Source organism: Mauremys reevesii, unplaced genomic scaffold (genome assembly GCF_016161935.1).
Source record: "Mauremys reevesii isolate NIE-2019 unplaced genomic scaffold, ASM1616193v1 Contig78, whole genome shotgun sequence".
NCBI classification, from domain to species: Eukaryota; Metazoa; Chordata; order Testudines; family Geoemydidae; genus Mauremys; species Mauremys reevesii.
In genome coordinates this window covers 299517-369127 of record NW_024100893.1, presented here as the reverse complement: position 1 = coordinate 369127, position 69611 = coordinate 299517, and the positions used below count along the sequence as shown (strand labels likewise).

The 69611-nt window shown below is 51.4% G+C and overlaps 1 protein-coding gene and 4 long non-coding RNA genes across 6 annotated transcripts in view; all 5 read right to left on the bottom strand.

The window, feature by feature from the left end:
- Window positions 1-32196: 32196 nt before the first annotated feature.
- Window positions 32197-34270, bottom strand: LOC120394782. The gene is made up of 3 exons (XR_005592402.1): window positions 34200-34270; window positions 33418-33563; window positions 32197-32478 (listed from the first exon to the last, which is right to left on the bottom strand). It is a non-coding gene; the product is annotated as an uncharacterized LOC120394782 (long non-coding RNA).
- A 373-nt stretch (window positions 34271-34643) lies between these two features.
- Window positions 34644-36264, bottom strand: LOC120394785. The gene is made up of 3 exons (XR_005592403.1): window positions 36177-36264; window positions 35702-35837; window positions 34644-34928 (listed from the first exon to the last, which is right to left on the bottom strand). It is a non-coding gene; the product is annotated as an uncharacterized LOC120394785 (long non-coding RNA).
- A 2180-nt stretch (window positions 36265-38444) lies between these two features.
- On the bottom strand, window positions 38445-43370 carry LOC120394781. Its single transcript, XR_005592401.1, has 3 exons — window positions 43223-43370; window positions 38857-39006; window positions 38445-38618 (listed from the first exon to the last, which is right to left on the bottom strand). It is a non-coding gene; the product is annotated as an uncharacterized LOC120394781 (long non-coding RNA).
- A 14010-nt stretch (window positions 43371-57380) lies between these two features.
- LOC120394790 (protein S100-A16-like) lies at window positions 57381-60501 on the bottom strand. Of its 2 annotated transcripts, none has more exons than XM_039518943.1 (4): window positions 60378-60501; window positions 60057-60129; window positions 59168-59337; window positions 57381-58517 (listed from the first exon to the last, which is right to left on the bottom strand). In XM_039518943.1, exons 2-4 carry the CDS (start codon window positions 60097-60099, stop codon window positions 58377-58379), a joined length of 354 nt encoding a protein of 117 aa, XP_039374877.1. In that variant the 5' UTR covers window positions 60100-60129; window positions 60378-60501; the 3' UTR covers window positions 57381-58376. The 2 variants fall into 2 exon arrangements, with proteins under 2 accessions (XP_039374877.1, XP_039374876.1); XM_039518942.1 differs by having other exon boundaries at window positions 60057-60210; window positions 60378-60490.
- An 8192-nt stretch (window positions 60502-68693) lies between these two features.
- The window catches only part of LOC120394792, a 1989-nt gene continuing 1071 nt past the window's right edge, over window positions 68694-69611 (bottom strand). Inside the window, exons 2-3 of the long non-coding RNA XR_005592406.1 lie at window positions 69570-69611; window positions 68694-68857 (exon numbers count right to left, since the gene is read on the bottom strand). The exon at window positions 69570-69611 is cut by the window's right edge and continues 31 nt beyond it. This is a non-coding gene — a long non-coding RNA (uncharacterized LOC120394792). The remainder of the gene's footprint in view (window positions 68858-69569) is intronic.

The window sequence follows — 69611 nt, the reverse complement described above, 5'->3', positions numbered from 1 at the left end:
AATTCCTCCTTATCCCTCTGCAGAGATTCCAATCTGGAGTCTGCAGATTCCCCTCTGCGCTCTGGAGAGAGTCCTTGCGGAGGAATAGGGGCAGGTGCAGTGGGGACCAACTGAGTTAAAACACGCCGTGGTTTACACCCTTCATCGAAATAACATGGAGGTTCACTCTCGGGAGAATACCTGACTGCCATAATTTTTAAAGATTTCCACAGCTCTGCTGCTGTGTCCCAACAAAACCAGTAACATAACTGTTCCAGATGGTCTTTTCGATCTGGCTCCTTACTCCTCTTAAGGCAGCCTGTTGAAAGAGCCATCTGAAAACCACCTCATCTCGGGTGGCCAATACGCGGTATACCCAGTCAATTCCTTACACACAGTGTGTACAACTTCCTCCTAGACATTCCTGTCTGTACTGGGAGTTTCCTTCATTCCATAACTTATTTACAATCCCCAGCGGACTCTCAAGAGGCACGCTAGTCCCTTGACCCATGGTGTCTGACAGGAGCCGTCAACTGGCGTTTATCCTGCTGTCAGTACGACCCCTCAATATTGAATTGGCTGGGAGAAATCTCCGTGGCGCCTGCCAATTCGTATGTGAGTGGTCTGACCACTGGACAGAGGCACCGCACCAGAAGAATCCCGGATGAGCCCCAAATTGTTAGGTAAAAAGCAAGTCCTACTCACCTCTCCAGCACCGAGTTTGTGCGGAGTTGGTATAGGGCTCAGAGATCTGTCAGAGACCAGACAACAATTCGTTGATCAACGGGCTCCACCATCCTTAGCTTAAAAGCAGAGCTTCAGAGTAAGTGTGGCAAGTTTATTAGGGGTGAGCATCAATGTTTATACACAGAAGTAAACAAAGTGATTAACAGATCATAATGGTCATGCATAATCAATCAAGATTCTACAGGATAAAACAGGTTAAAATGTAAATTAGAAAAGACAAAGGAGGAGATGGCTACTTATTGGGAGGGAGGGTGTCATGAGTAGTTCGCAGGTCAGAGCTTTGATTAAAAGTTTCAGATAGAGACATCAAGTCTGGGTTAAGTTTAAACTCATGAAAAGTTCAGACTCAACAGAAGCAGCAGAGTGTGTGTAAGGCATAAAACCATAATCGGAGAGAGTCTCTCACTTCAGAGAATTATACTCCTCTCTTTCCATGATCTGACTGGAGCTGGACAGCACATCTCTTTCAAAGGGCTTGACTGGAGTCAAGTATCAGCCACTGTCACCTTTCATTGGCTCAACACCTTCATGGGCTGATTTTGGTTGTGTCTTCCATTCTAGGTATGCATGTGCAGCAGGGCTGTAACTCTTTTATTCGTTCCATTTTCTGAGCTAGCCCATTAGTTCCATCAGGTTTTAACAGGAGTTGAAATTCTGTTTCAAATGAATACAAACATTGCTATTTCCTATATTTCAGCCCTTAACATCATTTTTAAATACAAATTATTCTTAAAGAGAGTCTTTAAACTTAAATGGTGATCAAATAAAACACTGTCTTTTCTTCTTAACTATCCGTGGAGAAGTTCTTCTTGTCTTCCTGAATTTGATAAGGAGTTGCTCAAGCCCAGGCAGATAACTAATTAATTTCCCAATGAATATAAATAATTTTATACCCAAGTGGCTTCTTATATTAGTTCTCAGTTCTAGCAAGGTCATTTGATTCCATATTTGTACAGAAAACATCTCACTATTCATATAACAATGGTATCGGGCAGTTATTGTATGGAGTGATTGAATTTAAATACAAAACATTTGCAAATAAACATCTCAAACAAAGCTTATTTCATCTTAAGTATTTGAAAGACAACTCAAAGGTTCACCTTCGAGAGAAAACCATGAGTTAGAAGTAATCAGTCTTCTGTAAAACATTTTCCAATCATAAATGTTCTAAAGTTTGAAGAATGAAGGCTTTAGAAAACATATCAATCAGTTTCAGTGAGGATATTTCTAGAATTCTTTGTGTGGGTTTAAAACTAAAGGTTTTCTCTTTGCAAAGAGGAAGGGTGAATAAGGTGCTTGTATGGCTTTGTTTATGACTCTGGTTGCACATCTTAAGCATCACTCATCTTTGTAATATCCTGAATAAACCAAATCTCTTTACAACTTGTTTGGGATTTTTAAGATAAAGTACAAGTGTATACCAGCCTTGTGTTTTCACAAGGAGAGGTGTCTTATTCTCAGAGAAGACTCTCTTTGTTAGTTGTTTGTCTTTTGACCAATTGTTCCTAGATTTGTAGCCTGCAATTTATAGGTAGAGCCTTGCGCGGATACAGAAATGTGTATCTGCAGCCAATCTGCTAACATAAAAATTATCTGTGGATATTCACATCCAGAGATTTGCAGAGTTCTACACTGAGGACCAGGCTGAGGCTCGAGGCATCCCCTCTGCGGAGCTCAGTCAGGAGAGCCACAGTGGCAGCTTTGGGGACCCTCCACCTGTTCTGGGTGGGGCGACCAAGCAGCCCCTCACCAAGTGTCCCAAGCTCAGAGCCCGAGCAGCCTCCAGCCCGTGTTCCTGCCCCCCGGTCCACCGCCCAGGGCAGGTGGAGGATCCGTGTCAGAACCCCACTGTGTATTCGCATCCGCGTTGCTATCTGTGGTAATGGTCTGTGGATATCCGCAGATATAAAGTGGATACCTGCAGATTTACAGGGCTCTATTTATAGAACATTTACAATTTGCAATTAGAGATTCCTATGAAAGGCACAAATCCAATAACGATCACGTAAGTAACTCTTTCCAGCCTGGCTAGGATCTTGCCTCTTTGTGTTTGCCTGTCTGGTCTATTCAGATTATAATCTCTTTGGGGCAGGGTCAGTTTGCTTCCCTGTGTGTCCTGTGCACAGCACAAAGGAGTCCTGACCTCACGCCATGTGCTCCCAGAACATAAACAGTGACTCATTTCTAAGAGCACAGCAACACAGCACTGCAGGGTTGTCTCTCCCAACACCCCTCCCTCACTCCTACGGCCTTACACAGTCCCAGTTTAGGTGCCACTTTGAGCTCCGTGGCGGCTCATACCATCAGCCTGACAGGGTAATGGCAGAGCTCTAATAGCCCTGCAGCTGCCTGCCTGATATTCAGTCTCCTAGGAACCCTCCAGTGAGTCACAAGCCAGGGGAACAGCCAATTAGCAGTAGAAATGGCTGTTTCCACAAACACCTTCTGGAGCAATCATCCAGCATCTGGTGGAGCCAGGAGCAGATAATGAGAGCTATGTACATGGATTCCTCCCTCACTTGGGACAGGATCAGTGTCCTCTATCCCCATTTCTCAGGCTCTGTGCAACAGGCAGCTGCTGACATCCGTCCCTTAGGGAGACATTCAGATTTGGGCATGGACCCAAGCTAAATGCTCTGAGAAGGAGGATCTAGGATGCAAGAGCCCCTGAAAACTGAGGGTGCAGAAGTCCTTTGCACTCATTATTTGTTGTGAGGACTGGTTTCTGCTTTATGCTTAGGGGTCGGCTTTTCAAGGAGCAGATGCAGTATCCAGCCCCAAGCAGCCACAAGTCAGGCTTGAGAAAATCAAGGGACGGGCTTTCAAATCATGCAGTTTTAAAATATAATCAGCGTTGGATTGTTGTCCTTTGCCTCTGGTTTTCAGGGTGCTGGTTTGTGGAACAGAAGGGGAACTAGTATCTGCCACATTGGGGGGGACGAAGTAGGCTGTTAGGAATTGATTCAAGTTCTAGGGCGTCTCCGTAGACCCTTTCTACAGCCGTCTAACTCTGCTGACTTCAGCCTGCCTCGGAGCAGTGAGAGGAGGCCTGGGCCCAGAGGCTAGCCACACTACTAGGTTCTGGGTTGGCATTGCCCCGTCCAATTCTATCGAGTCAGGCCCATGCCTGTTTAGAGGTCTGTTCAGTTCAGGCACTTCTGGGGTAAGACGGCACGTAGGGAAGGGAAGTATCCTGTTACAGGGTTCTGTGAGTTTACCTTTATGATAAATAAAGTGACCAAGAACCATTGAAAGTCTGTATTTAAGTATTTGCTTCCTAGAGCAGCCCTTCTAACCTCCTCTGTGTGTTCCTTACAGCGAATGGATATCACACCCCCGTGACGCCCATGCATCAAATGGAGCCTGGTCATATGAATCTCCGAAAACCCAGCGGGGACCCCCAGGTAGGTTTTGGGGAACATTCTGAGCAGGAGTGTAAAGGACTAGGGTAGTTTGTGAGCCCTCCAGTGACCCTCGCAGTGAGCATGCTTTAGAAGCCGCCAGAACCCAGTCAGAGCCGCAGTGTGTATGGAGCTGGGCCAGGCCTGTTTGTGTATAGGCAGCAAACAGTGGAACCCCACTGTACCGTGTACTGTGAAAAAACTCAAACAGATACAGACAGACAGACATCTTCCTTTCCAAATGCAAACAGATGGACATCATACCAAAAGGACTAAAGGTAAACGGCTGCTACTCTGAAAACTGTATCCTGTGGTTTCCTCATGGTGCTTTGTTGTGAAAAGAGCGATAGACACAAGGAGGCCTTTTGATGTTGAATGATAGGATAATGATGTGCTAGCAGCAATCCACGAAGTCTCTCCTATAGGGACTGTGGTACAAAAGCTAAGCTTGAAAATGCATTTAAATGGCTTTACCACCCAGTAGCCATATGTCGAATGAGGGCATCATTGCTATGGTTACAGTTACACCCCCCCCTTTTAAACTTCAGTGAGTTACTGATAACCCCCCAAAACGTTTAGTATCATCTTCAAATGGAGGCCTCAATCCTGCAAGCATACATATGCTTAACTTTACTCCCTGAGTAATCTGACTGAAGCCAATGGCACTACTCATCTGCATAAAATTAAGTATGTGAATAAATATTTGCAGCACTGGGGTCTGTATCACTGTGAGTACTTTAACTAGAACTTCATCTAAACCATTATTTAAACTAGTTTTAAAATGCTGGTCCCAATACAGAACCCTGGAGGACTCCACTTTCCCCAATCTCCACAAAGAAGAGACACCTTTATCTCCAACCTTCTGCTATCTCCCTACTGACCTGTTCTAAATCATCTGTTTAAAGCAGTTTTACAATAATCCATTATAAAACTTTGTCAAAAATGTCTGAAAATCCATCTGTACAAAATCATATGGTTCTGCTCTTAGAATAATTATTTCATTCTAAGACTGTAATAAAATGTCTGAAATGATTGACTTTTCATAAGCCCACAGCAATTCACATTTCACCTACCTTACTTTCCAATATAGCCTTAAGCCATCTATAAATACTTGCACATAAAACACCTCACAAATCTACCTCTCTATTCCTGACCTCTTGCTCTTTTGTGGCAGACACCTTCTCTCGGATGCCCTGTAGTCCACTCAGTCTGGCAAAAACGCCACTCCTCAGTTCCCCTTAAAGTCCCCTCCTTCATGTCCCGTCAGTGTCATCCTTGACTCTTCCCCCATCCATAATCACTCACAGACAGGCTACCGAAGGAAAACCCTGGCCTCACTCCCACTTTGAACCCAGTCTACAGCCTGCTGGCTTGGTTGGCTCTAACTGTGTCTTGTGTCCATATGATTTGGGAACTGGTTTTTAACAGGAGATGTGGGTGATTCTAAAACCCGCCATGGTGAGTACTTTCTGAGGCAGCTGACCATGTGTCACGGTGGCCCAAGGCCTGGGCTGACCCAGCAGTATGCCCTTAAGCTGGTTCAGCACACTGACATTCTGCAGTTTGGCTGGTCCTCCTTCCTCCAAACTCTGTGCCATAAGCATCCCCGAGTTCTGTGCCCCATGTACTTTTGATGCCATGTATGTTCTTGGAGCATGAGGGAAGGATACTGCCCAGTGTTCCCAGAATGTGCCTTTTGACAGACATGATTAAACAGCAACAAAGAGTCCTGTGGCACCTTAAAGACTAACAGATATATTGGAGCATAAGCTTTCGTGGGTGAATACCCCCACTTCGTCAGACACATGTAATGGAAATTGCCAGAGGCAGGTATAAATATGAAGGCAAGAATCAGTCTGGAGATAATGAGGTTAGTTGTATCAGGGAGCGTGAGGCTCTCTTCTAGCAGTTGAGGTGTGAACACCCAGGGAGGAGAAACTGCTTTTGTAGTTGGCTAGCCATTCACAGTCTTTGTTTAATCCTGAGCTGATGGTGTCAAATTTGTAAATGAACTGCATCCAATGAAGTGGGTATTCACCCACGAAAGCTCATGCTCCAAAACGTCTGTTAGTCTATAAGGTGCCACAAGACTCTTTGCTGCTTAAATGAACTGAAGCTCAGCAGTTTCTCTTTGAAGTCTGGTCCTGAAGTTCTTTTGCTGTAAGATGGCCACCTTTACATCTGCTATTGTGTGGCCAGGGAGGTTGAAGTGTTCTCCTACAGGTTTTTGTATATTGCCATTCCTAATATCTGACTTGTGTCCATTTATCCTTTATGAGTAAACCGGATGACTAGTGCAAACTAGGGCTGTCGATTTAATCACAGTTAACTCACATGATTAACTAAAAAAAATTGTGATTAATTGCACTGTTAAACAATACCAATTGACATTTATTAAATATTTTTGGATGTTTTTCTACATTTTCAAATATATTGATTGCAATTACAACACAGAATACAAAAGCAGCAAAGAGTCCTGTGGCACCTTATAGACTAACAGATGTATTGGATCATGAGCTTTTGTGGGTGAATACCCACCGTCGGATGCATACATGTATTCACCCACAAAAGTTCATGCTCCAATACATCTGTTAGTCTATAAGGACTCTTTGCTGCTTTTACAGATCCAGACTAACACGGCTACCCTTCTGATACTTGACAGAATACAAAGTATACAGTGCTCAATTTATATAATTTTTATTAGAAATATTTGAACTGTAAAAATGATAAACAAAATAGTATTTTTCAATTCACCTTATACAAGTACTGTAGTGCAATCTCTTATAATGAAAGTGCAACTTACAAATGTAGATTTTTTTTGTTACATAACTACACTCAAAAACAAAACAGTGTAAAACTTTAGAGCCTACAGGTCCACTCAGTCCTACTTGTTGTTCAGTCAATCGCTAAGAGAAACAAGTTTGTTTACATTTACAGGGGATAATGCTCCGGGCTGGCTTTCTGAAGGATGGGGCCCAATTTGAATACCTGGTGGTGGTCCGGGGCTTCAGCAGCGGGGGGTCTGCTCTGGGTCTTCCGCAGCACCAAAGGACCCCCCGCCACCAAAGAGCCCCGGAGCAGACCCCTCCACCACTGAAATGCTGCTGAAGCCCCGGACTGCTGCCGGGTATTCAAATCATGCCCCGCCCTTCATAAAGCTGGACTGCGGCTGGGTAAATAAACAAAAAAAATTAAAAGGTGCCTAAGGCACGGGGCCCTAGCGTGGGGCCCTCTTAGGCATGGGGCCCGATTCAGGGAAATTGGACTAATCGGCCTAAAGCCAGCCCTGATAATGCTGCCCACTTCTTAATTACACTGTCACCTGAAAGTGAGAACAGGTGTTCGCATGGAACTGTTGTAGCCGGCATCGCAAGATATTTATATGCCAGATGCGCTAAAGATTTATATGCCTCTTCATGCTTCGGCCATTGTTCCAGAGGACATGCTTCTATGCTGATGACTCGTTAAATTTAATTAACGCATTATTTTTGTGACTGAACTCCTTGAGGAGAATTATATGTCTCCTGCTCTATTTTACCCACATTCTGACATATATTTAATGTTATAGCAGTCTCGGATGATGATCCAGTACATGTTGTTCATTTTAAGAACACTTTCACTGCAAATTTGACAAAATGCAAAGAAGGAACCAATGTGAGATTTCTAAAGATAGCTACAGCACTCAATCCAAGGTTTAAGAATATGATGTGCCTTCCAAAATCTGAGCAGGACAAGGTGTGGAACATGCTTTCAGAAGTCTTAAAAGAGCAACATTCTGATGCAGAAACTACAGAACCTGAACCACCAGAGAAGAAAATCATCTTTTTGCAGGTGGCATCTGACTCAGATGATGAAAATGAACATTTGTCGGTCCGCTCTGCTTTGGATCGTTATCGAGCAGAACCCATCATCAGTATGGATGCATGTCCCCTGAATGGTGGTTGAAGCATGAAGAGATATATAAATCTTTAGTGCAACTAAGATGTAAATACCTTGTGACACCAGCTACAACAGTGCCATGCAAACCCCTGTTCTCACTTTCAGGTGAGATAAACAAGAAACAAGGAGCATTATCTTCTGCAAATATAAACAAACTTCTTTGAGCGATTGGCTGAATAAAAAGTAGGACTGATTGGACTTGTAGGCTCTCAAGTTTTACATTGTTTAATTTTTGAATGCAGGTTTTGCGGGTTTTTTTTACATAATTCTACATATTTATATTCAACCTTCACGATAAAGGGATTGCACTACAGTACTTGTAGGATGTGAATTGAAAAATACTATTTCTTTTGTTTTTTACAGTGCAAATATTTGTAATAAAAAATAAATATAAAGAGAGCACTGTACACCTGGTATTCTGTGTTGTAATTGAAATCAGTATATTTGAAAATGTAGAAAACATCCAAAATATTTAAATAAATGGTATTCTATTATTAACAGCACAATTAATCACAATTAATGTTTTTAATCGCTTGAGAGGCCTAGTGCAACCACACAATCCTCTCACTTGACCTAGTTACAAACTGATCACAAAACACTTTTCACTGGACTGCTTGCATGGATGAGCGCTGGTTACCATTTCTTCTAGGACAGCACAAAACTCCCTCTCTTTCTGCTAGTTACTACTGCCAAAAAAGGGCAGCAGCTGTAGCAAAGCTGAGATATTCTAGGCCAGCACTTAGCTAAAGTTTCAGATTTTGCTCTATTTAACCCCTTTTTTTGTTTGTTTGTTTTTTTAAACATTTTTCATAGTTTCATAGTGTTTAAGTCCAGAAGGGACCACTAGATCAGTGGTTCTCAATCCGGGGTACATAGAGGTCTTCCAGGGGGTATGTCAACTTCTCTAGAAATTTGCCTAGTTTTACAACAGGCTACATAAAAAGCAGTAGCGAGGTCACTATAATCTAAAATTTCATACAGACAATGACTTGTTTATACTGGTCTATATACCATACACTGAAATGTAAGTACAATATTTATATTCCAATGGTTTTATTTTATAATTATATGGTAAAATTGAGAAAGGAAGCAATTTTTCAGTAGTCGTGTGCCGTGACAGTTTTGTATTTTTCGCTCTGATTTTGTAAGCAGATAGTTTAAGTGAGGTGGAACTTGGGGTACACAAGACAAGTCAGACTCTCGAAAGGGGTACTGTAGTCTGTAAAGATCGAGAGTCACTGCACTAGCTCAGATAGTCTGACCTCCTGCATAGCACAGGCCATTACATTTCTCACAGATACTGCTATATTGAGCCCAATAACTAAAGCATTTCAGTCCTCAGGAAACTAAACTGAGGTGAGTCACAGTCAGAGAAGTCTAAGTCTAAGTCGGTACAGCACACAGCACAAGGCCCTGCTCGGGATCAGGGCCTGTGGGCATTACTAGAATAGAGAATTAGTTGAATTCTCCAAAGTGACACATCCCCTCATGATCAGTTCAGTACTGCAGGAGTTCAGAGCTTGGCCTTGTGGGCAGTACCATGGGGCGCAGCAGGTTCAGTGGCTCTGGGGGGCTGCACAGGGACAGTGCTTCAGTGGATGGGCACAGTGCTCAGTGGCTGGATGTAGAGGGTACAGTGGCAGTGGTGGCACAGTGGAGGCCCAGCCAGGAAGGGCCCAGGGCTCAGTGGTGGGGGCTTAGTGGAGGGTGCAGGGGCTTAGTGGAGGGCACAGTGGGAGTGGGCACCAGGGCTCAGTGGAGGTACAGGGGCTTAGTGGAGGGCTGGGGGCACAGTGGAGGGTGCAGCAGGAAGGGGCACTGGGGCTCAGTGGAGGAGGGTGGTGGCTCGGGGTCCTTGTGCCCAAGGCTGCTCCTGCCCGGCCTCCCCCGCGTCCCCGCATTGCTCCCCTGCCCACTGCCCTGTCTTTCTCGGCCAGACACTGACACCTTTCACTGATTCACTGCGGAGCTCGGACCAAGCACACTCCCACACCCTCCCACCATGGAGCGCATGCTGATGATGCCTCTTTCCTCTCTCCGCAGAGTCCGGGGTCCCAGCGTGCCCAGGAGGCTGGCCAGGAGAGCTCGCGGACAGTAAGTACAGCCAGAACAGCCAGCAGCGCTGCAGGCAGGGGGTGAGGCTGGACAGTGATCCCTGCCGCTGTGCCGAGGGCCAGCAGTATGTGGGCCAGCTTCTGGGGCAGGGCAGAGCAGCCTGGGATGGCAAAAAGCCCCGGCGGGTGGGGTGGTCCTGGGGCAGCCAGTCAAACCAGAGGGCACATTTCTAAAGCTCGGTCTGGGGCTCCTGCTCTGTTTTTAAGGGGCACTGAAGAAAAAACTTTAACAAAACAGCCTGGGTCAAACATGTCAGGCCAGTTCTTAGCAAATTGGCCACATCACAAAAATGGAATTGACACTAATTGCAATCCTGTGCGTACTGCCAACAGAGGCCCTGAGTCTCAATGAGCAATAGACGTTGAACTGCTTGGAGCCCTAGCAGGGCTCCAGGCAGAGGTGAGAACATTGGTAGTGAAGCCTGTTCTGCCTGTGTAGAACCTGTTCTGTGAATGAATGGAAATCTTCATTCTTCCGGGCTACCAGGCCAGCATCTTTCACTGGCACTGAAGGTCACCCCGAAAAACCATACAAATCAAAGTGATACAATTTCACAAGAGATATCTGTGCCCTGAAATATCATCCATACCTATTGTGTGAGGACTTCTGCCAAGAGTGGCCCACGTGGCCTTCATTCTCTACCCTTTTTCTGCCATTATATATGCTTTTAAGCATGTACATGCACTGAATTCCCCAGACTTAGAAGAAAAAGAGTAATTCTGTTCTAGCACTGATAGAGCTGAAACGGACCCTTTCCTTTGCTTCCAAGTTTGTTGGTTTTGTCAGATAAAGTTAAGGCTCACAATAATTGGATGCATCTTCTGCTGCTCTGAGATTTGGAAACTGATTAGTTAATCTGTATGTTACATAGTGGCAGAAAACTGACTGAGATCCAAAACTCTTTCTAAATTTGTCTTCAATACAAAATCTAGAAAAGAAGTCCAAGCAATTAGTAAGGAATGCTGACTCTGCAAAATAACTATTGCTGATAAACAGCTGGTAAGGAAGTACTTGGGAAATGTGAATACCTACTGTACAAATCAGCTGTTCTGGGTGATGTGTCTAACAAGCTTACTGATCCACTACCATTCCTTTTTTTTTTAAACTCAGGGACAATTCAGGAGGTAATGAAATACTGGAGAAATGGAAATTTAGCACCTTATTTTCAATGAAGAATGATTCTGGCAAATACCACCCTAGAAGTGGAACTTCTCTCTCTAGCTGAAAGAGAGTAATGCAAGGGCATTAATATCTGGTAATGCATCCAGTTTGGTGGCGATTTCTGGTAGAAAGTAGAGATTGCTGGTAGGGTCCGTGTTCATTAACATCTTCATTACTGAACCACATTGAATAGTTTCCAACTTTGCGTTACAGAAAAGGATGTTATTAATCTCCCTAGACTCACCTCCACGGCACCAGGCAGCCAGGCCCTTCTCCCTCGACCGACAGAGAGACTGATCCTTCCGGCTTCCTGGCTTTCTTATAAGCCCCTGTCGCTCAGTTTGAGGCATGGCCCCAGCTGCAGCTACTTCCCCCAGTCAGCCAGGATTTTACCTTGCCCAGCCCCAGCCCTCTGCAGGGCTTTTCCAACAACTTCCAGGCTGGAGCGGGGGGGGGGGTGTCACCCCGTTACACGGCACAAAGATAAAAGATTTTCTTTCTATTAAAAAAACCCAAAGGAAATTAACAAACAAAAAACCTTCATTTAATGTTACTCACGTTTGCTTTCATCAATAAAATCATTAGGAAATACAAAGTCAAGGCTTTTAAACAGGATGAAAAGGTTACAAAGTGAAGCATTCTCAGGTTAGCAAATGTCCAAAGAAGTGTTGCCCTGGCACCCTCAATTCAGTCCTCTTGTGCATTTGCAGGATGATGCAGACTTTAATGACATGATCCCATAGTATTTTTTTCCCACAGGACCCCTGCCTTATTCAGCGCACAGGGGTTTCTGCTCTGGGGCTGGGTATTGAAGGAGTCTGTTGCCTGTAGGATCCCTGCCTCATTTCTTGCAGAGTTAACGTTGCACAGGCAATGCTTATTCTGGTATTTCCTAACTTGAGAGTGCTTCACTTTGCAGCCTTTTAGTCCTCTGTGCATTTCCTAATGTTTATCGCTTGCTTTACTGAGGAGAACAGTCTCCATAACAAAGGGCTTGGTTATTTGTGTGTGTGTGATGTCTCCATTATTTATCGGGTCAGTATCACTAGAGTGCGCTTTACAAGACAGAGAAAGTAAGGACACTCCCTGATACAAAGCCCCTATGATCTAAGGAAGACTGACACAGACAAAGAAAGCAGGAGATGTAAGAACTAGGACGTTCTTTCTTTCTTTCGATGAATAGTCATTTGTTTATTATGAATTATTATTATGATTAAAGAAAGGGTGGTGGGTTGGGGAACTTGTGTGGTGAGGAGGTTCTATGCAGAAGTTCCCATTGTTTGGCACATGCAGCTGATCTGAAGTGCCGCGCAGTGCTAGGTTTTGGGTAGCAAGCCCCCTCACAATGGCAAAGAGCCTTTTCAGAACTCTGATGCAATCTTCTCTTGATGCTCATCATCTCTGGTGGCCTTTAACCTTAGGCTCATCTCAAGCTCTTTCCACCTCTGGAATGCTCTCTGCTGATTTGCTGCCTTCTCGTGGCATGCCCCATTTCTAGCCAGATTTGTCCAGTCCTTTGTTCCTGTAGAACTAAGTGTGGCTGGAACATTAGACTGGACAAAAACAGTATGCAGCATTCTGGGGTTTTGAGTACTGTGGCAGAGTTCTGACCTTGCTCCCGTGGGTCCTGCGCTTCTAGGCGGTTTATGCAAGCCTCAGTGGCTCACTGTGACCCTCCACATAGCCCTTCTCTCTCTAGGGCCAGAGTATCAGAGGGGTAGCCGTGTTAGTCTGGTTCTGTAGAAGCAGCAAAGAATCCTGTGGCACCTTATAGACTAAGGCCTTGTCTACACTACAAGACTATTTCGAATCAACTTAGTTTGAATTTGTGGATTCGACCTTATGAAGTCGAATTTGTGTATCCATACTAAATACACTAATTCGAATTTCTGAGTCCACATTCACGGGGCCAGCGTCGACTTTGGAAGCGGTGCACTGTGGGAAGCTATCCCACAGTTCCTGCAGTCCCCGCGGCCCATTGGAATGCTGGGTAGAGCCCCCAATGCCTGCTGGGGGGAGAAATGTGTCGAGGGTGGTTTTGGGTAAGTGTCGTCATTGAACCGTCAATCACAACCTCCTCCCTCCTCCTTGAAAGCGCCTGCGGCAATCTGTTTGTGCACTTTTCTGGTCAGTGACAGCGCGGGACGCCACAGCACTGCAAGCATGGAGCCCGCTGCGATCATCGCCGTTTTCTCCTCCTCGCACTTTATCGTCCACCTCTTCCACAGTCAGCTGCTGAGAAATTGGGCTACTTTTCAATGGTGCTGCAAGCACTGGGGGACCATACGGGACGTTTTACAAACATCAACGTCGGGTGGCCGGGCAAGGTTCATGATGCGTGTGTTTTCAGGAACTGTGGGCTGCTCAGACGCCTGCAGGAAGGTAGTTTCTTCCCGGACCACGAAATAACTGTTGTGGATGTGCAGATGCCTATAGTCATCCTCGGGGACCCAGCCTGCCCGCTAATGCACTTGCTCATGAAGCCCTATACAGGCGCCTGGGACAGCGACAAGGAACTCTTCAAATACCAGCGAGCAGCGTGACCTGTGACTGTTCAGTTTCTTTACAGAGAAGCTGAACCTGCCCCTGTTTCTTTACCCAGTTACTGTTGACTCTCCTCTTCGGTTACATACTCCGTTCACCCCGTTACCCCCACTTCCAGCACACGTGTAAAAATAAAATACATGTCCCATTATTACTTAACAAAGGTTTCTTTATTCATGACTTTTCGTGAAAGGGTTGAAACTGGGACGCAGGCTGTGCTGGGTAGGGTGTGCGGTGATGTAAAGACCGCCTCTAAACTCAAGGAATGACAGGCTCCTGCTCCTAGAGCGGTCCGCAGTGCCGGAATGCTTCTTTCAATGGAGCCTGCCATCCCTCTTTATGGAATTCTGTGTGCGGAATTCTGTGACCGTGTGGTGGAGGAGGACGGATACAGATTCCTCAGCTGCGTGACTCAGCGGTCCAGGACAAGGACCGCTGTATAAGATCTGTAACCGCCCACCCCCACTGCAAAGTCACATCTCCCCCGCCCACACAGATCCTGGAAACCACCTCCAAAAAACGACCAGGGTGCCTACTGACTGCACCATGTGTGTGACCCGCTGCTGATCGTGCCCCCGTGTCTGTACCCTGGGAAAGGTGACTGTCCTATGCAATTAACCACCCCCTTCCCCACGCCCCCCATTCAAACACAGTCTTCTTTGAAAAAACATAACGGAAACAGTAATTAACAGCAAAGCATTTCTATTAATTAAGTAGACAGTTAGGGGATGGGACTGGGATTGGGACTACTGTGAGTCTGGAAGTGAAGGACTTCGGCAAATGTAGGGTATGAGAGCTTTTGGGTACTTGAGCACTGTGCTGTGGTGCAGTGACAGTATTCACGTCCCCGGCCGCCCCTCCTTCTGATTATTTTCGGTGAGGGGGGTATGGGACTTTGTGGCAGGGGAGTGCGGTTGCAGATACACTGCAGGATGTCTCTGTCCTCCTGCGGTCCTGCAGAACATCCACAAGGCGCCTGAGCGTGTCCGTTTGCTCCCTCACTAGTCCAAGCAGCGTTTCAGTCGCCTGCTTGTCTTCCTCACGCCACCTCTCCTCCCGTTCGCTGTGTGAGCGCTGGCACAGAGAGACGGTCTCCCTCCACTGGCTCTGCTGGTCCGCCTCTTCTAGGTAGCAGCCCATACGTTCCTCGAACATCTTGTCCCTTGTCTTTTTCTTTCGCCGCCTAATCTTTGCCAGCCTCTGCGAGGGGGATGCTGTGGCAGGTCTGGAGACAGTGGAAGCTGTGAGATGGGAAACGGAGTGAATTCCTTGCAAAGATACATTTTTGCGAACAATTAACTGAGTCTAGGCTGTCTCTGTGAATTCTGGGTTGAGACCCCTGTGCCTGCTAGGGCACAAATCATTTTCGCGGTGGATTCTGGGTAAATGTCGCCAGTCATTCCTTCCTCCGGGAAAGCAACGGCAGACAATCATTTCAAGCCCATTTTCCCAGAATTGCCCTGGCATACGCCATAGCGTGGCAACCATGGACACTGTTTTGCCTTTGTGTATGTCACCGTATGTGTACTAGATGCTGCTGACAGAGGCGGGCCAGCAGCGCTACACAGCAGCATGCTTTTGCATGACAGCAGAGATGGTTACCAGCCATATTGTACCATCTACCATACCATAAATTGGTAATAAGATGGTAATAAGATAGGCATGGTTACCTGTCCTTTTGCACTGCAGTATTTGCTGCTGTCATAAGTGCCCCTGGCCGAGCAGCCAGGGGCGCAAAAGCAAAAATTGGGAATGACTCCCTGAGTCAATCCCTCCTTTTTGGTATCTAAAAATAGAATCAGTCCTGCCTAGATTATGGGCAAGTGTACTAGAGAACCACTGTATCATAGAACCAGAGAGCACAGCTGCTCTGTGTCCGATCCTGCATAAATTATGAGCTGTATGCTATTCACAGGGGGTGCTCCTGCAACAACAACACCTGTTCATTCCGTTCTTACCCCAGCCTTCCTGGGCTACCATACCATTGTCCCACCACTTCTGTGATGAAGTAATAAAGAATGCAGGAATAAGACACAGTGACTTGTTTGTGAGAAATGAGTGGAAGGAAGCCTCCAGCTGCAATGATAGTCCAGGCAGGACATTAAGGAGTGTGGATGAAGGAGCCCATCATCCCTCTGCAAGTCCAGGGCAATTGAATCTTTTATTTACAATGAAGGGTGGGGGCTGATGGAGCTCAGCCCCCTGTTGCAATGATGAGGACGGTTACCAGCCATATTGCACCATCTGCCATCAAAAATTAGGGACAGGCGCCCTTGATCGACCTTACTGATGCTAGTCGGCATGGTTACCAACCCTTTTGCACTGCCCCATGTGCCAATAGGCTGATGATGAGGACGGATACCCATCTTTTTGTACCATCAGCCATCCATAGCGTGGGGGGAGCAAGGATGTTGGTGTTGAGTGCTGCACCATCGCGTCTATCTGCAGCATTCAGTAAAGATAGGGTGACATGTAAAAGAGTCAACAGAGGATTGTTTTCACTTCTGGTGGTGGGTGGGGTGTGTGCGCAAATTGCCGAACTATGCCCTGACCCACCGCAGACACTGTGTTTGACCCTAGAAGCATTTGGAGCTCATCTAAGAATGCAGATACTTTTCGGAGACAGCAGGAACTGTGGGATACCTTGCGTCCTCATTCCCCCCTCCCTCCATGAGTGTCCATTATATTCTTTGGCTTTCCGTTACGCTCGTCACGCAGCTGCGTGCTGAGTCTGTGCTATGCCGTCTGTCTGTAGATTTTTTAAAAATACTTTGGACCAGGTGTAAAATTACAGTAATTACCCTAATTAGATGCAGGAGTCTCCGAGCGAGATCACCCTGAGGAGGGTCACTGAAGGAGATAGAGAGCGCATGCTGCGTGAAAGCCAGCACAAACCAGGGCCCGATACAGCCGTGCTCGGGGAGGCAGTGCTCCCTGAGTACCTCATGAAAGCCTTGCGCGGAAAACTGTGCTACCACGGAGCACCCAATAAGGCAGCTCTCCCCAGGAACCTCCTGCTGATGCTTTTCGATTAACGCAAGGAGAGCTTCGTGGAGATCTCCAAGGATGATTTCTGTTCTATCCCCATATATAGAGAGCCCTCCTTTTCACACAGTTAAGATTCCTGTTATATTAAGAATAAAAGTTAACATGGTTAAAGCACTTACCGACTGCTCCTTCCCCTGATTCAGGGTCCGGGTTAATGGCCGGGGAGGGTTGTTGGGGGATCTCCGTGACGGTGATGAATAGATCCTGGCTGTCGGGAAACCAGCGTTGTGGCGCTCTCGCCTGCCTCGTCCTCCACAAACCCTTCCTCATCTTCCCCGTCCGCGAACATCACCGAGGAACTGGCCGTCGACACTGTCCCATCGTCAGAGTCAACGGTCACTGGTGGGGCAGTGGTGGCAGCCTCCGTAGCGTCCGTTTGCCGCTTTGATTTTTTGGTAGCCTTGTCTGGGGTCCTTGATTTTCACGCAGCGCTGCGTTGCATCCCGCCTGTATCCTCTGTCTCTCATGGCTTTGGAGACCTTCGTAGGTCTTCGCATTCCCTGTTTTGGAGCGCAGCTCGGAAGCACTGAACTCCTCGCCCCACACACCGATCAGATCGAAGAGTTCCCAGTCAGTCTATGCTGGGTCCCTCTTTCTATTCACGGATAACATGAACTCCTCTGCTGGAGAGCTCTGCATCGTTGCAGGTGCTGCTGAGCTCGCCCCGATGTCCAGCCAGGACGTCAGATTCAAAGTGCCCAGACAGGAAAATGAATTCAAATTTTCCCGGGTCATTTCCTGTGTGGCTGGTCAGAGAATCCAAGCTCGGACTGCTGTCCAGAGCGTCAACAGAGTGGTGCACTGTGGGATAGCTCCCGGAGCTACTAAGTTCGATTTGCATCCACACCTAGCCTAATTCGAGCTAGCCATGTCGAATTTAGCGTTACTCCACCTGTCGGGGTGGAGTACCAAATTCGAACTAAAGAGCCCTCTAGTTCGAATTAAATGGCTTCCTGGTGTGGACGGTTGAGCGGTTAGTTCGAATTAATGCTGCTAAATTCGAATTAAAGTCCTAGTGTAGACCAGGCCTAACAGAAGTTTTGCAGCAGTTACAGTCTACTGAGCCCTTTTCATCATAGGCTGCAAAGAGGTTGGTGAGAGAACTCCCACAGTCTCTGTTCAGCCTCCTGTCCTGACAGGGACCTGACTTCCCCTTCCAGGAGCTGTTCCTGTAGTGGTGGGTTGGGGGGAACCCGCCCTCTACTCTGGGTTCCGGCCCAGGGACCCTAATGGTAGCAATTGTTGGCAGCCAACCTTTCACTGCCAGAGTTGCTACATTTCCCTGGGCCACTTCCATACAGCTCTCCTACTTCTCCCTTCTTCACCCTTACCTTAGGGCTCCTTTAACGATGGTTTGAGGGTGTCTTCAGTAACGAGCCCTTCAGCTGCACTTCCTCTCCTCTGGATCCCTGGCTCTCCTCTGCCTGACTGGAGTGAGCCCTTTTTATAGTATCAGCAGGGCCTTAATTAGAGTCAGGTGGTCACATTACTTAATGGCCTCACCTGACTCGTTACAGGTTAATTAGAGACAGGTGTTCTCATTAGCCTGGAGCAGCCCCTGCTCTGGTCAGTCAGGGAACAGAAAACTGTTAATCCAGTGGCCAGTATATCTGCCTTCTGCTATTCTGCTGTACCCAACTGCCCTGGGTCTATCACAGTACATAAGCCATGGCCTCTCCGCTTTGTCACCATTGGGGATTTCACACCAGGAATGTGTTGGATGGAAACTTCTATTTTCATTTTCTTTGGGGAACATGAAGTTTTTCACTTGCTGTGGCCCAGGCAGTACAAGGAAGTCCCTCAGGCTACTGCTCAAGTGGGTCCACAGTCCTGGATCATCTAGATTTAAGGAACTAAACTCAGCAGCAGCTGTATCTTGTGCCTCCACTACACTCTTCTCTAATCTACACTTTTCTACAGGAATGTGCATGGTTACATCCATTTGAGATGGAGATATGGATGCTGCAGTAGCTGCCAGGTCTCCTGCACTCTGACTACCTGGAAGATCAGGCATCTCCTCACCACTCACATCCTCACTGGGGCCGGAAGGCTCAACGTGAACCATGTGTATCTCAGGAGAGCTCCTTCCTGCTTAGGCAGAAAAGCTTCCTTTGCTGTCTTTCCTTTTCTGAATGCTGCCCCAGAGGGGCGTTTTCTTCTTTCACTCATGACTGCTGTTCTGTGCCAGCTAGAGTGGCAGGGGACAAATAAGCAGGCTGGTAGCAGGGTCTGAATGAGGGAAGATATCAGCATCTTAAGGGCCTAACTGGCTCCTACTACTTCAGTTGACTGACTGCCTGTTCTCCTCAAGCGGGTTCAAGGAAGCAGCAGGAAATAGGAAGCTCCCTGAGAAGCTGGTGTTAATCTGTCCAGACTCCTGGGGGTGCTCAAGAGGTACATAAGAGGCTCCTCCTCCTCTCCCTCCCTGCAGCTCCTGTTGCTTTCTGTTATTCCCTCTCCCCTTTTCTCCTGTCTGCCTGTTATGTCTCTTGTTCCCCCTTCCTCCAGCACAGCACTCCACCATCTCTGTGCATCTCCAGCAGAGAGAAAACATATGCACCAGCACCAGACAATTTTCTATGCTCTGGATCCTAGTGGTGCCCTGCCACAGTTTGGCACCTGTGGCAGCCGCCTCAGTTCGCCTCATGGTAAGGCCAGCCCTGTCCTGTGGGCACGGAGAACCTAACTCCCATTGAGGTCAGCCAGGGAGGCTGGATGTGCACATTGCAGGAAATAGATGGTCAGGGCAGCATAATCCACTGAAAAAACTGCAGTTTGCTAATTGCAACCCAGGCTCTCCCTGTGCGGCTCTTCGTCCTGCCTCTGCTGGCTGGAGCATGAGCAGAGCTTTCTGAGACAGCTGCTGCGGCTGTGGCCAGCCAGCGAAGTGCGTTTCCCATCGTCTCTCTTCTGGCTGTGGATGTTTGACTGCAGCAGCCCCGCAGAGGTCCTGGCCTCGCTCTCTAATGTCCATTCTCCTCTTGCTTTCATGGCGCTTCTTGGACCATGGAGTAGCCTCAGGAAAACATCCCAGCTGTGGACACAGGCACCAGCACCAATTCCCCAAGCCAGAGTCCCCTTTGCAATCCAGGGAACCAGCCTGGGTTGCCTGGAGCGCAGGGTGTGGCCCATGGTGACTGCAGACCCTGCCACTGCTGCACAGCGACTCCTGGGACCCTCTAGCCCATCAGCACTCGGCTCTCCCGCATTCTGCTGAGCGGCTGAGATCTGGGGGAACAGAAACCCTTTGTGAGAGACGGAAAATCTCCTCCCAGGAACACTCTGTCAATGGCTGCCAGAGGCCGTCCATGTGAAACCCCAAATGTGCAGCCCCTCGGATTCCCACAGGGGAGATCTCAGCTCATTCACTTGTCACCCGTGGCCGCAGTCTCTAACAGGGGGAATGTAGAGGGGGGTTTTGCCAATGGTCCCTTCTACAGCGCCCATAACAGGAGGAGGTTTGGCCTTGTGATGTGAGCCCTGGGTCTGAGAATCAGGGCTCCTGGGATCTGGGGCTCTGGAATGCGGTGTGGTCTAGTGGGTGGAGCTGGATTTGTTGACAGTGAGTGAGAGGGGCTTGTGCTGAAGGACCCTGGGTCAATCCCCACCAATTCCCGTGATGTCTACATGTGGCCATGATTTTACTTACCTCTCAATGTAGGTTATTTAGCCCATTCCTGGACACAGGTGTTATATCTGCTGCTGGCCACCCCTGAGATGTAGGTCCTTCATCCACACAAGGACATGGCACATCAAGATATCAGCATCTTAAGGGCCAACTACTTCTGACTGACTGTTCTCCTCAAGCGGTTCAAGGAAGCAGCAGGAAATAGGAAGCTCCCTCCTCTCCCTCCCTGCAGCTCCTGTTGCTTTCTGTTATTCCCTCCCCTTTTCTCCCCTCGGGAAGGAGTTTCTCCAGGGTAGATTGGCTGTGGCCTGGAGGTTTTTCGCCTCCGTGGAGTGGGAGATCGGCTAATGTGGCCTGCGTCTTGCGGGAGGTCAGACTGGATGATCATATTGGTCCCTTCTGATCTATGATTCCATGATTCTATAAGGTCAATCCAGCAGCTCCCATCCGGTCTTCACCTCTGCAATGGACGGCGAGCTCTAACCTGAGCAGAGAAAGACAGGGTGGTGTTCTTCAGGGGAATCTGCTGGAGCTCCTGCATCCCCTGCCCCACCTCACACCCCGACATCCTAAGGGTTTTCCAAAGATACCACTAATCTCGGATAAACAAAGCAGCTGAGATGAGGTCAATGTGGGTGGATTTACTGAGCAGACTGGTTCTAATGGAAGAACAGATTTCTTCCCTGCTCTAGGGAGATTCCCATAGGAAAAGTCTCAGATGGTGGGGGTGGGAGCAATGCAAACCCTCAGCCCCTTGAATGGCAGGAAATCAGGACTCGGGGAGTTAAGGGGTGTCTCTGTCCTGCTGGAGGGAGCAGATCTGGAGATCAAGAAGAGCACTAGTGGCATTGTAGGAAAGCCAGTGACTTCTACCTGTGAAGGTGGCTGAAGCTTCTGGCAGACACTAGAGTCCCGGATCCTTGCACCTCCTTTGGGGATCCCTTTCCTAGGAATAAAATAAGGACACCACACAGAGAATGACATTTGAATCCCAGGTCTGGGATCCAGGGCAAAGGGATGATCTCAGCCAGGCTACGTACCAGGAACCTGATTTTGGTCCCAAGAGCCACAATTACCCAGAGGAGGTTTTCTTCCTCATTTGCTTTCAGGTTATTTACTCACAGTATTCATTTGTCTGCTTTGCGGGTCTCCACTCTCTGCAGCTGTTCATTGGTTTTAGTAACAGTCTTTCAGTTTTTGCTTCTGTTTCCATTTCTTACAGTGTAGCATCTGCTCAGCACTTTTTAAAAAAATAAAACAATTCAAAACAAAATCCTGATCCTATATTGAAGAGGAAGGTTCCTGAGAATTTGGCTGCAGAACTTTAGTGTCTGCATATTTCAGTCCCTATTATTTATTCAGGTGCAGGTCTGATGTAATCTGCGCCCCCAAGAATGCCCATATGATGCACAGGGGGGGGGGGGGCTTCGAATACCTGTTAAAGAGAGTAGATTAAAAGGTGGGAAATCAACCAATGCATCAGCCCTTCTCTGCATCATTAAAGCACCAGGCATGGGAGGCGAAACAGGTTAAAAATCCCCATGGTTCTTTCCCACTAGACAGACATCCAGAAAGAAAAAGGCCTTCAGCCAATTATTTCCTTACACTCAGAAGGGGTGAAATTCAGCCCTGTGCAGACAGCCAGGGCAAGGTCTGTGCATCACAGCGGGGTTAAGTGGCACTTCACTGCCCAGGTGCTGGGAGACTTCGGTGGCAGTTTTCCTCCTGGATTGGAACAGCCGGCTGGAATCCTGTGAGGTACAGAGCAGAGAGAGGTTTGGGCCACAACGTTCACCTCAGAGGCTGAGCTTCTGCAGACTTTTGGGATGTTCCCATCTGAGGAGGAGGATTTTGGCCAGCCCCAGCTCAGAGCTTTCAGTCACTTCAACCAGTGATTCTCTGGCACAGTTGATCTAAAGCAGCTGAACTTTTCAGGCCTTGCGCCATCTCCGACCCCCTCCCACCTCGCATTGTCCCTAACAGCCCTCTCCCTTCTCTCGATCCCTGCCAAGCCCAAATACAGAGCCTAGCCCACGCTCCTCCTCTCTTAGACCCTCTCCTCACACGATCCTCCCCTACCTTTGACAGACTGATCCCGGTGCCCTTTACCCAGCTCCTGGAGAAATCATGGCTCCTCAGGACAACCTGGGAGTGGATGGTTCCAACCTCTGTGTGGGGTGCGTGGTTTCCGTCTAAGCATCACTGAGAGCCAGCACGTCTCGATTTCACAGGACGAGGGAAGTCTAGGAAGCGCTGCACTTCTTGAGGGCTTCCAACTTCGCCCCATTTATGAATGGCTTCCACCTTTCAATTGTAACATCTTCTGGGGAGAGGATGTACCCCCAAAACTCTGTGGAGAGTTGGCTGGAGGTTCCGCTTTTCCAATTCTGCATTGAGACCATGCTTCCGAAACCTCTCCAGGTTCGGATGTGCTGCGTGTGCTGCTCTGGGTTCTCCAAAAAGAGACGTATGTCACCCGAATAGATGACACTGTCCCCAAATACATCACCGATGAAGTGCTGCAAGGTCAGGGGACCGTTAGTTAGCTCAACTAGCACATCAGACCGTTAAAATGTCCATTGTCTGTTTTGAAATCTGTCTTCCATTTGTCCCTTGCCCAAACGAGCCTTAGATTGGAAATCCTTGCAGATGAAGGTTGATGAAACCCTTTGCAGATTTCCTGTGAGCCAACAATTGTGGGATTCACAGCAGAGGGTAATGGTTTCAAATGATCGCTTTGTTCAGGAGCTGATTGTCTAAAGAGAGGCGTAGCAGAGTCCCACATTTCTTCTTCCCCAAAACGGCCTGCTCTTAGGACCGGTTTTCATGACTTTACGCAGGAGAAGGTGAACAAAAGGGCGTCACACAGGTTAATGAATGGTTAAGAAGCGATCGCTTCTTAATGGGTAAGGAACCGGGTCGTGTAAATCTAAAAACAAGCAGTGGGCTGCTTACACTGTTTCTGTTATGAAAATCAACAGCTCAATGATGCCTTCCTACATGGCCTGGAAACCCTGGACAGCGTTGCATGAAGCAGCGAAGATAACCGGGCCACCTTGGTTTTGCTCAACGCCGATACAAATTGTTGAAGAGGACTCTGAGGATGATGGCCATGAGGTGTTTCGGAGGAGGCTTGGCATAGAACTAACTGAGCCAGTGCCACGTTGTGAGCGTAAAAAAGTCACGCGGACTATTGTATGTGTTGCTGTTTATGCTGCCCTTAAGCACTGCCTGAGGAAAAGCTTTGTGAAGAATGCGAGGGCCGTGTCATAGATTTGCCAGGCCAACGGCCCATGACTGGGTGACTTGGACTTTAGTGGATATAAACCACAAGCTCTGGGGCCTATGTGCTGAGCTGGGTTTGGAAAGATGATGAAACACGGTTATTGCCGGAGGTTCTGCTGTGCAATGTCTGTGCCTAAGCCAAGAACATTCAGCGCAAGAGGACCTTGATCAATGCTGTGCAATTGAGTGGAGCCCCTGACTGTGTTTTAAAGAAAATAACCTGCTTACAGCTGGAGTGGAAAAATTGCAGGCACCTTCTGGTTCATTTTCTTTAAAACACAGTCAGGGTCTGCACTCACTTGCACAGCATTTCTCCAGTTATGGCAATCATGTGAACAAGGACGTGTGTATCATGAATTGTGGGTTTTTTGCTATAAAACCTGTTGAAAAATCTCTATTCAGGGGGACGCCAGTTTGCTGTGCCCCCCCCCCCCCCGCATGCTCGTAATAAAGGGGCCTCGGGCGATTCTGATCCAAATACAACGCGGGGGCGTTTTTCCACGACACGGCGTGATATTGGCCATCTAGTCCGCACAAAAAGTTACAGATCCCTGCTTAAGGAAAAGACTATTTGTAAGAAATCTAAAAGGATTCAGCTAGAGAAAGGTGAGGGGACAAACACACGATAGAAAACTTGGTAGCTGTACATTTAAAAAACAAACCCTATTGAAAAGGGCTTTGTGACTCTCTGTGTTTCTGTTTGGAGGCCTTTGGCCCTTAAGTGAGCTAAAAGTTTTAATGAAGCATCTTGGCTTGGTTTCAAGGAGCTGTGTGTCTTTTAAATCAAAAATCAATTGTGTGTGAGAACCTAGCGCTTGGGGGTTTTGTGTGTAAAAGTGACCCATTTACAGCAAAAAGCTGAAATGTATGTTGTGGGGGGGGGGAATCCTAAGAAATGTGCTTACAGTAAAACAAACAGGCTGTTCAGACCTGTGTTTGAGTACAATAGAGTTGACTTATCTTGTTGAACTGAGTGGGTTTAAACCCCACTCCCCCCTCACTGAATAGCCAGGGTGACTGCGATTACTTACCCTTGGTGCCATAGGGTTAAATTTGATGTGGGTGGGTGGTTGTGGATGGTGAGTTCTGATTAATATGAAATGAAATAAAACCTCAGGAATTCACAGATGCTATTGGACAGTTTCAATAGGACCCCAGGAGCTGGTGGAACACTATTGGACAGATTAAATATGGCCCTGGAGTTGGTCGAATGCTCTGGGTCATTCTTTCTAGAAAAGACCCCCACCCCAAACTTTAAGCATGAAAGAAACGTGTTTAAAAAAAAAAACAACTCAAGCCCCAAGACATTCATTGATCTCTGCAAAGGGCCCCCTGCTTGGAAATGGGGACTGTTCAATACTCTAAGAAGGCCCCACAGAAACATTTATTTTAACTTAGAGAGAAAAAGAAAAAAGAAAAAAGAAAAAAAAAGCCCTGTTGTGCAGACAGCTTGGTCCCCCCACCCCAGATCACCACAGGGGGTGCTGCGGGACAGGTTCCTAAAGTCCTTAAGGATCTATTAGTTCAGAGCTGTGGGAATTAAATTAAGCTGCTAGCTACTATGCTGAAGTCTGTTGGAAACAATGGGCTAAGATGGTCTAAAAACCTCAGATCTGTTGGAGACTGTTCTTTTCAACAGAAACTTCCTTGAAAGGCTGCTGGACGGCAGACAGAGGTACGGCTGGCTGGCTTGAACTCTGAAACTATACATTGTATAATGCCTCTCTTTGCCCAGGCTGTCTTAGGAAAATAATGGTGCCTATCTTCATTGCAGCGTGATCTGCTTAGCATGGACCCAGTAACTTTAAGCTGCACTTCACCGTCAGGCCAAGGGAAAAACCATTTTAACTATAGTTGTGCTGAATATTGTTTTTAAAACCTTTAGTTATTACACAGTTTGTATAGGGATTTGGTGGTAATAGTCACTAACATTTTTGCTTGTTCTTTAACCTGAAGGCCCAAACACACATGGAGGGAACAGGACCAGCATGTGCCTGCAACACTGGATCCCTTAGTGAAAGGGAACTTTTTTGCAACTGGTTTTTAAAAGCATGTGGGGGGAGGGGTGTTATTGAAAAGTATATGGAGGCAAACTTGGTTTGGTGTGTTTCTAAAGCTGCTGATTTGTGTGTGAGAGGGGTCTGGGCAAGGCATAGGTGTAGGGTGTAAAAGTACTTGGTTTGTTTCAAACCAACAGGGGTTTTTTCCTGTGCAAAATGTGGTTTAAAATGGATTTTAAAAGCAGTTTGGTTTTTATTCTGCGAATTGAGATGTATTTTAAACAATGTTTTTGTTGTTTGTTTGTTGTTTTTTGTTTTACGTTTTAAGTGGTAGAAAAACTCAAAACCTGTTTGTCGTACAGCCTGAACTGGGTGATTTGGTTTAAAGCTGTGACTTGTTAAACAGAAAAAACCCCTAATGAATATTTAGTTTTGAAGTTTACAAGAGGGTTTCCTGTGTTTTATAATAATGCTGTTTGCTCCACAGTACGGTGGAAACATGAGAGATCCCTAGAGCAGAGGGAAAACAAGCTCAGAAGAAAAGGGAACGAGACAGCTGAAAGGGAAAATTCACCAGCATCAGTGACTGATGGATGGATGAAGCCCAGTAAATATATTTTGCTTATTGGTTGGGTTGTTCTGTGAGGTTTTGTATTTGAAGTGAATACATAGGTGTGGGTGAGAAAGTTGGTAAAGTTCAGTTTTGTAAAATGGTTCCCCCCCCACCCCCCATAGGCCTGGGCAACTTTTCTGACAATGCTTAGTCAGTGCTACAAGGACACCTCCTCCAGACCCGCCAAAGAGCCAGGAATCTGCTTGGAGACCTTTAACAACGCCTCAGCCTCAGCAGGGCTTTAAAGGGCTCAGAGCTCCGGCAGCTGTAGGGAGCCCAGAGCCCTTTGAATTCCCCTCCACGCAGCTCCAGCAGCTGGGTTGGGGCTGGGATTTAAAGGGCTCACAGCAGGGGGGAAAGTAACTTCCAGGACTTACCGGTACTGCCGGAATCCTGAGGGGGCATGGCCTCAACCGGAAGAGGTGGGGCCTCTCAAGATTTAAAGGTCCTGGAACACCAGCTGTGGATGGGAGCCCCAGGGTCTTTAATTTGCCCCAGGCTCTTTAATTTGCCCCTGAGCCCAGGGTTGATTTAAAGGGCCCAGGGCTCAGGCCGCTGCGGGCCCAGGCCCTTTAGATTCCCCCGCAGCTCCGGCGGCGGTTCGGTGTAGATTTAAAGGGCCCGGAGCTCCCACGGCTGCGGGGAGCACCGAGCCCTTTAAATCTGGCCCCAGCCCGGCTGCCAGAGCTGCGGGGGAAAATTAAAGGGCTCTGGGCTCCCTGCAGCCGCCAGAGCTCTGAGCCGTTCAAATCCCTGCTGAGGAAGCCGGTGTGGTCGGCCTGGCATATTGGCTCTTCCTGGTATGCCGTACTGGACCATAATGGCTTATTTTCATCTCTGCTTCAGAGATCCCACGGCTGCGGGGAGCCCAGAGCCCTTTAATTTCCCCCTGCAGATCTGGCAGCTGGGCTGGGGCCAGGATTTAAAGGGCTCGGAGATCCCGCAGCTGCGGGAATCCAAGAGACCTTTAAATACCCCCTGCAGCTCTGGAAGCCAGGCTGGGGCTGCGACTTAAAGGGCTCAGAGCTCCGTGGCTACAGGAGCCCAGAGCCCTTTAAATTCCCCGCAGCTCTGGCAGCGGATTCGGGTGTGGATTTAAAGGCGCGGAGCTGCCACGGTTGCGAGAGCCCGAGCCTTGCCGGGCTGGGGCCGGTATTTGAAGGGCCCAGAGCTCCTGCCGCTGCAGGGAATACCGAGCTTTTTAATTCCCAGCCCCAGCCCGGCTGCCGGAGCTGCGGTGGGAGGGGAGGAGGGATTTAAAGGGCTCTGGGCTCCCCGCAGCTGCCGGAGCTCTGAGCCCTTTAAATCCCCACTGAGGAAGCTGGTGCGGTCCAGCACAGCGTACTGGCTCTTGTCACTATGCTGTACTGGCCCGTACCAGCTTACTTTCATCTCTGGCTCAGAACTCCTACGGCTGCGGGGAGCCCAGAGCTCTTTAAATTCCCCCCGCAGCTCCAGGAGCTGGGCTGGGGCTGGGAATTAAAGGGCTCAGTGCTCCCCATGGCTGCGTAGATCCCAGAGCCCTTTAATTCCCCTGCACGCAGCTCCAGCACCCAGGCTGGAGCCGGGAATTAAAGGGCTGAGGGCTCTGGGCGGCAGGAGCTCCAGGCCCTTTAAATCCTGGCTCCAGCCGGGTAAGGCTCAGGCTCCCCACAGCCATGGGAGCTCCGGGCCCTTTAAATCCACGCTCGAACCCGGCTGCCAGAGCTGCGGGGGGAATTTAAAGGCCCTGGGGCTCCCAGCCACAGCCGATGCTCCAGGACCTTTCAATCTTGAGAGGCCACACCCCCTCAGGACTCCAGCAGTACCAGTAAGTCCTGGAAGTTACTTTCACCCCTGACTTAATCATTCCTTTACCTGTGTTCACGTTGTGCGCCGGTGACTCCCCCAAGCCGCAGTCGCATTCCACCTCTAAGGGGGTGGACAAAGAGAGGCCACCATGCTCATTGGGGTGTCTCACAAGCAGTTGGGTTTTGGGTTCGGGTTCCGGCGTATCCATCAATGGCTGGGCCAAAGGGCTCCCCTCGGTCGCTCCCTCCTCCTCCTCGGCACTGTCGCTGATGTAGCGCTTTCTCCGCGGATGGTCAAAGACCCTCGGGGTGAAGACAGAGTCCGAAGTTCTCACGGGGGTGGTGAAGGAGTCCAGGTTTCCTCTCAGCAGCCTTCCCACGATTTCTAAACCATGTGTCCTTGGTGAGAGATGGCCTCGTCTGTCCAGCGCTGGGACTTATGAGGTGATGGTGCTGCACTCTGATTGGCAGAGGGCCCTGGGAGGAGTTCTTAATGGGGTCATACGGCCCACTCCCGGACGGGTCCCCCTGCCCCAGAACTCGCCCTGATTGGTCAGAATCCCCTCTTGGGGTGGTCCTGTCAGGACAAAACTGATCCTAATTGGTTGAGGGCAGTGAGAGGAGTTCTTAGAGGGGTCACAAGGGCAGGGCTGAGCAGCAGTTCAGTCTGTAAAGCCCAGGCCCTAGCTCAGGGCGGGGCAGCACCAAGAGGCAGGGCTCAGACCCTCAGGCAGGGCTGAGCAGCAGTTCAGTCTGTAAAGCCCAGGCCCTAGCTCAGGGCGGGGCAGCACCAAGAGGCAGGGCTCAGACCCTCGGGCAGGGCTGAGCAGCAGTTCAGTCTGTAAAGCCCAGGCCCTAGCTCAGGGCGGGGCAGCAACCAAAGGCAGGGCTCAGACCCTCGGGCAGGGCTGAGCAGCAGTTCAGTCTGTAAAGCCCAGGCCCTAGCTCAGGGCGGGGCAGCCACCACCGCCAGGTCTCTGACCCTCGGGCAGGGCTGAGCAGCAGTTCAGTCTGTAAAGCCCAGGCCCGAGCTCAGGGCGGGGCAGCACCACGAGGCAGGGCTCAGACCCTCAGGCAGGGCTGAGCAGCAGTTCAGTCTGTAAAGCCCAGGCCCTAGCTCAGGGCGGGGCAGCACCAAGAGGCAGGGCTCAGACCCTCAGGCAGGGCTGAGCAGCAGTTCAGTCTGTAAAGCCCAGGCCCTAGCTCAGGCGGGGCAGCACCAAGAGGCAGGTCTCAGACCCTCCGGCAGGGCTGAGCAGCAGTTCAGTCTGTAAAGCCCAGGCCCTAGCTCAGGGCGGGGCAGCACCAAGAGGCAGGGCTCAGACCCTCAGGCAGGGCTGAGCAGCAGTTCAGTCTGTAAAGCCCAGGCCCTAGCTCAGGCGGGGCAGCACCAGAGGCAGGGCTCAGACCCTCAGGCAGGGCTGAGCAGCAGTTCAGTCTGTAAAGCCCAGGCCCTAGCTCAGGCGGGCAGCACCAGAGGCAGGGCTCAGACCCTCAGGCAGGGCTGAGCAGCAGTTCAGTCTGTAAAGCCCAGGCCCTAGCTCAGGCGGGGCAGCACCAATAGGCAGTGCTCAGACCCTCAGGCAGGGCTGAGCAGCAGTTCAGTCTGTAAAGCCCAGGCCCTAGCTCAGGCGGGGCAGCACCAGAGGCAGGGCTCAGACCCTCAGGCAGGGCTGAGCAGCAGTTCAGTCTGTAAAGCCCAGGCCTAGCTCAGGGCGGGGCAGCACCAGAGGCAGGGCTCAGACCCTCGGGCAGGGCTGAGCAGCAGTTCAGTCTGTAAAGCCCAGGCCCTAGCTCAGGCGGGGCAGCACCAGAGGCAGGGCTCAGACCCTCAGGCAGGGCTGAGCAGCAGTTCAGTCTGTAAAGCCCAGGCCCTAGCTCAGGGCGGGGCAGCACCAGAGGCAGGGCTCAGACCCTCAGGCAGGGCTGAGCAGCAGTTCAGTCTGTAAAGCCCAGGCCTAGCTCAGGCGGGCAGCACCAAGAGGCAGGGCTCAGACCCTCAGGCAGGGCTGAGCAGCAGTTCAGTCTGTAAAGCCCAGGCCCTAGCTCAGGCGGGGCAGCACCAAGAGGCAGGGCTCAGACCCTCGGGCAGGGCTGAGCAGAAGTTCAGTCTGTAAAGCCCAGGCCCTAGCTCAGGCGGGGCAGCACCAGAGGCAGGGCTCAGACCCTCAGGCAGGGCTGAGCAGCAGTTCAGTCTGTAAAGCCCAGGCCTAGCTCAGGGCGGGGCAGCACCAGAGAGGCAGGGCTCAGACCCTCGGGCAGGGCTGAGCAGCAGTTCAGTCTGTAAAGCCCAGGCCCTAGCTCAGGGCGGGGCAGCACCAAGAGGCAGGGCTCAGACCCTCGGGCAGGGCTGAGCAGCAGTTCAGTCTGTAAAGCCCAGGCCCTAGCTCAGGGCGGGGCAGCACCAGGAGACAGGGCTCAGACCCTCAGGCAGGGCTGAGCAGCAGTTCAGTCTGTAAAGCCCAGGCCCTAGCTCAGGGCGGGGCAGCACCAAGAGGCAGGGCTCAGACCCTCAGGCAGGGCTGAGCAGCAGTTCAGTCTGTAAAGCCCAGGCCCTAGCTCAGGCGGGGCAGCACCAAGAGGCAGGGCTCAGACCCTCAGGCAGGGCTGAGCAGCAGTTCAGTCTGTAAAGCCCAGGCCTAGCTCAGGCGGGCAGCACCAGAGGCAGGGCTCAGACCCTCTGGCAGGGCTGAGCAGCAGTTCAGTCTGTAAAGCCCAGGCCCTAGCTCAGGGCGGGGCAGCACCAGGAGACAGGGCTCAGACCCTCAGGCAGGGCTGAGCAGCAGTTCAGTCTGTAAAGCCCAGGCCCTAGCTCAGGCGGGGCAGCACCAGAGGCAGGGCTCAGACCCTCAGGCAGGGCTGAGCAGCAGTTCAGTCTGTAAAGCCCAGGCCCTAGCTCAGGGCGGGGCAGCACCAGAGGCAGGGCTCAGACCCTCAGGTAGGGCTGAGCAGCAGTTCAGTCTGTAAAGCCCAGGCCCTAGGTCAGGGCGGGGCAGCACCAAGAGGCAGGGCTCAGACCCTCGGGCAGGGCTGAGCAGCAGTTCAGTCTGTAAAGCCCAGGCCCTAGCTCAGGCGGGGCAGCACCAGAGGCAGGGCTCAGACCCTCAGGCAGGGCTGAGCAGCAGTTCAGTCTGTAAAGCCCAGGCCCTAGCTCAGGCGGGGCAGCACCAGAGGCAGGGCTCAGACCCTCAGGCAGGGCTGAGCAGCAGTTCAGTGTCTAAAGCCCAAGCCCTAGCTCAGGGCGGGGCAGCAACTAAAGGCAGGGCTCAGACCCTGAGGCAGGGCTGAGCAGCAGTTCAGGTAAGTCCAGGCCCTAGCCCAGGGTGGGGTTGAGAGGGAGACTGCCACCCTCAGGCAGGGGTGAGCACACTTCACTCTGGCCCAGGCCCTAGCTCAGGGCGGGGCAGCCAGTGCAGGGATCAGTGTCAGGATCCTGGCCGCAATACACTGACATAGGCTCAGGGTCAGCGGCAGCCAGACTGGGCTCAGATCCTCAGCCACTCTCCAGCACTCCACTGGTCCGCCTCAGCCCAGCGGTGGCAGTACAGGGCAGCGCACTCCTCAGGAGGGTGGCAGCAGGGGGCTCAGACTCCTCTGGGGTACCAGCCGGGGCAGTCAGTGGGGCAGGCCTAGGCCTCGGTCAGCAGGCTGGGGCAGTCTCGGGGGCCGGGGGGGCAGGCTCGGCCAGTCCTCGGGTGCCGGTACCGGGTTCGGGGCAGGCTCGGCCAGTCGTCCTCTGGGTACCAGGCTAGGGGCAGGTTCGACCAGGTGTCCTCTGGGTACCGGGCTTGGGGCAGGCTTGGTTCGGCTGGAGCTCGGGCACCAGCGTCTGTCTCCTCCCGCGGTCGGGCTCCAACTGAGCGCTGGGCCCGGGCTTTTGTACTTCCTGTCCCGCCCCTTGACTTCCGGGGGGCGGGGACAGGCGGCGGTGGCTCCACCCACTGAGGCAGCTGATCTGGCTTATCCCTCTCAGGTGCGCCTGGGAGCCAGGCCGCCTCACTACATGGGGCCTGTCTACTGCTGCCAGGTGTTGAGTATGTGCAGGCAGAACCGGAGCCAGTGTCAATGTCCAGGCCGGAGGTCGAAGCCGGGTGGGCAGAAGTATGAACCAATGTCCATATCCATGCAGAGGTCGAAGCCATGTAGTTGAAACTGAAGGTGTTGGGGAAGATCAGGAGGAGGAGGAGGCAATGCTGTGCAGCGGGTGGGTGGAGGGCCTGGAGCAAGGCTAGAGAAAGGCAAGGAGAATACTGAGCCGGGGTTCAGAACCCAAATCTGGAGCCAAGAAGGGTCATGCCAAAGTCATAGCTAGACACTGGAGTCAAGAGCCCAGCCAGAGTCAACAGCGAGAAACCGGAGGGCAGGGAAGGGCAGGGCAGGGCAGGGCGTGCATGCGGGCAGGAATGAGGATGACTTACTGGAGCCTGGAGACCCCTTATCGGGGGACTCCCTTCCTAGCAATAACAGAAGGACAGCGGGATGACAAAGATGTCTCTGAGCCTGGGGACCAAGCCAAGGGGAGCTCCCATCCAGGCTGTGTGCCAGGACCCCATCACCCTCCCTGTTCATTTCACACGCACAGACCCCCTGGCCGGAGGGGAGAATAAAGGGCAGAAGTGAAGGTGCCCCTGGGGGAAAGGCTCTAGGCCGGGACCCAGTCCACTTCCCAGATCTACACCCAGGATTGTGTGACCAGGCCCACAGCCCTTCCTCTGCATCTCAGTTCCCACCTGCCGGATGGGGAGGCTCCTCCCCTGCCCCAGGGTGTTCGGGGGGAGTTTCATTCCTGGCTGGGAAGGGCTCAGATACCAGGTGGGTGGATTGGGCCCCAGGTGGGGATGGTCGGACATTCGCTGCATCAGAGGTGACAGGGGCCATGGGAAGGTCTGAGCAGTGATGATGGGGAGGGCCCCATGTCAGGCCACCCTCCCAGACTGCAATGGCTATTGAGCACAACCCCTGGCTCTGCGGATGCTCTCACTTCTGGGCCAGCTCCACAGCCTGATTCTTCCCAACCAGTATCTGGCCTGAGCCCAGCCCCAGGGGTCGGGGTGGGGCAGGGTGTCCAGAACGAGGTGCTCAGCCTTGGTTTCTCTCAGTGCTGCGGGGGGCTCTAAGGCCGCTCCCCCCAGCCCTTCCCCCCAGGCACAGTGAGACAGAGCAGTACCTGCGGCAGGGGGTCCGAGCTGGTCATGCGAGGGGGGGGGGCCTTCAATCCTGCCCCACGGAGCACAGCTCCTTCAGGGCGTCGGGCAGCTTGCCCATGAGCCTGATATTAAATAGCTGTCCCATGATTTTGTTTGTAATTTCCCCCTGTTGCAAGGGAACAAGGATCAATCAGAGACTCCGACACCCATGAGAACGAAGGGTATTAACGGCACCGGGAGCCAGCAACATTTCCTCCCCACATCTGAGGGACGGATTCCCCCGCCCAACCCGAGGCGAAATCTTGTCTCGTCTCTAGTGACTTCCATCCCCTCTCCCACCATTGTGGAATGAACTCCTGCCCCCACTCCTCTCAGTCCCCCCGCGAGAACTGTTCTACCTCCCAACCCAGCGGGAATCCAGCTCCGCTCCCCGGAGTCCCCTCAGCCACCCTCGCCCCCTCCAGCCGAGGGCTGGGAGGCTTTGGGCAGTAGTGCCGGGGGGTGAGAGGAAGTGGACACCTTTCCCCAAGGGATCCCCATGTCCTTAACGTGATGCCATGGGCAGTGGCTCTGGTGAATGGGGCACTTATGCAGCCTCTGCTGACTGACTCCACCACATCAGCCAGGCTGCCCTGCTTTGAGCTGCTCAGGGGAGAAGCTGGCACTGACCAATGGCACCTGTCTGGGGTCACCCTCTCCTTGCTCCCTGGTCAGCGCATGGGGATGGGATGGGAGCGATTTTCAATGGCCTGGAGGTGAAAGGCCCTGGGGGTCTCTACCCAGGTGACCCCTCTTTGGTTACCTCGTCCTCTAGCAGCTGGCCGGCTTCCCCCACGATGGAATACATCAGCACCAGGCCAGCATGGCTGATGCGGTTGTGGGGGTGGTGGATGGCCAGCAGGCCCGCCTGGAGAAACTCCTCTTCTGGTCTTGGTGAATATTTCTCCGAAGACCTAAAACCAAAAGAACCAGAGCCCTTGCAATGGCCCAGAACCAGGCTCCAAATCCCTCTAGTGTCTCACAAGGTGGAGAAGAGTCCTGGGGCAGCCAACCTTTGGGGTCCCATGGACCAGGAACCCCCTTCAGTAGGAGGCTGCAGGCACTGAGGCCTCCAATAGCTCTTATGGAGCAGGATTCACCGCAGGTGCCATGAGATGCTGGGAATGTGTCTGCGCGCTCTGGAACCCAGCTCACACAGACAGCCCAGGACCCCTGCTGCTCCCAGCAGCGACAGCTCCTGCAGCTCACCCACTAGAGGTTCGGGGTCTTTTAGATCTGGATCATTCCCACGCCTCACCCCACGGACATTCCCAGGAGCCTCACATACTCTGTGGAAATAAGGAGCAGGCTCTTGCCCTGTGTCCATGACACACTCACTGCAGCGGGACACAGCTCCACACCTGAGCTGCTGCAATGCACCGGCGGAGAGTCCTTACCTCTCCCACCCTGGCCAGATTTCTATATCCCAGGCACTTGGGGTCATGGAGCCCGTCCTGGCACCACAGGTCTGCTGCCTTCCTGGTCTTGAGCCCTGGGAGAGAAAGACACACCCATTGGGGAGGTTTGGCCTTCCGCTTCAGTGCCTGTTTCCTTCTGGGTACACACTGGCCAGGCTCCTCCTGGCATCCGCGGCCCAATGGAATCGCAGGGTCCATGCCAGGCGGGTTAGTACCAGAAGGGGGATTTGTTTCAGCCCTCACAGTAATCATGTGACCCTTACGGTCATTGTGCTCTGGGAGTGGGTGCCTGTTCATGGGGGTGTCTAATACTGAGAACCCCTCACACCCACTGAAGTCAGGATCTGGCCCTGGCTACCTGACTGGTGACACCCTACAAGCTTTGTGTCCATCTCCTGTGGTGCCTGTTCCTGCCCCTGCCCTCATGACGGGCTCTTTCCCTCCATGTGTCTCAATAGCTCCGTTCCTGTCCCCTCACGAGCTGGCTGCCCCATATGGGGTGGGCTGATTTCCCTGGGCTGGGGGACAGAGCCGGGCTCTGAGATAAAGCAGCCAATTTCCCTGGCACTTTCACACTCATCTCCCTAATTCAGAGAGAGGGGGATAGAAGGAGTCATCATCTAAGCTGGGGTCGGTCTCAGAGGAGGGGGCTTCTTTCTGTAGGGTCCCATTGCCCAGCAGAGGGAGTCTCAAAGGAGGGGCCTTGTTTCTATTGGGGTTCCTCTTTCCCGCTACAGCGGGTCTAAGCAGAGAGGCCTTAGTTCTAGAGGCGTCCCAATGGCCAGCTGGAGCTAGTCTCCCAGAGGCTCGTTTCCATGGGGTCCCATTGCCCAGCTGGGTTTCTTACCCCTCTTCTGGAGCAGGAGCTTGTGCAGCCAATTGATCCCACCCTTGGCATGCCGACTGATGTCACTGGCTGGGTGGTATGCACAGAGACCCAGCTGCAGCACAAATTCACCTGCCTTGGAGAAGGTGGAGGAGGTCTGGTGGAAGGAGAAGGAGGGAATCCATCACCATTCTCCCTTCAGCGCCCCAGCGCCCCTGGACCTGAGCTCTGCTCCCACCCCTCTGTAGGAGGCACTGGGGGAGAGCAGCGAGAGCCCTCTTCCTTTCTGTCCCCAAGGGAGCTCGGAGCAAAGGGAGCAGGGCAAGGGCCCTCGCTGAGCACTCGCTGCCTCGCTGCTCCAGAATAACAAGGGCCAGGCACGACCCTGCCAGCCAGCGGCCTATGGAGCATGAGTCCCTTACGGACCCAGGGGGACCAATTAGCCAGGGGATGAGGAACTTGACTCTGCAGGACGCTGGGGTCAGAGGTCACTTACGTCAAATCCAGGCAGGGAGGTAGCAAACTGGAGCAGGGCCGCGCTGGTCTGGACGGCCCTGGCTCTCTCCTGGGTGTTTTTGCCAGGAGAGGCGATGGATGTGCTGCGGGAGAAGGAGGCAGGGGAGGGTCAGCGGGCAGGCGTACATGCTCTACAAACCAGCCTTTCCCCCTCCCCAAGGGGCTGAGACTTTGTGCTCAGGGTGGAGTAGCCGAGCCCTGGTGGCAGAGCTTGAAAAGGGGTTCAGTCTCTCAGGCCCCAGCCAGTCTGGTGCTCACTGTTAGTGCTTAATGCAACCGTGCAGAGCTCTGGCTGACAGTCCCAGCTCCTTCCCCCTGCACTGGCAGCTCTGGGAAAGTGTGGCGGCTGGGTCCAAGCTGGGAGGACACAATGGAAACGTGGCTCTTCTAGTCTCTCCTTTGCTGCCCTCCCACAGGGTTCAGGGCAATTCCACCCCAGACCGTCCATTCTACTCACCTCCAGGAGGTGCTGCAGCTTCTCCACGGTGGGGGTCTCTGTTAGGCAGCCCCTGAGGATGGTGTCAGGCTCCGCAAATGGCGGTTGTGCAGAGCCTGCAAGAAGAGGAGCACCCGTCAGTCATGGGACACGGGGCTACAGCAGTCAGGGGACAATGAGGAGGATTCTCCAGGAGCCCTGGCAAGACTCAAAGGCGCATCCTGGCCTCTCCCATTCACATCACTCCAGGGACACTTAGCAGAGTTCATGGCCGGATGCCTGCTGCCTCATTAATCCTTGCTCTGAGCAGTTCTCTGGGCAGGGCCTGGTACCCAGCAGAGTATGGATCAGCCAAACTGCAATGGGTGGGAGGTAGGATCCCGGGAGAGTCAGGCAGGAGATCAGAGAATGAGGAGAGGAAGGAAGGCTGGGATCAGCCACGGAGGGGTAACGCAATCCCCTCTGAACCCCTGATCCATGAACAGCACGTCAGGATCAAGGCACATGCCCTGGACCCCAGACCCAAACCAGCTCCAGGGCTCAGGACCTCCATGGGGTTGGACAGGAAAGCCACCCGCTTCCCAAAACCAGTGTCTCCCTGCGCAGACAGGGGTTGGAACTTGGACAGTGTCTGCGAGGACCTTGGCCTGTGTGGGACAAATGTCCCCACTTTGGGGTGCCAGATAACAGAGGAGATGTGTCCCCCCAGTGGGGATGAGGATTCTCTTGTGCAAGACCCCCTGCCTGGGTGGGGACGGAACAAGGAGCAGGACAGACTGGGTGGCAGCGCAGCTGGGGGATTTTTGTACCTCAGCTCTGCCCTGCAGGTGCTGCTGGATCACCAAGATGATGTCTTGCTCCTCCTCCTCCTCTTCCTCCTCCTCTTCCTCCTCCTCAGGCCACGACACCTGGGCACTGGAGGTATCTGCACCAGGGAGGGAAGGAGAAAGTTTAATCCCTTCTGCTGCTGGGGGGATGCAGTGGACAGAGAAGGCTCCATGTTTCCCCTTTCTCTGTAAGGAGCCCCATGGCGGCCAGGGCCCCACCCTGCCCCTCCCAGAGATGCCCTCAGCCCCATCAGCCTCAGGGCCCTGTGGCAGTCAGCCCCCCACCCCAACATGATCAGGGAGGCTGGAGCTCCCCAACTCCGCCCAGCATCCCCTGCCATGGGGCGTGTCTGTGCCACCCCCACTGGTGTTAGTGGGGTCACGTGGGTCAGTCCCGGCGCCTTGGCGAGCCGATGGGCACAGGGTGTTACTAGTCCCCCACCGCCCCAGTCCTCCTCCCTTTCCCCTGGGTCTCCCCTCACCTCCAAAGAAGGAGCCTTGAAAGACAGGGCTGCCAGACCGCACGGAGGAGCTTCTGGCCCCGCAGGAGAATGCGGAGCTGCTGGTGTCTGCAGCGCCGCAGTCCCTCAACTCCTGCTCGGGGCTGGCAGGAGGCTCCTCCATGGCCAGGGTGGGGCTGGCGGGAGGCTCCTCTGGGGCCAGGCTGGGGCTGGCGGGAGGCTCCTCTGGGGCCAGGCTGGGGCTGGCGGGAGGCTCCTCTGGGGCCAGGCTGGGGCTGGCGGGAGGCTCCTCGGGGGCCAGGGTTGGGCTGGCGCAGGGCCCCTCAGCTGCCATGGTGGTTGGCGGCTCCTGCTGGGCCCTGGGGCGCAGCTCCTGGCTCCTTGGCTTCCTGCAAAGGAAGCCCCAGAGCTGCCGTCCCCGGCTCCTGCCCTCCCCTGGCTCTCTGCTCCACAGCTGAACCCGGGGCCACCTCCGTTTCGGCCCAGATGGTGCCTCAGGGTCAGCTAGAGGAGCTACTGTGTTCCGCCTCCTCCAGCAGGAGAAGCAGCTCCTCCCTTTCCCCTGGCCACGAGCCTCTTCCCCGCCCGCGGGGACAGAGGGGCCGCTCTCCGCCTGGGCAGGCTGCCTGATGTCGTCTTCTGGCTGTGGAGCCACCTGCCCGGCCTTCCTCCTGAGCATCTGCCTGATTCGCTCCATCCTGGAACAGAGTGGGGAGCAGCCATGAGTCTGGCTTCAAAGCAGCCTCTCATTAACGAGCCTGCCTGCTCCCCTGCCCACCTCCCCTTTGCTGAGGCAATTTCTCCTCCCGTCACATCCCACCCCAGGGCACAGGAACCCTCAACCTGGGGAACAAACCCTGACAAGGGACGGGCTGGGAGCCGTAGTGGTGGGATATTCCCACCACACTGGGGATGGTTCTGGAGAACTCCACTTACTTATTCTAGATCAGATGGAGCAGGATGGCAGATGCTCAGGGTTGCTCCTCTCTTCACCCTCTTCAATCTCCACACCCAGGTGGCCGGCAACGGGTGCCGCTCAATGCCCTGCCAGCAGGGCAAGGGGTAGACACCAGATATCGAAACTGGCTGTGAAAACAATACAACGCCACTAGCGGGCGTTCCTGGGACACTCCATAGCTGTACCGGGGCCACCTCCATTTGGGCCCAGAAGGTGCCTCAGGGTCAGCTAGGGAGCTGGGGTCTTCCTCCTCCTCCAGAAAGCCAGAGCTGGGAAGTGCCAGCAGGACTCGATTCCCAGTCTCCCTGGCTCTGAGTGGGACCTGTTGTAGTGATTGTGGATTTGCTCCTTGTTCCCCATCCAAAGCCAATAACACATCTCTGGGTTGGCAGTCATGAGTTAGACCCTCTCAGCACCCTTCTGTCTCCTGCAGCCCTCAGCTGTTCCTTGGATTGCGGTGGCTTGGGCGGTAACAGGAGTGGATATTGTTACTGGCTCACTGGGTGGTTCTAGCCAATGAGGGTCTCAGTCTAGCCTCAGAGGCCCACACCCCAGACACTACAGGTCAGGGTGGATTGATTTCATTCCAAATGTTTTGTAGTTGTATTTTTGAGTTATTTTCCTAATGAGGATTGATTCTCATGAAATTCTTAGTGGTGGCGATGACAGAACACGGAGCAATGGTCTCAAGTTGCACTGTGGAAGGCTTAGCTTGGCTATTAGGAAACACTAGTTCACTAGGAGGGTGGTGAAGCCCTGGAATGGGTTCCCTAGGGAGGTGGTGGAATCTCCATCCTTACAAGTTTTTAAAGGTCAGCTTGACAAAGCCTGGCTGGGATGATGAAGTTGGGGTTGGTCCTGCCTGCAGCAGGGGGTTGGACTAGATACCTCCTCAGGTCTGTTCCAGCCCTAGTCTTCTATGATGCTAGGAATAGGGATCCATTCAAACATGTTGACTTGTCAACCATTTGGTTTCATTTCAAACAAACTGAGGTAAAGAAGTATCTCTAGTTCGTGCCCTGAACTGATTGTTCCTGCTCATAATGTCCTTCCAGATTTTAGAAGTAGTAGCTCACACCTCCTCCTCTCTAGCCTTTATTCATATTTTACAAGGGAAAGAAGCCTTCATCCTTTTGAACTCCCAATCAGTTTCTTACATTTGAATGAAGTAGCTGCATCAACTGGAATGAAGAAAATATTCTTTCTGCACCCAGAAGAGGCTAGTGCTGCCAAAATCTGGCTGAGTGTTTCAATAACTTCTGGATGCCCAGGTGCTTAGGCAATGACTTCCAACAGTTCAGTGCTTTGACTTCCTCTGACACTTGGCAGCAAACATGGACTTCTTCATATATGTACTTATTTAAATTACTTTAATAGGCTGGAGCAACTAGAGGCCTTAACATCACTTGTCATCATTTCAAATTTTATACTGGATAAGTTAAAAAAAAAAAAATTTTTAAATATAAATTTAAAACAACCAGTTTAAATAAAAATAAAATCTCTTTTGGGGATTGGGGTTGGGCTGTGAAAAAGCCACTGATTGGTCTTGCCCTTGATTTTAAAAGAACTACTTCATCTGAGAGAATCAGAAACTGCTTGTATTCTAGTCAAGGAGAGGAGGCAGCAAAATTCATCCTAGCAGTAATCTGTTGGGCCTTATTTGCTCAGCCTCAAACAAACAAGCGTGCAAAACTCTAGCTAGTCTCTTTTATGTAGGCCCAGCTAAGAGGTGGTGGGAGGGGCAGGAATGCTGTCTCCGTCCCGGATCCAGTAGCAATTGCACAGGATATTGCCTCAAAACCTACATTTTACTGCCAAACTCTCTAAGCCATTCCTCTCCTGCGCTTCCTGGTTTCTAAGTTTCAAATCCACAAAACCTTCCCCTTGACAGTCACTGCCCAGGTGGTGCAGCAGGCAGAGGAACCTGAGCAGTAACATTGTGACACCAGAGGTAACTCAGCCACCTGTCGCTCCTGACTCCACTAACCCGGAGCATAAACCCGAAGCCTGAGCCCTGCCTTGGGCATCGCTCCCACGGAAACCTGCAGGCTCATTTACTGACTTATGCAAATCACCTGTGGAGAGTTAGCACTGACTGGCTGAATTCACTCTCAAGTCACAATGCCCTTCAGCTTACAGCACTAATGGAAGGGGCACAGGGTGGAAATCAGGCTTTTCTGGTGACCCGTTTTCCAATTGAGAAGAAGGGACAAGAGGGAAGGAGGACGAGGAAGCAAAATGGCCACATTCCAAACGCCCCCAGCGAGTCACAGATTAATTCCAAGCCCAGAGGAAACCACTGTCGTCTGACTTTCTGTTTCACTTCGGCCATAGAATGTGCCTCAAAATAATTCCCATAGGAATTAGAACAGGTTTTAGTAAAACACCCACACTTGATTTTAAAAGAGGCCAGTTGTGGAAAATCCAGCACAACCCTCAGTGAATTGCTCCAAACTCTGATGTTAAAAATGCTCCTCGCCTTATTTCCAGTGTGTATTGGTCTAGCTTCAACTTCCAGCCATTGTCTGCTCATAACCTTTAACTGGTAAAGGGAAGATGGAGGCTTGCTGCAGCAAGGCTCAGGGCTCTGAGGTTCCCCTGCCCCGCATCCCTGTCCTGCCTGGCAGTTGGCAAGGGAGCTCTGTGAGGTCACAGATGCCTCACTCATAGAATCATAGACTATCAGGGTTGGAAGGGACCTCAGGAGGTATCTAGTCCAACCCCCTGCTCAAAGCAGGACCAATTCCCAACTAATTGTCTTTGCTCAATGGGCTGAGTTCCTGCCAAAAGCTTTTGTGAAGTCACTGCCACACCCACCTTTCCCTGGCAGGCCTGACCTCTGCCCCTGGCCAGCCCAGCTGGATGTTTGAGCTGCACCCCGGATCACCCCACTTGCTCATTATTGATTCTGGGGAGCAAGCAGGCCACCCAGTAAAACAGCAGAGTCTGTTCCGCACCCCACGCTGAGTTTTTCATAGAGGCATCGGTTGTGAAACAATTCAGTCTCCTGATGTGGCCTCTATTTCACGGGCTATGAAATTTCACACTCTTAGCACCCTATTGAGCCCAATTGCTTGTAATTCACTAAAAGGCACCTTCCCAACCAGTTATGATGGTAGGACACCAGGAAACAGAGACTCCACCTCTCCCCTGGGTAATTTCTTCCAGTGGCTAGTCTCCCTCACTGTCATAATTATATTGGAAATTGACAACCTCTGATAAGGGCCCAATTTATGACAATCTTTTAAATAATTTAAATAGAAGAGAAAAAATAACGTTCAGTAGAACATGTTCACTGCCAAGCTTTTCAGACAGTCGCACCACTGATGTGATAGCTAAGGCCCCGGAAGCAAAGTAGCTGAAATGCTAACCCAGCTTTGGGCAGCAGTAGCTTCCTTGAAAGGTGCAGAAAATATTGTCTTCCTTTCAGTTTATTCAAATCGTTCAGTTCAATCAACTAGTTTGTTGAAATTCAAGAAAACCATTGGGAATTCTCAAAACAGGCAAACTTGTTTTCCTCCCTCAATCTAGGGATAAAAACTAGGGGATAGATCTACTGGTTCATCAATCTAGAAACTCGTGGAGACAAGAATGTATCATTTCACTTCACTAACCACACATCAAATTGCCTTTGTTTAAGAAATTTGTTAGTTTGAAATGCAAAACATTTTGATACAACTTCTTTCTTATGCTTCTCTTTCTAGCTCTGGCATGCCCTTGCTGTGTGACCAGAGAGGTCACTTCTTTTCTCTTTCCTCGGTATCATGGGGGATGGAGAAAATTCTCTCAGCCCTAGCAGGAGAGAGATTTGAGCAAGTCAGGCGCGTTAGGGTCCTCGTGCTCTAAAGGACAATGGGCGATTGTTGTTTGGGGCAAGAATCCCAACAGATTTGTTACTTGTCCCCCAACCAAAGCCAATAACACATCTTTGTATTTTCAGTCATGAGTTAGACATTCTGTCTCCCTCAGCCCTCAGCTGTTCCTTGGATTAGGGAGGCTTGGATGGTAAGAGAACTGGAATTATTTTACTGGCTTCTTGGGTGTTACTAGCCCATGAGGGTCTCAGTCTGGCCCCAAGGCCCACACTCCCAGACACTAAAGATCAGGAGGGTTGATTTCACTCAAAGTGTTTTGTATTTGCGTTTTGAATTATTTTCCTAATGAAAGATTGATTCTCACGAAATCTTAGAGCTGGCAGATGACAGAACAAGGAGCAATGCTCTCAAGTTGCAGGGTGGAAAGCTCAGATATTAGCACAAACTTTTTCCCTAGGAGGGTGGTGATGCCTTTGAATCTGCTAGGATAGAGTCCCTATCTTGTATTTAGAGCCTGTATTTTTCTTACCTTCTACACAGATGACAATATCTTTGTGGTTCTCCTGGCTGAGGGGAATGAGAAATGAGAAACACACAGAAATGAGAAACACACGCACAGACTCTCTCCTACAGCAACTGTCTCTGAGAGACCACGAGCTGGAGGCTTGCTGCAGCAAGGCTACAGGGCTCTGCGAGGTTCCCCCTGCCCCGCATCCCTGTCCTGCCTGGCTGTTGGCAAGGGAGCTCTGTGAGTCACAGACGCCTCATCATCTTTGCCCAATAGGCTGAGTTCCTGCCAAAGGCCTTTGTGAAGTCACTGCCGCACCCACCTTTCCCTGGCAGGCCTGATGTCTGCCCCTGGCCAGCCCAGCTGGATGTTTGAGCTGCAGCCTGGATCACCCCACTTGCTCATTATTGATTCTGGGGACCAGCCAGGCCACCCAGCAAAACAGCAGAGTCTGTTCCGCACCCCACACTGAGCTTTTCATAGAGGTTATGAAACAATTCAGTCTCCTAATGTGGCCTCTATTTCACCGGCTATGAAATTTCACGCACTTTGCACCATATGAAGCCCAATTGCTTGTAAGTCACTAAAAGGCACCTTCCAGAATGACAGGCAGTTTTGACGACAAGACACCAGGAAACAGAGACTCCACCTCTCCCCTGGGTAATTTGTTCCAGTGGCTAGTCTCCCTCACTGTCAAAACTGTGTGCCTACATCTCATTTGAATTTCTCTGGCTTCAGCTGGCAGCTGTTGGTTCTTGTTGTGCCTTTTTTGGCTAGATCGAATTAGCCCTGCCCTGTGAAATCCGATCTCCCCGTCCTGCTGGACCCCTCAGCCAGGAGAACCCAGTAGGGGCCTCCTAGCTGTTTCTCTGCCCGGCTGGGGACAGGACTTCCTCTCCGTGGGGATATCAGACGCACCTGCAGAGGCAATGCAGAAGTGAGTGCGCTGCATCAGCCCGGCGTTGGGCTCAGGGCTTTGCTCTTGGCAGTTCTGCTCCACTCACGTCTCTGGGTGCCCGGACTCAGAGCTTCTGGCCCCCTGTGGCTGCAGCCAGTGCTGGGGCACCGGGCTCAGGACTTTCATGCCCCTCCCCACTCCTGCTGGCGCTCTAGGTGCCTGGGCTCGGGGCTTCTGCCTGGCCTCTGCAGTGAGTGCTCAGGGCTTCCCTTGCAGTTCTTTCTGGGGCTCAAGGGTCCATTTCTCTGGATGCCCCGAAAATGGTAGGAGCCAAGGTGCTCCCAAGTAGTCGGTAGGAGCTGAGGTGCTGCCAACAGCAGGGCCCCACCTGCACATGTGGGAACCTCCTCTAGCTTCAGAAAGGTTGCTGGCTGCTGCCCTTGGAGCCCAGGTCTGAAGGCAGCACAGAAGTGAGGGTGGCAATGCTGTGACCCCACCACAACAACCTCTGAACTCCCCCATTCTCCCAGGTTGATGGGACCCCCATGGTTACAATACCATGAAATGTCAGGTGGAAACATCGAAATGGTGACGTTGGTCAATTTCAAGGCCAGAGGTTTGTAAACTAGTCAAAGTGAGCCCTGAATTTGGTAGGGACCTGGCTATTATGAAGGCCTGAGCAGGTTTGCACTCCCAGTTCTCCTGAAAGGCCATGGAGAATTCCTGCTGCCTGAGAAACTTTCCAGAATAAGTTACCAGGACTGGGAGAGAAATGAAGGAAACCAACCAAAGCCTGAGCTAGGATGGAGCATTGACCCAAGCCGTGTTTGAACCCCTCCAACCCCACCTGCCTGCCTGCGGTGAAGCGGACCGAGGGCACTGATTTCTAGTTGTGAACTTGCTACCGACCGTGGGCTTCAGCACAAGCCGTACAGCCCATACTCTGAACTCTTGGATAAACAGCAAAGCTGGCTTTTCCGAAACCTTTCCACCCCAGTGCCCTGCATCCACTTGGGATTGTGCCCAGCAGAGGCTGGTGGAGGAGGAAGGGAGAGGAGGCCATGCAAATGTTGTGGCATCTGCACAACCCCCAGACACACACAGCAATGAAGGGCATAATATCCAGGACAGTAACTGATTTGGCCATAACCTACAAATCCTCAGTGTTGAAAGTCCAATTTCTCTAGAGAACAATGGGAGGAGGGGTTAGAGAGCTGCAGTAACCACGTGGACTTCCGGTCTCTGGCCAGGCACATCCCCCTCTGCAGAGTTTTCACTGCTATTGTCTCCAAACTGGTCCTCCTGATCTGATGTGAGGTCACATCCTGGCCTTTAGGGCCATTGGCAGGATCTTCCCTGTTCCCAGCTGCAGCATCACCCTCATTATCCTGCCTGATAAGGATCCCACCAGGGCTCAGCTAAATGGCATGTGGCATGACAGGCTCTTTGCTGGGGGCCTTGGCAGCACTCAATCGAGATCTGAATCGGACGGGCACGGGCAGGTGTGTTAGGTAAAAAGCAAGTTTTACTTACCTCTTTAGCACCCGAGTTCGTGCGGAGTTGGTATAGGGCTCAGAAATCTGTCAGAGACCAGACAACAACTCGTTGATCAACGGGCTTACACAATCCTTAGCTTAAAAGCAAAGCTTCGGAGTAAGTGTGGCAAGTTTATTAGGGGTGAGCATCAATGTTTATACACAGAAGTAAACAAAGTGATTAACAGATTATAATGGTTATGCATAATCAATCAAGATTCTACAGGATAAAACAGGTTAAAATGTAAATTGGAGAAGACAAAAGAGGAGATGGCTACTTATGGCTACTTATTGGGAGGGGAGGGGTCATGAGTAGTTCGCAGGTCAGAGCTTTTTGATTAAAAGTTTCAGATAGAGACATGAAGTCTGAGTTAAGTTTCAGTTCATAAAAAGTTCAGACTCAACAGGTGCATTTCCTGACTTTTTACTGGAGTCCTGGACCCTCTCATGCTGCTGCTGCAAATGTTCCTTCTCGCTCAGCGCTCAGCAGCAGAATGCTCCTTGCCCTTTGGCTGTGCAACATCAGACGTCTAGTCCTGCTGCTCTGAAAGAAACCGTCTTCACAGCTCTAATCCTGGCAGATATTGATTAAAATCTTGCCGTGCTCCTCTAAGTGTATTTGTGATTGGACGTGCTTCTTGCTAGGGGGGATTTTCAGATACATGACCTGCATAAAACAGAGGGAAAGACAAAGGAAGCATCAACATGTCTAAGAACTTGAACAATATTTGAAGACCATATATTGGTGTCTAACTACCTCCTGCTGCCAGGAAATGCAACTGGTATTTTAACGACACACTCACTCCGCTTGTGCCTGACTTGTGATTCAGAGCTCTGAGGAATTCTGTCCCCTGGTGTTGGCAGAACAAATAAACCCCACCTCCCATTACACAATCCATTTGAGTTCAAGAGAGCGAGATCTCTATCTTGCAACAAGCTTTAACATTACGGGGCAAAGACTAAGAGGAGAGGTCAATTTTCTTGCAGTTCTAATACCGAGGAAAACTCCAAAATCCATTCTGTCAACCAAGAGAAAAGATTGTTTTCTGTTCTCAAAGTGCTGATGCTTTTGACCCCAAAATGTTGTCTTCGTTTTCTCTCACAAAATAACTTGCAGTGAAATGGGACCAACTGCCTAAACTATCCTGAACGCTGCATGTCAGAGTTTGGGAATATCAGGACAGATCATCATCTGGCGTCAGTTGTCACGGATCCATCAGCATCAGCAGAGCTATGGTGATTTATACCAACCGCGTGTCTGGTCCATTGTGCTGTAACGAGTTAAAAGATTTCATACGCTGTGCATATGAAGATGAAAATGTAGGGTGGAAGGGACCTCATGTAGTCGAGTCAGGCTCCGCATGCTGGGGCAAGACCCCTTGGTTTCAAAGAATCTTGTTTAATGGAGGGTTTTTTCTTCTTTTTTTTTCTTTCTAAAAAGGTGCTTCATTTATTTGAATATCAAACATTTTCATTTAAAATTTCCCAGAGTAAGTTTTGTGCTGGTGAAATATTCCCAGTTGACAGCTCTGGAGAGAGAATATTGTGAATAAAGACAGTACAGAATGGACTGCGCTTCCCCAGTGCACCATTCTCTGCCCCCATGGAAGGTCTCATGGGTTCGGGGTGGATACACACCAACAATGGAATGAAATCTCTCTTGCATAGTTGAGTTTTCTTCTTAGTTTGAAGCGGGAGAAGGAACAGGATCATCAGGACCCACCTAGCTTCCAAGGGAATCATCTTTCTTGATGCTGTTTGACCTGCAATTCATTGTGGCCCATTAGGTGGAGATTCTCTAGGAAGTTGCTTTATGACTCTGCTAATGAACTATCTTCTGAGAAGGACAGACTGGTCCTGCCACTGTCTCCAGTCACTCACAGTAAATTATAGAGATTTGTAGCCATAGGTTGTACAGGATGATAAGATACTGCATGTGAGCACGGGAGAGAGGGAGATGTTTTACTTGGTATTCATTAGGGTCCTTTTCTTTGGAGGCGGAAGCTTTTCCAAACTCACTTGCTGTCTCTGCTTCCCCACTGCAGAACTCCAGTTTTAGGCTGTGCAAGAAGCCAGAGTAGGCATGAGGGTCTCACCCATAGTTTTAATTCAGCTCCTGCTGCTTAACTTGGCTCTTCATTCATATCTCTTCAGTTAATATACAGTGAACCAGTGTGAACATAATCTTACTGATTTCAACAAGAATGCTGATTATTGAACTTATCAGTGTTTATTCCTAGTTTGTGGTTTTAATTGACTTCTTATACGTAGCATAGCTCCTGCTTTAATTATGAAAAGGTGATAGACAGGTAGACACTAGACAGACGGATGTTTTTCTATGGGGATAGATAGACAGAGACATGGTTATGTCTGGGGTTAGATAGACACAAACACGTCATTAGACACACACAGGAGAAAGGAAGGATGGTCCAGAGGTTATGGCACTCATCTAAGACTTGAGGGGTCTGAGTTTAAATTCTGCCTCCACTGCAGACTTCCTTTGTGATCTTGAGCAAATCACTTAGGGCCAGATTTTTTAAAGGGATTTCAGTTCCTAATTCCCATTGAAACCAATGGGATTTATGTGGCCTAAATACCTTTTAAAAACCTGGGGTTAGTCTCCCTCTGTTTGCCACTTGTAATATGGAGGCAAGAGAAGGAACGTTGTAAGCAAGACACAAGAAGTGATTCTTCTGCCCTTACTCCGCACTGATTAGGCCTCAGCTGGAGTCTAGTGTCCAGTTCTGGGCACCACTTTTCAGGAAAGATGTGGCCCAATTGCAGAGAGTCCAGATAAGGCGACAAAAGCGAGTGCCATGTCTCCGTGTGGCTCACAGAAGCAGCAGCACATCCCCAATCCGGCTTCTATGCATAGGGAAAGCCAGGAGGCTCCACACGCTGCCTGTGTCCTAAGCACCGCCCCTGCAGCTCCCATTGGTGGGAACCACAGCCAATGGGAGCTCCAGGGGCAGCACCTGCAGACAGGGCAGTTTGCCCACCCCTGGGCTAAGGGCACACAGTGTCCGCAGTTGCATGGCCCATGATGCTAACCCGCATCACTCCCTGGTTAAATCTTCAAACAAGCCCCTTTGTGCTTCCTCCCATTCTGCCCCCCACACTCGGGAGGAGCTCCCTGTAAACATCAGCAAAACGACCTCCTCAACCCAGGGACTGTTTGACTCTTTAATTATTGCCTGTCCAGCAGGCTTGCCATCTCCTTCTGAACTTGCTGTTGCTCCTGGTTACCTCGGGGTCTACAACCGCCCGAACGCCCACAATGATTGGATCCAGGAGAACGTGCCTGGTGTGACTTTCAAGGTGGTGAACTTCACTACCACTGTCAGTCCGAATGGTGCCAGTCTGTCTGCCACCGTTCCCAGCGTCCTTCTCCTTGTTGTGTTTCTGCGACTGGTCATCTGAACCCTGTCCCCCCACCTCCTAGACTGGCTCCCCATCACACCCCAGTTCTTCCTCATCTTTGGTGCCGACAGACCATGTGTGCAGTGACACTAGACCCCAGGATTCACACCCTACACACGACTGTAACAATCTTTGTGCACAATACACATTGTGAGGTATCATTTGAAAACTGATAACTCTCTGACCATTCATATCCTTGTGTGATATATGTACGCGATGGGTGCTAAGAGTTATGGACATACACTGGAATGGTCACTAAAATGAGTTCAAACTCCATATGCCGGGGGAGTTGTTAAACAGATTGATCCTAAGTGAGGGACTGTGTGTTTACCTCAGTTTACATTCAAGCCGCACACAGACCCATCAAAGCTCACACTGAGAAGCGGGGGACAAGGCAGCCTGGTGTCTACGCCCAGCAGGAGAGAGAAGCTCTTCTGGGTTTTATTTTTCAGAAGGGTCCATTGCAAAGATTTACTGGTCTGAACTTCATGTGATAATCAACTGAATCAACTGACTGGATACAATAGTGCTGTGTTATACGAGTGCGGGGTGAGGTTTTCTGAAAACAAATGACCCCCTGGTGCTTAATATCATTGTGAAATGTCTGTATAAACACTATATGAGGAAATGTGGATACTTTATGATAGGCTTTAAAGGCTGCAGCCAAACAGGGAGACACAGGTTCTCTTACAGACTGCGGGGGAGGGAGGCGCTAGGTACCTGTCTCCCAGGGCCAGCTTTAGGAAGTGCGGGGCCTAATTCGAACAGTTTTGTGGGGCCCGGCAGATGACTTAAAAAAAAACACTTAAAAAAAAACCACCTTTCATTTCTTACATGTATTATTTACTTTCCATGACTAGATACATAACAAAATGATATATTACTACATAATATTGTATATGGCTCTTTTCTTACTCCCACTTGGGTACTTTCTACCAATATCTCTTGATCTCTTGCCCATATTGATAGAAGTCACCACATTCTAAAAGAATATTAATTATAGATTTTCACTTTCATATTAGGAAAATAATTTGTTTTGATAGTTGTACAACTGATTTTCTTCAATAATGTTTATTTTATGCCCCCTCCTTCCCCCCAGCACTGCCCAGCCCCGTGGAAACACTGCCCCCACCAGCGATGCTCGCTTCATGAAACAAACCCTCCTTCCTCAGCGCCACCCCATCAAAACAGCTGTGGGCCAAGAGGAAGGTTTGAGGGGGAGGGGGGAGAAACGGCACCCATAGGCAAAAAGAAGTATTCCATTCTATGCATCCGAAGAAGTGGGCTGTAGCCCATGAAAGCTCATGCTGAAATAAATTTGTTAGTCTCTAAGGTGCCACAAGTACTCCTGTTCTTTTTGCAGATACAGACTAACACGGCTGCTACTCTGAAACCTGGCACACATAGGGTGACCAGATCACAGCAGTAAAATAGGACCCACCCCCGCCCCGCGCGGCCCCACCATCACACTCCTCTTCACCCCCTAGTCCCCCACTGACTTGCTGCATCCCTCCTAGTCAGTCCCCACCCACCACTCGCCTCCTTTCACTTTCTCCCTTCCTGCCAGAAACCCCATGCCCGCCCCTAAACCCCTGCTGGCTCACTGCTCACCTCTGTGCCCACCTGCCACTTGCCCACCCGCTCGCCCCCGACTCGCTGCTGCACCCCGCCCCCCAGTATATAGTCTTATTCAAAGACCCAGGGGTCACTATATTACTGCACACAGCAGTCAATCAATGGAGTTGTAGATAAATCGCTGCATTATGCATTTTTGTATAACTTTTACATGACTTTGTATTGAACCTTAGTAATATGTTATAGCAGGCCCCTAAGGTAGTGTAATTAAGGTAAAAGAAAAATGTCTTTTTGCTAGAAGTAGAATAAGATCTTCTCTCCACTTTGTAATCAATTGCCCTATTGAATGAATGAGGTGTGAATGAGGAAGGTGTGGAAGGCAGCACCTCCAGACAGCTGCAACCCTTGACTGCTTGCATCCGAAGAAGTGGGTATTCACCCACGAAAGCTCATGCTGCAAAACATCTGTTAGTCTATAAGGTGCCACAGGATTCTTTGCTGCTTCTAACCCTTGGAGAGGGGCTGGGAGCCAGACCAAGGAGCTTTGCCCAGGGCTGAGTGGGACGGAGTTTGGGTGCTGGGTGCAGGCTCCGGACTGGGGCACGGGGTGGGGTGCAGGAAGGGTGGAGGGGTGCAGGCTCTGGGAGGGCATGCAGAGGGGTGAGTGCAGGCTTTGGGACAGAGTTTGGGGGATGGAGGGGGGTGCTGGGGGGAAGGGACTGCCATGTGGCTTCCTTCCTCCTGTCCCTCACCATAGCCTCAGTGGGGGATGGAGCTGCCCCTTGCTCAGTGTTTGCAGGAGTGGTGGCTGGGGGGAAACCCAGTCAAACTCTGGTTTTACTCTTTCGCTGATGGGTCACTTAAACCCCTTACAAACTCCTTCCTGCCTCTCTCACTCCCCTTTTCTACTGGGCTTGTTTGATCTTTTTGGTGGAGCCAGATGAAAACCACAAACCCCAGTGAGAGCAACAGGCAGGAAGACTAGACTGAACCCACCACCCAGCCTAGTCCATCCCAGAGCCCAGGACTGAGGACAAATGTCCCCCCACCCCCAGGGCACCTGCTTCCACTCCTGGCCTCTCCCAGCGCTGCCAATGATTCTGTGTGGCTGCATCGGGTGGGATTTCAAGCAGACCCCACAAACCCCCGCTAAATTCACCTCTGTTTTGCGACCACTCTCCACCAAAAGCACCTACCTTCCCTGCCCTAAAGCTGCTGGATGGCTAGAAAGCTGAGCTGGGCATTTGATTGAATTTGATCTAGAATATTATCATGTCCCCCCCCACAAAAAAACCTTAATATCCACAAAGCTTTAGGGGCGGGGCTATTCCCCCCCATCAAGCCGGTCTATTTCATTGTTGTAGGGCAAACGAAGGAGCCATAATTTAATGAAAATATTCAGCCCCTACAGCGGTCTTGCAGCAGGGAAAGCAGAGTTGATGGGAAGGGAACTGGTTTGGATAGGAGCCCCCGTCCTCCTCCTTTGCAAATAATTTGGAGAGGGGAATCTGATCACTCAGTGCCTCAGTTTCCCCTCCTGCGGGGGGTGGGGGGAAGGGAGATAAAAGTCTCAGCCTGCCCTGTTGCAGACCTTTCGCATTCTCCCCTCTGGATGTATTTGATTTCCTCCTCCAAACCTCCCTCTCTCTCTCACCTGGAGTTCACAGCACTAAGTCCGGCGGCACCGAGTGCCTGGCGCGGGAGGCTCGGGCCGCGGGGGAGTGCGGGGCAGGAGGCGATTGTGGGGAAGGGGCTCCGGAGAGGAGTGCGGGGGTTGGGGAGCAGGAGGAGGTGCAGGGTTGGGGATCAGGAGAGGAGTGTGGGGTTTGGGGAGCAGGGGTGAGTGCAGGGTTGGGGATCAGGAGAGGAGTGCGGGGTTTGGGGAGCAGGGGGGAGTGCAGGGTTGGGGATCAGGAGAGGAGTGCAGGGTTTGGGGAGCAGGGGGGAGTGCAGGGTTGGGGATCAGGAGAGGAGTGCTGGGGTTGGGGAGCAGGGGGGTGTGCAGGGTTGGGGATCAGGAGAGGAGTGCGGGGTTGGGGAGCAGGGGAGGTGCAGGGTTGGGGATCAGGAGAGGAGTGCGGGGTTGGGGAGCAGGGGGAGGTGCAGGGTTGGGGATCAGGAGAGGAGTGCGGGGGTTGGGGAGCAGGGAGTGCAGGGTTGGGGATCAGGAGAGGAGTGCGGGGTTGGGGAGCAGGGGAGGTGCAGGGTTGGGGATCAGGAGAGGAGTGTGGGGTTTGGGGAGCAGGGAGTGCAGGGTTGGGGAGCAGGAGAGGAGTGCGGGGTTGGGGAGCAGGGAGTGCAGGGTTGGGGGAGCAGGGGGAAATGCAGGGTTGGGGGGAAGGGGATCAGGAAAGGAGTGCAAGGATGGAGGAGTGCGGAGTTTGGGGAGCAGGGGGAAGTGTGGGGTTTGGGGGAAGGGGATCAGGAGAGGAGTGCGGGGTTTGCGGGAAGGGGATTAGGAGAGTTGTTCAGGGTTGGGAGAGTGTGGGGTTTGGGGAGCAGGGGGGACTGCAGGGTTGGGGTGAAGGGGATCAGGAGAGGAGTGCAGGGTTGGGGGAGTGTGAGGTTTGGGGATCAGGGGAGGAGTGCAGGGTTTGGGGAGCAGGGGGAAATGCAGGGTTGGGGAAGGGGATCAGGAGAGGAGTGCAGATTTGGGGAAGGGGATCAGGAGAGGAGTGCGGGGTTAGGGGAAGGAGATACTTGAACATCAACCTAGGCAATAGAAGGAAGGGCTGCACAAGTGGGGCCCTGTGATGGAGCATACATGGAAAACGCTAGGTGCTGTATGAATCTGTGCAGGTGGCTAGCTCAGGATGGAGCTGTTGCTCTCCCCAGACCCTCTGAGCATTTGCCACTGGCTCTGCTCACACTCCCTAAACTGTTTGCAGGGCTGAGCCCTGGCAGAGCAGTGTTGCCAGTTGGGGCCCAGCCCTTCCCAGCACTGGGGGAAGAGAGGACACCTGGTGTTAAGGCTCTTGTTAAAGTTGCTAATCACCAGTTGTGTGTTTGTTAATATCACTTTTCACAGCAAGTCCTGGCAAATTAAGACCTGGATGGGGTGGGGATTGAGGCAGCGGGGGGCAGGGAAGATGGATGCAGGGCTGGGGGAGGCAGCAGAGGCCAGGTGCAATGGACGGGGGGCCCCGGCTACCGCATGGTCGGGGGGTGAGGATTGGTGGCTGGGGGTCAGTACCTGCTGCTGTGTGGTCAGGTCTGGGGATTGGCATCCACTGCCATGTAGCCGGGGGTTGGCACTCGGGGTCCACATTTGCTGCCACGTGACTGCGGAAGGGGTAGGTATCGGTGTCCAGGGCCAGCATCCGCTGGATCCCAGGGTTGGCACCTGATGCCATGTGACCAGAGCCAGGGATTGGCACCAGTGGCCAGCACCCACAGGAGCTCAGGGTCGACATCCAGGAGCAGTGTCCAGTGTCAATGGTCAGGGCTGGGGATCGGAGTGCGTGGCCGGGCGTTGGCGCCTGGGGCCAGCAGCCACTACCAGGGATGGTGCTTGGGGTCCACACCTGTTGCTGTGCAGCCAGGGCTAGGGGTCAGGATCCAGAGCCAGCACCCGCCGGAGCCTGAGGCCAGGGATCTGCACCCAGGGCAGGCAGCCGGGGCTGGGGAGCTGCTGGAGCCCAGGGACAGCACCCAGGACCAGCGACCATGGCTGGGGTTCGGAGTGTGCTGCCGGGGATCAGCACCTGGGGACAGTGGCTGCCACCGGGATTGGGGGTTGACGCCATAGGCGAGAGCCAGGGATTGGAGCCTGCGGCTGCGCTGCCAGGGGTTGGAGCCTGAAGACCCGTGGCTGAAGGCCAGGGCTGTGAGGCCAGAGAAGAGCTGGGGGTCAGTGCCTGAGAGCCTGCTGTTGGCACCTGACGCTCCATGGCTGGAACCCTGGTCTGCAGCCAGGCCCAGGCTCCCTAAGTCCCCACCACCCAACCACACCAGGGCTAAAGCGTGAGCCCCACTAAGTCCCCCTTCATCCCAGGTAGAGAACTTACCTTGCTCCTTCAGCGTCGTTCCCCACCTGTCTCCAGAGACAATGCAGGGGGGCGCATCCAGGAGCAACAGGGAGGGAGGGAGAGGGGCTGATGCTTTGCATGCTGTCAATGCGAGAAATGCTCATTCCTTTAAAACCGTTTCACCTTTGGTATGTTCCACACCTTGCTGTAGTCATTAGTTGCAGCCACAGTGGAATGCAATGATATCACGATACCCCAGTAATACAGTGCTGGGAGCTCACCATGAGTATTTATTCAACTCACATCTGCAGTAAAGCTGTGTTTCACAGTGCTCTGTATGAGACCTTTCCTCCTGGGTTAGGCAGCCTCTCAGTTGCATCTGCTGCATAAGTATGTACCCCTCAATGGTGAGATTGTTCGCATCCAGATCTATGCCCTCTGGTCAGACCTGATTTGCCCTGGGTTCATGATTGTGTTATATAGAGTCTTGGTGTCCATGTGACCTCCTGCTTGGTTAGAAATGTGTCTCTCTTTTCCTGGCTAGTTCTGCATATACTAATAATGACAACCCGCCACTAACACAAGAACTCTGTGGTGAATGGAAACACCCCCATCATAGGTGACCATAAATGATATCACTCTCCTGAGGCTAACACAGAGAGATAAAGACCGAATGTTGTTTGAATGTGACCAAAACCCAGGACCATTCGCTGCCATGCTTTGTGCTGCAATGATTCCAGACTACTTGCTACTGGCTTGGCGTGGTAAAGTGTCCTACCGTGGAGGATGGAACAAGGCAGCCCTCCCCGGAAACCTTCTGCAAAGGCTTTCAGAGTACCTCCAGGAGAGCTTCATGGAGATGTCCCTGGAGGATTCCCGCTCCATCCCCAGACACATTAACAGACTTTTCCAGTAGCTGTACTGGCTGCGAATGCATCCCAAGTCTTCAGGGCAAATCAAACATTAAACACTATTGCTTTTAAACCCTGTACTGTAGTTACAAATGAGCAGAGGTACCTTCTCCAGCTTCAGGGTTGGGGATCCCACCTTCAGAGAGTATTGGCTCCAGGGTGATGAAAAGGTCCTGGCTGCTGGGGAGAATAGATTCACCTGCTGTGCATCCTCCTCCTCCTCCTCATCCACAAAATCCTCCTCCCTCTTGCGTGAGACTTCCCCTTGCAGATGTCCACGGACAGTGGTGGGGTAGTGGTAGGGTCCCCCAGAATGCTATGCAGCTGATCATAGAAACGGCATGTATGGGGCTCTGACCCAGAGAGACCGTTTGCCTCCTTTGTTTTTTTGGTAGGCTTGCCTGAGCTCCTTAACTTTCATGCAGGCACTGCTGTGTGTCCCTGTGGTAGCCTCTCTCCATCATGCCCTGTAAGATTTTGGAAAATATATTTGCATTTCTTCTTTTTGGTCGGAGTTCGGCCTGCATAGATTCTTCTCCCCATACAGCAATCAGATCCAGTATCTCCCTTTCGGTCCATGCTGGAGCTTGTTTGCGATTCTTGGGGGACTGCATGGTCACCTGTGCTGCTGAGCTCGCCACACTGACCAAACAGGAAATGAAATCCAGAAGTTCCTGGGGCTTTTCCTGTCTACCTGGCTAGTGCATCGGAGTTGAAAGTGCTGTCCAGAGGGGTCACACTGGAGCACTCTGGGATAGCTCCTGGAGACCAAATACATCAATTTGCATGCACACTACCCCAAATTCAACCCAGCAAGGTTGATTTTAGTGCTACTCCCCTCATCAGGGAGGAGAACAGAAGTCAATTTTAAGAGCCCTTTAGGTTGAAGGAACGGGGTTGGTTGTGTAGACGCAGTCATTTTAAAATTGACCTAACGTGGCTAAAACCGACCTAACCCCCTAGTGTAGACCAGGGCCTGAGGGATATGATAGAGGTCTATAAAATCATGAGTGATGTGGAGAAAGTGAATAAGGAAAAATTATGTACTTGTTCCCATTATGTAAGAACTAGGGGCCACCAAATGAAATTAATGAGCAGCAGGTTTAAAACAAATAAAAGAAATTCTTCTTCACATGGCGCACAGTCAAATTGTGGAACTCCTTACCTGAGGAGCTTGTGAAGGCTAGAACTATAACAGTGTTTAAAAGGGAAGTGGATAAATTCATGGAGGTTGTTAATTAATGGCTATTAGCCAGGCTGGGTAAGGAATGGTGTGCATAGCCTCTGTTTGTCAGAGGGTGGAGATGGATGGCAGGAGAGAGATCACTTGATCATTACCTGTTAGGTTCACTCCCTCTGGGGCACCTGGCCGTTGTCGGTAGACAGATACTGTGCTGGAAGGACCTTTGGTCTGACCCAGTATGTCCGTTCTTATATTCTTATGTTCTTATGTCATAGACTTGTGGATTCCAAGACCAGAAGGGATCACTGTGCTAAGCTAAAATGACCAGTATAACACAGGCCATAGGACTGCCCTGAATTAATCCCTGCTTGAACAAGAGCCGATCCTCTAGAAAAACATCCCACTTTGATTTTTAAAACTGTCAGTGTGACGGAGAGCAGGCTGTAGGGGGTGGGGGAGAGATCCCAGTGACGGAGAGCTGGGTCGTGTGGGGCTCCCATGCCAGAGCCAGTGGGGAGGTAGGTGACATGGAGAGCAGAGGCCAGGGCAGATTCGGGGTGTACGGGGTGACTCCCAGCAGTGGGGGAGAGTGTGACAGATTTTTGTTACCAAGCTGCCTGAGGCGTCAGGTGATCAGGCTGAGGCTGCAGGATCGTTAGGGGAGGAGATGACGAAGCACACCAAGTGTCTAAGTTTTAAAGCTTTATTAATAAAACAGCAGCAGAGAGCACTGGGGGTTCCCATGTCACTCAGAGGAAGGAAGAAAGCGTTAGTGCCCCAAGCCCTAACCCCCTTTCATACTCACACCCGCACTACCTGAGGCTGGCCAAGCCGGGGTGTAATGTAAGAAGAAGAGGGGGAGGGGTGGACAGGAGTTCTTGTCCCATTTACGTGTTGTCCAGGGTCTGCTGTTTTTCTCTGACTTGCTTTGGCTCTCGGGAGCGTTTTTAAGTCCTGGGTTCTTTTGGGGGTGTTTCGTTCAGGGTCCTCTGTTCCTGGTGCTCTTTGTACCAGTCCAAACCGGCTTTCTGTAGCCTCCTCAGCTTTCCCAAAACACACCAGCTCCACGGATGTGAGGCTGTTTTCCCCGTCGCTGACCTTGCCGTCTCGCTCGTTTTTGCAATCTCTGCGGCCCTGCTCAGCTTGTCGAGTGCCTTGACCTTGGACTGAGGCCAGCATCTTCTCTTCGGAGTTGAAGTGTCGAGGTAACCCGTTCTCTGCACTCTTCCTTCCTCCCCCTTTGGCCTCTCGCAACCTGCAAAGGAATCGTCCACTCCACTCTCACACCTTTAACCCTTCCCAAAATGCCTTGCGATGCTTGCAACAACGTTAGCAACATACAGTGCTGATCTGCCTCCCCAAGGGACCTGAGGGAGGGGGCCATTGGGTTGTGACAAGGTGGGGAGCATGTGAGCAAAGACCGAGGGGTGATCAGGGTGGGATCCAGACAAGGGGGACAGGGGCAGCTGCAGAAGCATGAGACATGCGGAACGGGGAAGGGGGTGAGGGGTCCCAGCAAGCAGACAGATTAAGGTCGCTGAGTTTAGTGGGGGTGTTTAGCAGACAGATTACGGTTTAGTGGGGGAGGTGCAGGTTTGCTTTGAGTGCATCAGGCAAAGGATTTGGGGGCATTTCCCGTTGAGGCATGTGCCTCGGTTTCCCCACCAGACACAGCTCCCCGGTCACTACTCATTATAATGGCTGCGTCGGATCACTCGGCAGATCTCTGCGATGAGCTCCCAGTACTCGTCGAAGGAGATTTTCTGATCGTTGTTGGCATCCACCGTCTTAAACATGTCCAGCGCTGCCTTCCGGTCCTCTGCGTTCTAAGCTCACCAAGGAAACAGCAAGTCACTGCTGGGGACCCATCGGGCACGTGGATCAGTAACGGGCTTTACTGCCATGTGTGTGTCTGTGTGAGTGTGTGCGCGCTGCTGCCCCCTGCTGCAGGGGGTCAGACTAGCAGGGCTCCCCACACACAGGGTGTGTGTGTGTGTGTGTGTCTGTGCACGCACGTGAAGGAGAAGTGAGATACAAGTCAAGCTTGAGGCCCATTGGCAGGGCTGTGGGGAGCCTGGTCTGGCATAGCAGGGGGGTCAGTGGGTCAGGATTTAGTGCCATTGGCAGAGCTGTGCAGAGCAGCGCTAACTCCTGGGAGAGCAGGGGGATGTGGGCCGGGACTGAGGGGCCCCAGCAGAGCGCTGTGCGGGGGGGGAGCCAGGGCTGGGCTCATCGGGGTCTCTGGGTTGGGAGTGAGGGGCACCCGCAGAGTTGTGGGGGGATCCCCGGGCTGGGACAGCAGGGGGCTGTAGGTCAGGATTGAGGGGCACCAGTAGAGCTGGTGGGGAGCCCAGGGCAGGGGCAGCAGGGCGCTGGAGGGCAGGGCTGAGGGTCACAGAGAGACTCCCCCCCCCTTTGCTAGGAGCCAGTGGTTGATGTCTCCAGTTGCCTTGGGGTGCCAGTAGCCGGGTCTCACCATGAGCTGATGGCTCAGCTCATTGCTGAGCAACGTCTGGAAAGCCGCCTGGTCCAGCTCCTTGGGTCCCTCGGAGCCCTCGGCGTATCTGTAGAAGCTGCCCACGATGGCATGGAGGCCCCTTTCCAGTTCAGAGCCCTCCTCTGCCATCTCGTCGGGCTTCCTTCCACCTCCAAAGCAAAGGCAGCTGCCGTCAGGATGGGCCCACCGGCCCCAGAGACCTCAGCTAGGAGCCCCTGTCCTGGGAAGGCAGGGGAGTACCTGCTGCTGGGTATACAAGACCTGCTGCTGTCTGTGGAAGGGAAGGATGGGGACATGGGGGGCTACAGAGATAGATGGAGCCCAGCTCTGCTATGGTGATGGTTGAGCATCACTTTGTGATAAAGGTCAGTGACTCTACGTGCTCTAAAATCTACCTATGAACTCACATTGTCTTGACATTTTCCCACCCAGCTCCACATCTGAACCTTCATCTCCTTAGGCCTCAATAACCCATCTGTAAAACAGGGGAAACAGTCCTCATCTTGTCTAGTTAGATTGTAAACTCCCTGGGGCAGGGACTGTCTCTCCCTGTGTGTCTGTGCAGCGCCCGGCACAACGGGGCCCTGATCTTGCTGTGTGTCTGTGCAGTGCCTGGCACAAAGAGTTGTCTAGCTGTTACTCTAATACAAATATCATAACAGCAAGTAGTGGGTGAGTGTGGCTGCAGACGATGGGTTCTGCGTGGGTCTGACAGATTCAGAGGGGAAAGGGGGAGGGTGCAGAGAAAATGTGGCATTACACTGAAGAGAGACCCTAGGACTTGGGCCATTGTTATTGGCTGATGTAGTGAAGGCTCCGTGCAGAACCAGGGCCCAGAATGGTCAGATTAGTTAACGACGCCTCTTACCGCTCCTCTCCCCGGACGGCTCCGGCTGCAAACTCTGCCCCATGGGCCCGCAGGGGAAAGTGCTCCTGGGTTGCTAGAGAGACCAGAATCGGGCGTGAGTGAGCACCATGATGATTGCTCAGCAACTCTGTAAGGCTCAGGCCAAGACGGTAGCCTTGAAAAGTAACAAGAGTTAGAAATGGACAATATTGCAAACTATGGCTGTGGCTGTTAAATGGTTAAGACGACCCGCCGGGGGCTAGTAACAGGGACAGAAAAAGAGTGAAAAGAAACAAGAGACACAGCAGAGCCCGGGAAGCCGGCAGTGCAGAGACATGATACCTTACGGCAGGTCCCGGGACAGCGCAGACGGTTGGAAACAGCTGCAGAGAACCTGGGAGAGAGGGACCTGCCGCCCCCTGGTCTGGTCTTGCTGGGCAACAACAAACTCTGGGCACTTTTGTAGTGTTTGAACAATGGGGACAGGAAGGGAACGTGGTGGCCAGAGCAGAATTAAAAGCTGGAACATGGAATGGCTGGAATGGGGCTGCAATGGGGACATTGGGAATGACCCGAACCAGCCACCTAACAAGCCACGGGCAGGGGCCACCCGTAGGATAAGATCCAGGCTCCGGTAAAGCCTGAACCGACACCTAGGCCGAACGGGAGAAGTGAGTGCCCAGGAGAGGGAAGCAGCAAACAACACTGTCACTGGACTGGTAAATCAGATGAGGTTAAAAATGGTCCAGGTGACAGAGCACATGAGGAGACGGGAGCTGCGATTCGATCACAGGGGAGTGATAACAAAGAACTTCCAAGTGGAACCCCGAGAGCGAGCGGGTTAACACCTGGGGTTGCTGCATTAACGCACGGAGGTGCCCAGAAACAGTTAACTGCAGCCGGCCAGGGCGCTCCTGCAACCCAGCTGGCAGGCAGACAAAAGCAACAGACCCTGCGGGAACAAACAAGTTTTTCATGAGTAGGCAACAACCCCCACTCGAGTCGCCGCTGAGAGCCAGGATCAAAACCAGGGGTGCAGGTTCCCACCGTGTTTCACCCCCTCGCTCACAGCTCATCATATAATCTGCATTCTACCCCACTGGTTACGTTTTCCTTTAGATCCTCTCTCCATTTACTACACTCACTGCTGCTGCCTGTACTTTACGATAACGTGACCGAGTTCGCTAATTTCCCTTGCTTCTCACCCCGGCCCCCCCGCCTCCCCTCACTTCTGCCCTCTCTTCCTTTGAAAAGTGAAAAGTTACAGTTATTACAGATGCCCCCATTGCTGAAAAAGACGAAGCAACCGAAAACAAAACAAACAAAGAAAACAAGCTGAAAACTTTCTTTTTAATAAACCCAACGAATTAATTTATTTTAATCCTTCAGGAATGCAACAGCTGGAATAACTCCGAACTTTTGTGATGATATGGTTGCCAAGCAACAGAAATGCAGACTCTGCTTCTAATCCTAACCACTGACTAAGATTTGAAACATGGGCTTTTCTTATTTCCGTGTAATAGCATTTTTAAAAACAATTGCGAGTTTGTTTTGCATGTCACACATGTTATCCTGTGTTGTATGTTGTTTGTGTCATGTGACTATTTAAAAAAAATTGTTGCAACAAAAGTTAGTTTTGTACTTTCTTTTAATAGAAGTGGTACTGCATTATTTTAATATTATGGTTGGCATATAACACCTATTAATTCTTTTGCAAAGCTCAAAAAGGCCTGAGTGATAAATAGATGTATATATAGTTTTGCCTCAACAAGCCATGTAATTGCAAACAAAAAGCATTTTCTTTTATTAATCACAGGTTTTTTTATTCAAAGGAAACAGCGTAAGGGGAATCTTCAGCATTAACGTCAAGGTAATATTAGCAAAATGTCAATTTCGGGGGGTTATTTTATTAGGGCTGTCAAACGATTAACAAAATTAATCATGATGAATTGCAGTTTTCATCAGACTGTTGAACAGTAATATAATACCATTCTGCTAACCATTCATATGCCCCTTCATGTTTCGGCCACCACTCCAGAGGACATGCTTCCATGCTGCTGATGCTTGTTTAAAAAATAATGCCTCAATTTGTGACTGAATGCCTTGACGTATATATTTCATGTTACGGCAGTCTCGGATGATGACCCAGCATATGTTGTTCGATTTAAGAACACTTTCACTGCAGATTTGACCAAACACAGAGGAAGTACTGGTAGGAGATTTCTAAAGCTAACTACAGCACTCAACCCAAGGTTTAAGAATCTGAAGTGCCTTCCAAAATCTGAGAGGGATGAGGTTTGGAGCATGATGTCAAGAGTCTTAAAAGAGTAACACTCCAATTAGGGAACTAGAGAACCCGAATCCCCCCAAAAGAAAATCAACCTTCTGCTGATGGCATCTAACACAGATGATGAAAATGAACATGCGTTGGTCCTCACTGCTTTGGATTGTTATCGAGCAGAACCCGTTATCAGCCGGAAGCATGTCCTCTGGAATGATGGCCAAAGCATGAAGGGCATTCAAATGTTTAGCATATCTGGCATGTAAATACCTTGCAATGCCGCCTCCAAAAGTGCCATGTGAATGCCTGTTCTCACTTTCAGGTGACATTGTAAATAAGAAGTGGGCAGCATTATCTCCTGCAAATTGTAACCAAACTTGTTTGTCTGAGCGATTGGCTGAACAAGAAGTAAGACTGAGTGGACTTGTAGGCACTAAAGTTTTTGAGTGCAGTTATGTAAAAAAAAATTCTTCATTTGTAAATTGCACTTTCACGATAAAGAGATTGCACTCCAGTACTTGTATTAGGTGAAATGAAAAATACCATTTCTTTTGTTTCTTTTTACAGTGCAAATATTTGTAATCAAAACTAATATAAAGTGAGCACTTTACACTCTGTATTCTGTGTTGTAATTGAAATCAATATGTTTGAAAATGTAGAAAACATCCAAAAATATTTATAATAAGTTTAAATTGGTATTCTATTATTGTTTAACACTGTGATTAAAACTGAGATTAATTGTGATTAATTTTTTTAATCGAGTTAATTAGTTTTGAGTTAATTGCATGAGTTAACTGCGATTAATTGACAGCCCTTGTTTTTATAAACTTGTTTGTACCTTCAAATATAATCATAAGAATGTTATAGCAAAGATGTCAAAAATATAACAATATATACTATGCCTGTTTATGCAACATGTTAAAGTTAACCAAACTATTTCAACAGGATTCCATCTTTGTCTACCAAATACAAACAAGTATCATGAAAGTTTTATACCCTCAAAGTGTTTGCATAGACCTGCATTTACTATTCATTTTGGTGTAATTTTTATACTCTTTTCTTTTATGTTATGTTGAAGGAAAGCAGTGGTTGGTAAAGTCTGTGCTTCTGAACAGTTAATAAAGGTGGGATTGGGATCACAAGCAAATTAACTCTAAAAAGCTTGGGTAAAAATTCTGTTCTTAACTCTTTTTGCTAAAACAGAGTGCTCAGCCGGGGAGAGCCGGACACTTTCTCACGGAAGATTGAGAACACCCATTTTAGCAATCAAGCACTATGCTTACTATGAAAAAATTGGTAATGCACACGTTAAGGGAAAAGGAATATCTATGCAACAACTGCAAACGTATCTAAAACAGGTCTGTCTGTGCTAAAGACTTGGGAAGATCAGAACAAAAGCAAAGCTTGTGTTATAAAAGACTTGGTCCCTATTTCAGTGCAAACGAACTAAATTAATCCGTGTATTAAATTTGGGTTACTGAACCGAAGAGAAAATGTGAAGCAAAGATGCTATTTGTTAACCAACGTAAGCTGTTGAAGGGGGCATCTCGCAGAAGGAAGACACCAGAAGATATCAGTGCACAGTGAAAAAACATCCGGGCATCAAGAAAGCGCTTTACAAATAACAGACGGATCAGCTACCCCTCAGTTTACTGTATATGGATACGAAGTAGGCAACCAGCTAGAAACCACTTGCTGGGCCAGATCTAACTGGTGTTTAAAGACGTGTATTACTGAGTTCATGTGGCTGTGGTTTTAAATCACTGAGCTATGGATACATTTGGCCACAGTGTAAAAGCCACTGTCTGATTGCTGTAACCTTCTCTGTGAAGTGATGTACTAGCCCAGGCCAAAGCGGCTGGGTAGAGATTATTCCACAGTCTGGGATCTCTCCAAGTAGCAGACTCCAAACTCTAGCTGGAATGATGGGTCACATTTCGAGATGATCCGAATCTGAAGGCCAATTGGAAACAGGCTAGTATGAAAAATATATTTTTCTATGTACGTAACAGAACATTCACGAGTGTGACCAGCAGGCAGGGGAAACTGTCTCTACGCCTGTAACTCCCGGCATTAAGGGCTGGCTACCGAAGGAGCCGTCCCCCTCTTACAATGCGCGTGACATCGCTGAACTGTTTAACCAAACGCAAGCAAACGTGAACCAACTCATTGCCGCAAACCACATAAAGGCCAAGGGGAAAACAAATTGGGAAAGAAGCTCTTGGTGCTGCTGATGGCAGTGCCATAGTAACTAGAAATTGTGTGGACAAATCCCCCCCTTAGCACCAGTCCCCGTTTGGGGTCAATGACACTGTTTCAAACAGACGCGTGTTCTTCAAAACACTCGTGTTCGGTGTCTGGGTACCAATATGAAATCCTGACATAGCAATGCCTGATGTGTCCATTCAGCAGGTTCTCTGGCAGGCAGCATCTCCAAGAAACAGCTGGATCTACGTCAGCTACTGATGTATCAGGCAGCAGGGCAAACCTACATGGCATCACCACTCCAGCGTTGTCAGCTTTGCGTGCGTGTCTGTCTGCCCTCTCTGTATGACGCGCTGGCCCTGCAGACAGCTGGCTCAGCAGACCTCCATCGATCTGCCCCGAGCGACCACACGCTCGGTTCAGTGACGAAGGCGCTCAGCCAGGTTAATTGCCGACCAAGCACGGTACTAGTGCCCTGTACATGTACAGGTGCACTGAGGCGTGTCTGCCCGTGACAATGGACCAGCTCAGTCAGCGGCGGGACTTTCCACTGCCCCCTAAGCCAGACAAAGATCCCCCTCCTCTGAATCGCTTTTGTACCCAGAGCCAAACAAGTGGTGCAGCAGGACCCGCGTGACGCGGTTAGTTACTCCCCTGCACCTTGTACCCGTGGGCTCGACCAAAGCAGCCGTATCCATCACCCAGGCCTCCGCTTTCCTCGGGGTCGTGTGCTCCTGTACCAGCTGCCAGGATTGTGCTTCTGCCCGGCTTTGTGCTGGGCTGGGCCTGGCCCAGCCTCTGGAGCATGAGCCCATGAACACCCAGCGCCTGGTATCGCTATGGGGCGCCTGCGTTTTAGCAGCACCAGCGATACTGCTGCCAAGTGCCTGTATCGGACACTGAACTTGGAGGCATCCGCTTTGACACAGGGCCTGGCTTTGGGTCACAGCACGGCCATGGGTCTTACCCCAGGCCCTGTGCTCCAGGCTCTCTCGACCACAACAGCGGTGACAGTCTGAGTGGCGTGCACCCTAGGGGCGCTTTGCTGGCACGACGCACCAGGCAAGTGCTTCTGGTGTAGACACAGCCTCTCCCCCTGACTCATGTGAGCAGGAGCTCCAGGTACAGCCCACGCCCTTTACCTCTGTCTGCTGCACCAATCTGCCCCGTGCCCCATCGTATAACAGCATGGCCAGACCATGCCAGCCCTGGCCCCGCTGCTGGGACCCAGAGGATGCCAGGGCGGAGGACAGGGGGATGCCGGGGCGGAGCAGGGGAGGATGCTGGGGTGGAGGACGGGGGGATGCCGGGGCGGAGCAGGGGAGGATGCCGGGGCGGAGGACAGGGGGATGCCAGGGCGGAGCAGGGGAGGATGCCGGGGCGGAGGACGGGGGGATGCCGGGGCGGAGCAGGGGAGGATGCCGGGGCGGAGGACAGGGGGATGCCAGAGCGGAGCAGGGGAGGATGCCGGGGCGGAGGACAGGGGGATGCCAGAGCGGCTGAGAAGGTCCCAGAACTTGGCCTGTCGAGTCCCGCCTGCAGTGTGACAATGATGTGCCCAGCCTAGGAGCGCCCCACTGCCCTCTGCTGGCTCTGGGCTGTACTGCATGTCCACACACCAGAACCGACCCATCCAATCCAGGCTGCAGTAAGAACAGGGACGCAGCTGGAGCTCAGAGCAGACTCTTTATTCAAGCCATGTTACCGAGTGACAGTGGGTGGCGCGGGGAGGGCAGGCTGTAGAGGGTGGGGGAGAGATCCCAGCGACGGGGCAGGGAACGGTGTGGGAGCCCAGCAGCTGGAGAGATGGGTGGGGTGGGCGTCCCATGCCAGGGCTGGATGGGGGCGTTGAATTGTGAGGAATCCTGGCAGCAGGGTAGCAGGGTAGGGGGTGATATGGGGAGCACAGGCCAGAGTGGATTCGGGGTGTATGGGGTGACTCCCAGCAGTGGGGGAGTTGGGCAGCATGGAGAGTAAAGGCCGTGGTGTGATCAGGGTGGGATCCTGGTGGTGGTGGTGGGGGAACGGGGGCAGCATGAGACGTGCAGAACGGGGTTGGGGGTGGAGGGATCCCAGCAGGCAGATTAAGGTCACTGGGTTTCCAAGAGTGGGGGAGGTGCAGGTTTGCTTTGAGTCTTTAAGGCAAAGGATTTGGAGGCCTTTCCGGATGCGGTGCGTGCCTCGGTTTCCCCACCAGACACAACCCCCCAGTCACTACTCGTTATAATCGCGGCGCTGGATCACTTGGCAAATCCAGGCGATGAGTTGCCAGTACTCGTCGAAGGAGATTTTCTGATCTTTGTTGGCATCTAACTTCTCAAACATGCGCTTCACGGCCGCCTCGACCTCTATGTTCTAAAACATGCCAAAGAAACAGGGAGTCAGCGCTCGGGGCAGCGTCTGGCACGTGGATCAGTAACAGGCTCTACTGCTGGGCTGGATGCAATACCACCCCCTGCTGGAGGGGATCGGCCTAGCAGGGCTCACCCACACAGACGTGTATAAAGGAGAGGTGAGATACAAGCTCAAAGCCCATTGGCAGAGCTGTGAGGGCTTGTGACGGAGCGATTCTGGCGGGACCCAACTGAGAGTGTCAAATCAGGACCAATTGCTCAAACAGGGCAGTTACAGCCCTAGGCTGGGGTTTTTCCACCTCTAAGGCAAACCAAACCAGCCAGACAAAAAGGACTTTGGTCTCACCCCACTGGCTATCCACAAGTCACACAAGCAATTTCCTTAGACACTCCAGTCTCCCAGCATCACCACCAGTGCACTCGTCCTGGGGATGAATGGTTATGAAAACCAACACCCCAATAAAAGAAAAAGGTTCTCTCGATCCCAAAGGACCAAGCCCCAGCCCCAGGTCAATATACACATCTGATCTTACCCACAAATCACGCTGTTGCCAATCCTTTAGACTATAAAATCTAAAGGTTTATTTACAAAGGGAAAAAGGTAGAGAAGAGAGGTAGAATTGGTTAAATGGAATCAATTACATACAGTAATGGCAAAGTTCTTAGTTCAGGCTTGCAGCAGTGATGGAGTAAACTGCAGGTTCAATTTAAGTCTCTGGAACATCCCCCGCTGGGATGGGTCCTCAGTCCCTGGTGTAGAGCTTCAGTTTGTAGCAAAGTTCCTCCAGAGGTCAGAAGCAGGATTGAAGACAAGATGGAGATGAGGCATTAAGCTTATATAGACTTTTCCAGGTGTAAGAATCTCTTTGTCTTCACTGTGGAAATTTACAGCAAAATGGAGCCTGGAGTCACATGGGCCAGTCCCTGCATACTTTGCTGAGTCATAAGGCGTGTCTGCCTTCTCTCCATGGGTCCATTGTGTAGCTGACGGTCCTTAATGGGCCATCAAACAGGCTAGGCAGAGCTAACACCAGCTTGTCTGGGAGGCTTCCCCCAGAAGCACAGCACAAACTTGAAATACAGACAGCATAGAGCCAACATTCATAACTTCAACTAAAAATGATACAGACATATAGACAGCATAATTATAATCAGCAACCCAGAACCTGGTCTTAGACATCTTATATGACCCCCTTTACTTAGGATTTGATGCCACTACAGGACCTTGGTTGCAACCCATGTTCTATATGGTCCCCATTTATATCAATAACGTCACAGGGCTGTGGGGAGCCAGAGCTGGCGTAGCAGGTGTCAGTGGGTCAGGATTTAGTGGCATTGGTAGAGCTGTGGGGAGGGGAGCCAAGTTCTGGGTTAGCAGGGGGCTGATGGGCTCCGGGGGAGTTCTGGGGGTGGGGGAGCCAAGTTCTGGGTTAGCAGGGGGCTGTGGGTCGGGATTGATCGGCTCGGAGGGAGTTCTGGGGGCGGGGGAGCCAGGGCTGGGTTAGCAGGGGGCTGTGGTTCGGGATGGATGGGCACTGAGGGAGTTCTGGGGGTGGGGGAGCCAGGGCTGGGTTAGCAGGGGGCTGTGGGTCGGGATTGATCGGCTCCGAGGGAGTTCTGGGGGTGGGGGAGCCAGGGCTGGGTTAGCAGGGGCTGCAGGTTGGGATTGAGGGGCACAGGCCGGGGGGAGCCCCAGGACTGGGATAGCAGGAGGCTGGAGGGAAGGGCTGAGAGGTATTGGCAGATCCCCTTTGCTAGCAGTCAGTGGTTGATGGCTCTGGTTGCCTTGGGGTGCCAGTAGCCGGGCCTCACCGTGAGCTGATGGCTCAACTCGTTGCTGAGCAGGTTCTGGAAAGCCGCCTGGTCCAGCACCTTCGCTCCAGGCGGGCCCTCGGCGTATCTGTAGAAGCTGTCCACAATCACACAGAGGCCGTGTTCCAGCTCAGACCCCTCCCCGGCCGTCTCAGCCGGCTTCCTTCCACCTCCAAAGCAAAGGCAGACGGTGTCAGTGTGGGCCCACCAGCCCCAGAGGCCTCAGCTAGGAAGGCTGGGGAGTACCTGGTGCTGGGGCCACCAGATCTGCTGCAGTCTGGGGCAGGGATGGATGAGGGGTGTGTGGTGGGGGGTTAGATAGATGGGGCTCAGCTCTGCTATGGTGATGGTTGAGCGTCACTTTGTGATTAAAGGTCAGTGACTCGAAGTGCTCTAACGTCGACCTGTGAACACACGTTGTCTTGACATTTTCCCGCCCAGCTCCACATCTGAACCTCCATCTCCTTAGGCCTCAGTAACCCAGCTGTAAAACGGGGAAAACAGACCTGCCCTTGTCTAGTTAGATGGTAAACTTCTTGAGGCAGTGACTCTCTCACTGTGTGTCTGTGCAGCGCCCGGCACAAGGGGGCCCTGATCTCAGCTGGGGCAGGGACTGTCTCTCCTTGTGTGTCTGTGCAGTGCCTGGCACAACGGGGCCCTGATCTCAGCTGGGTCACTCAGCTGTTTCTCTAATGGCGGCAGTTGGTGGGTTCTGGGTGAGTCTGACAGACTTGGGGTATAAGGGGAGTGTGCAGAGAAAATGATGCATTAAATTGAAGAGAGACCCTAGGACTTGGGCCATTTTTATTGGCTGATGTAGTGAAGTCTCCATGAAGAACCAGGGCCCAGAATGGTCAGGTTCATTAGCGACGCGTCTCTTACCGCTCCTCTCCCCGGACGGCTCTGGCTGCAGACTCTGCCCCA

Bases quoted from the DNA above. Each gene is read 5' to 3' on its own strand.
- LOC120394790 (XM_039518943.1), bottom strand. From the start codon at position 60,099: ATGGGGCAGAGTTTGCAGCCGGAGCCGTCCGGGGAGAGGAGCG. The intron at 59,338-60,056 runs GTAAGAGGCGTC...TTTGCTTTGGAG, and splicing joins GCCGTCCGGGGAGAGGAGCG to GTGGAAGGAAGCCCGACGAG. The intron at 58,518-59,167 runs GTGAGACCCGGC...TGGTGAGCTTAG, and splicing joins AGCTGAGCCATCAGCTCATG to AACGCAGAGGACCGGAAGGC.